We start from the raw sequence: 72,089 nt of genomic DNA on the forward strand, positions 1-72,089 counted from the left end.
ACCTCCACTGTACTTTACTGTTGGCACAACACACTCAGGCAAAAGGTATTCCCCGGGCATCCTCCACACCCAGGTACATCCATCTGATGTGAAGATGGGGTAGTGCGATTTGACACTTCATAAAACATTCTTCGATTGTGCAACTGTCCAATGGTGATGCTTCTTACACCACTGTAGACGGGCCAATGTATCTTCTTTGAGAGAATTTGCCAAATGTTTGCAGGATGATTGGAGGGAAATACCTCCTGAAGTATATCAAACATTAGTAGAAAGTGTGCTACCGAAAGTATCTGTTGTCGTTAGGGTCAAAGGAGCCCCCACTAGGTATTAACATATGTCAATAAATACTACTTTTGATTTATGATCAGGTGTCCACTTACATTTGGTAGGATAGTGTATGTCAGGTAGGGCTTACGATTGGATACTTTTTAAACTGCATTGTCAAATGGAGTTGCCTATACTTCACAGTACAAGGTACCACCAAAAACCTCAAACTTCGGGCTTATTTAGACAGGCGTATATCGGTCGGGTTTTCATACCTGTCCGATATATACTGCCCCTCTCAGCAAGGGGAGGAGGCGGGATGGGACAGGAGTTAGTACATTGAGCTCTTGCGCCCACTCCACCCCTACTGTTTGCAATGGGTGGGGCAGGACGGGGGGTGGAGCTAAGTTCCGCCCCACCTTACCCCCTCCCATTGCAAACAGTGGCGAGGGGTGGAGAGGGAGTGGGAGCTCAGCGCACTAGCTCCCAGCGCATCCCGCCTCCTCCCCTTGCAGAGAGGGGCAGCGTATATCGACTGGGCGTGAAAACCCGACCGATCTACGCCCATCTGGATAAGGCCTTCGGAAGCCTGCAGCGGAGTTTGACCCTGCCCACAGCTGAGGACCTTGTGTACCTGTCCCAGTCTTCTTTTTTGTGTACTGCAAATGTGTGCAGAAATGCCGGCCAGCGCGCCAGCGCACATGCGCAGTACTTTTTTTTTTTCAAACTCCTGCTTTCCCGTGGAATCCCAGCCAATCCGCAGTGTCAACGGCTTCCATTGACTTCAATGGAAGCCACTTGTGTGAGAACCGCACTAAAATGGAGCATGCTACGATTTTTTTATCCGCTTGTATAAATTGAAGTGCGGATGCCCATGGTTCCCTATGGGCAACTTGAACTACGGATCTTCTGCACGGTTGCCCTGCAGATTCCGCAATTCAAATCAGCTCGTGGACATGGGGCCTTGGGGCTCCTTCTCACGAGTGTATTTCACAGCGAATAAGGCATGCAAAATTTTAATTTCAATGGATTTGTCCACATGGGCAATCCCATGACCAAAACGCGTCACAACCTATCTTGGTGCGCATCAGCGCACCGGAGGAGCCCATTAAAATCAATCAATGTGCGTAAATACGCATGACATACGTGGGAAAACTGCGCCTAGGTGCACAAAATCAATGTGATTGTGTGTGTATTTTTTTATGTGCGCAAACACGTGGTGCATTTACGCACACCAAAACACGCCACAGTGCCTGAAAAAATTGGGCGTAAACGATTTTCAATTCCGCAAACACGCGGTGTATTTGCACAACCGAAAAGCGCATAGTTCTGTATGAACAAGCTCCTATGCATACAATAGGAGTCAATGCCAAAGACATCTACCATGAGCCAACCACAGCTGCAGACAACAGCAGTTTACTCTGAATGTGGTGCATTCATTCTACTATTGCTGAGATCAGTACTGAAATTAAAAACTATGAACTAATTAATATCTCCGCTGTTTTCTATAAAGTGAGTGATGGGGAGACTCTTCACCTATTAGAAACGTGTTGGTTGTAAGTGATCCAGTTAAATGCGAACTTCAAAATCAAGAAACTTTGTACGTCCAGATTTTAGGGTCATGAAAAGTTTTCAGTGTTTAATTTGTCAGCTGCGAGATCAGCCTCATATCCTGGCAATGAGGGGAACACATACAAGAAAACATGACAGGGCTTTACAAGGTGTCGTCCTGAAGTTGAGCCACAAATGGTTGCTGCTCCTTAAGGTTTGCAGTGCCAAGACTCACTAGAGTAATCTGCGGGGAGGATATATGCTGTATTTCTGCGATGTGAAACATTTCTATAGTCTCAAATAAGAAATCACTAGTGCAATCAATGATTACTTTTGCTTCTGATAAGATGTAGCCATGTATACATTGCACCCTTCAACATAACTTCATCCGGTAAACCAAACATAAGCACCAGATGAACAGTCCCCACCTCATATGTACTACAAGCTAAGGCTTGAACAGGTCTGTTTTTTTAGATGGCATATGTGCTTCTGATGGCAATAAGGCACTGAAGGGGCAAGGCTTCCTACAGAGAACCCCCTTCTTAGGGTCTTAACATGCAGGTCTATCCCATAGATACTAAACACATCTCGATCACTGGAAAGACAATCATGGATCAAAGAATAGTTGGTAGAACTTATGGGACCTCAATGTGCTTCTTCCAAACATCTCCTGCCTGTCCTGTGACCTTTCCAACCCTTCAATAAAAATGTCCTTCATTGCACATTCCCAATTATCTCTTCCACCTAGTACATCTCTCTTGGCTTGTTACAGACAGTACAGTATGTTGAGGTTTCACGTCATTAGAAAGGCAAGAGAACATTAGTAAAGCTACTAGCCAAAAAGACTGCCACAGGTTTGTTATCCGTGGCCAGAAGTCACACAATCAATGAATAAATGGTTTGATCTCACATCAGTTGCACTGGTATATGAGCACCATTGTTTTTCTACAGGTTTTGTCAGAAGGTATTTAGGAAACTGTAGCTTTCACACTCATCATACACCGATGTCATCCTACAGTCCCCCAGCAAACCTTCCAGTAGGGTCTCTGTTGGACAGATACACAGTACAATGAAGATGGTTATAATCCAAAGATAACCCATCATTAATACCTATCTGGCTAGGAAATTGCACCAAAATATCTAAAGTATGACCAGAAATCTATAGCACCAATGGCCCTTTCCCAGCTAGGGAGGTTAGACTGCCGTCCCCATAAGGAAAAACGTTAAATTATTATTAGACGACTATTTCCACAGCAGCCATTTAAAAGTGTATCCACATCAAGCCTGTGGCTACTAGCAGCTCCATACAAAAATAAAACATATATCTATCTATGTATAGATATAGACTTTCTGTTCTCTTATATGATATATTTCTATATATATATATATATATATTTATCTCTTTAAATATGTTATTTGTATATGTAGAATTGAATATCTGCACAGAAACTGTATGAGAATACCTCTTGCCATAGAAAAGAAACTGCTCCAAAGATACAGTAACAAATAAGTTATGTACAACATGAAAACCTTTTCTGATTCCTGCAGCGACTGGAAATCCCGAGGACAATTCGATGTATCACTATCGGTCACACATGCAGCGAACTGCCCCACAGAATGGAGCCTCCAGCTGGGCCCTGGCCACGTGTCCCTGTTAATGGCATAGAACATAGGAGTAAACATTTACAACAGGGTGTGTGTATGAGATGCCGACACGGAAAGGGTCCATTCATGGTTGTTTTAGATCTTGGATTTCTGCCGATTTCCCTCTGTGGTAATTTTGCCAAATATGTGACCTGTTGTTAAAAGCTTCAGATCTCAGAAAGGCACAGTTGACATGTATAGTACCATTCTGCAGTTACAAAGCTTTTGCACATCCTTCCAGGGCTGCAGTCCCAGTCTAAAGATTCAGAACTAGAGTCTGATACAGATCTGTTTGCCCAGAGCCTATACCGAGGAGTACAGAGCCCTTAGGACTTACAATGTGCTGTACAGAATGCAAGCAACACCGCAACGTTTCTTTTCAACTCTGCCCAAAGATCTTAGATCTAGAGCGGGAGTCGAGCCTAAGTCAGACAACTCCAATAAAAGTTCTCCATTTACAGGAATTAGACCAAACATCTCTTTACATACTATATAATACAATTCTGCAACTACTTCCTCCACTTCAAACATTTTGTGCTTCTTCATGTGGAATAACCTAACACTGGACAAACTTACCTGGGTTATCAAACAATAAATACACATTTATGTAACCCCCAAATCAGAGGCGTAACTTGAAGCTTCTGGGCCCTAATGCAAAATCTGTAACAGGGCCCCAACTATAATGCTTTATTCATAGTACTGGGCTCCCTATATGGGCCCAGGTGCAACCGCATCCCCTATAGTTACGCCAGTGGCCCAAATCCTTAACAGGAAACATGTTTTCTGAAATGACATACACAGTGAACTGCTACAGGGAGTTTGGTGATCCAGCCCTCGGATGGGCACACGGCTTGTTTTGCCACTCTTGGCCTTTATAGTATGCAGGGTCTCTTGTATTGCTGCTTATCTGGGAAAACTGGAGGATCCTGCACCCTAATTCAGCTTATGATCCCACTTCCATCCACTCATGATATGGTATGAAAATACCATAGCACAGTGCCATCTCTGCAGACAGCGGTCTCACAAAGTCCATCGTCAATGTGACATCTGCTTGGTGGGTTCTTGCTGATATCATGGCCAATAGTGATAAATACTACAATATGGAAAGCTCTTCCCACTGAGCTGTTACTAGAAACTCCCTGATTGTTGGATAGGTAAAAAGACATTCATCTGCTACTGCCCTAAAGGAGTCAGTGGTACCTCCACTTAAGAAGACATATGGAGAATAATGTCAGTATCTCCCCAGGTAAGGTGGGAAGCACTATCACATAACACCACCATCTGCCATAGGCTCATTGTGCTACTAGACTGCATCAGTAGTGAAATATGGGGGCTCTCTATTATTTCCCAAAATCTGCAGACATGTGGTGCTGGTGGAAGCCTCATCTCTGCGAAGAATGAACTTGGGGCTTGGTTTATGTATAAGTCATTGATAACTGAGCTCTTCCCACTGGCTCCCAATATATCTGGGAGCCCCAACTTCTTACACTCATGAAATATAAGATGCTGCAGGTAACTATGGAACACTTCTCCAAAAAAAAACCCTAGGGAGAACACTACTTAGCCAGAAGATGTAAGAACCTATGGGTGCGGAGATGACAGAGCGTCCATGACTAATCAGGGTGATTGGCCTGCTATAAAATATATTCAAATTTGCTTTACTATGTCTTTCTATGTTACTTGGCTCAACCTGTCCTCATTGGCTTGAGTGTCATTCAATACAAATTTTCATTCAGTTTCACAGATGTCCTACTCTTCCCACTGTCCACAATAAAGAAAATGGACAAGTCACCATCTTCCACCATAAAGCTCCATATGGATTGAATGATGAGACTACTCCATGTAGAAACCATTGGGTTCAATGAGCACAAACTTTTGATGGTTTCCCAGTGAGGCACAAACTGTTGCCATCTCTGGTCATACAGCTCAACCTGTGCAAGGACGAACCTGTGTATTCTCTACTTATGTAAGATCCGTAGTTAATGCAATGCTTCTTCTATGACCAGGTGATAATTCAATATGAATGCAATGCAGCCAGGTGAGAAGGGATATAATGAATTTCCCACAATGCTTGACTTTTATAGACCTGCTCTATGAACGTTGAATTGCTGCCACTATCATCCCGCCATGCATGACTCTACAAATTGTAAATCTACAAAAAAAAAAGACAATTCTGGAGCTCAACATGGTAAGATGAAAGGACCCTCATCCTTTACCCAATATAAAAAAAGCAAAACAAACATATTGCTATATTCTATAGACCCACAAAAGTCCTGTAGAAATCTGCTACTATAAAGCACCATTAACTGATGATCACTGTGGTCACATAGTGCAGCAGAAGTTCAGTCTCCACGTATGTGAGATGGTGGCTATACATTATCAACCAATGGATGAAAAGAGGCAGATTGTGTGGTGGTGTAACAATATACAGCGAGCGGTGCACGGGACGGAGAGGGCAGGAGCGCCTATCTTCCTTGATGTATCTGCTCTTATCATTGGCACTTGGACGGGTAACATTACCTACAGCAGACATCGTGATCTCATTCATCAGAAAGAAGCCGCCACTGCAGCAAATGACACAATGGAGCAGAAAAATACTACAAAACCATCTGTTTCTGAAAACATGGAAATTATTGCTTAAAATGCAAACAACACTAATTTACCTGAACTCTCCAACCCCTTACATTACTCCTCAACTATCCAAGACACATTTGATCCTTTTATGTTTCTATGAAATCCTTGCCTTCTCCCCAACTGTCCTCATTACTTTCCTTCGCTCTGCTATTCCACATTACTCATCTTCTGTATTACTTTCTTTATCTTTATATTCTCCTTTGCTCGGCTATTATAAAACCCTTGCCTTAGGGCTTATTCACACAGGTGTAATGTTAGTGTGCTGTCCAGGGGCATAGCTAAAGGCTCATGGGCCCAGGTGTAAAAGTTTATGTTGGGGTCCCCCAACTTCTCTTAGCCCCTTAGCGCAGAGGCGTAACCTGAAGCTTATGGGCTCCAATGCAAAACCTGTAACAGGGCCCCCAACTATAATGCTTTATTCATAGTACTGGGCTCTCTATATGGAGAAGAGAGGCCTTATGGGCCCCCTAAGGCTCCTGGGCCTGGGTGCAACCGTATCACCTATAGTTACGCCAGTGGTGCTGTCCATGTGTTCAGCAGATAGCCCATGGACCCATATTAGTCAATAAGGCTATTCACAGATGCAATGTTTCAAATGACACAATGGACCATGTGAAAGAAATCGCAGCATGCTCTATTCTGGTTTATTTTCACAGACACGAATAGCGCATTTATGGTCCATGTGCTATGGGATTTTTTTGCATTCGATTTTTCCGGGTGCAACATGAGCACACGAGTGTGAATAAGTCCTTAATCTGCAACTGACCGTGTTGTTTTCCATCGCTGTACTTTAGTATACATTATTCTACATTTTCTCTTACTCTGAATTACTTTCCATTGTGTTCTGGTACTTCGTTATTCTCTTTCGCTCTCCGTTACTGTTCTTCGCTCAGTTACTCTACGCTAGGCCAATGTCACAAGAACTGATTACAGGTGCATTTATGCAGCTGTAATACAGACAAGTATCCTGACCAGACTGTAGGGCTCTAGAACATAGGAAACTATGATACTCTGAGTGCAGGCCAGGGTACCCGCTTTTGGGCAGGGACACTCGTCTGCATTATAGACCCCAAAATGCACCTGTAATACAGACTTTACTCTCCTTTGCTCTATTACTCTACTCTCCATTTCTCTACTTGACTCTGTTAGAACAGTAAGAAGCTAGCGGACCCATTATAATGGGCCTGGTTACCATGTAGCTGGAGATTTCATTCCTGGTACAAGGATTAAACCCAGTACAGAATATTTTTGAAGTCATGCTTAGCTCTCTATTATTCCACTTTACTCAATGTTGTGGTACTTTACTCTCCAATGTTGTGGTACTTTACTCTCCTTTGCTCTGTTAGGCTATATTCACACATGGCTGTTAAACCCGAATCGAAAGCCATGCATGGTTTTGAAGTAGTTTTTAATGTGGTTGCGGTAAGAACCGGAACCCCATCAAAAACCACATCAAATCTTGGCAAAACCACATGCGCTTTTTTTATACGGTTTTAACTGCCCCGAGTGAATACAGGCTTATGATATATCTCTTCTTTGCTCCATTACTCTCCTTAGCTGTCTGTCACTTTCAAGTACTCTCCTTTCACTCCATGTTACTCCACATTACTCTTTTCCTGTTTGTCACAGCACATCACTCTTCACCCCTCTGTATTACAGTGGACTGTCTACATTTATCACATTAACATTTTGTTCCACAAGGAAACAACTTTAGGAGTATCAGTTGGATAAAAACCTTAGAAGGTGTTACACCCTGAACCCACCAAATCAAGCTTTTATCAGCCCACAACAAACAGAAAAGTTAACACCAAAAAGCCACATTCACTGACAGGTAACTTGTACTACCTTTTCATGTGTCTCATGTCTCCAAACCCCAAAACACCAGATTGGCCCTTTCTTGTCCTTTTTAATGTAATGACTTATTTTTAGTAGAAATATTACACTGTCCAACACAATTTTTGTAACAGATAAGCAGATATGCGGCTTACAGTAACTTTAGTGCGCTGAATTCAAATATTATATCCGTTTTTTCTGCCACGTAAGGTTTTCCAATTATGGGGAATAATATAATCCAATTGCCATTGTATTTTATTTTTGGGAACTATGCCTGTACAATTAATCCAGTCAGCTCACCATTAACCTTGCCTAATAAAAATAATAACAAAAGTGATTGTGCAGCTATTTCGCAATTGCCGTTACACACCGCTTGATGACTAAACACTATAAGGGTAGGTTTATGTAACATATAGGGTATGTTTCCACGTGGATAAACACTGGATCATCCACCAGTAAGTTGTAATTAATGAACTGTGTTTTTACAGGTCATTGATTAGACTGAATAGAAGAATCAAAATCATAAAACAAAAATACATGTTTAGTATCGCTGCATCCGTAAAAGTACAGTCTATCAAAGTAATGCATTATTTATCCTAAATTGTGAACGTCGTCCAGAAAAAAAAATTAAGAACGCCAGAAATGCGCTTTTTTGGTCATTCTGTTTCCAAGAAAAAAATGCAATAAAAAGTGATCAAAACTCGTATGTATTCCAAAATGGTACTAACGCAAACTACAGGACGTCACACAAGAAATGAGCCCTTGCACAACTGTGGACGGAAAAATTAAAAAGTTATTGAGCGCAGAAAATAATTTAAAAAAAATTAAAGGTCTTAAAAAAAAAAGAGGTAGTACAGCAAAAAAAAAAACCTACATAAGTTTGGTATCGTAGTAATTGTACTGACCCATAGAATAAAGTTATCATGTCATTTTTGTTGCAGTTTGCAGGCCGTAGAAACAAAACGCCCCGAAAGATGGTGGAATTTCGTTTTTTTTTTATTTACTCCACTTAGAACTTTTTAAAAGTTTTTCAGTACATTAAATGGTACATTAAATAGTACCATTGAAAAATACAACTCGTCCCGCGAAAAACAAGCTCTCGTACAGCGACGTCGATGGATAGATAAAGGAGTTACGATTATTTAAAACGAAAAAAAAAATGCTTGGTCACTAAGGAGTTAAATAACTTGAAAATGAGACGTACCGCTATTATTCAGTTTTACCAGTGTAATCAGTTTTTTTTTTTAAACTTTACAGAAACATATCAATTACTTTCTGTTACGAAAATCTTTTAAAACGGTGTTGCACAGTGTTAGCAATGGTGCAAGTGGATCCAACCATGCCCTGGAAGAAAGGGGTTGCAACTGTCATAGAGTATAACTATTAGTTTCTCACTTTGGTAGTACAAATTATATGGAGGTCAATGGATGCAGCTTTTAGTGGTGTTAATTTCCTCTCGATAGGACCAGAACATTCGTCTTACATGATAAAACCTTCTCTAGCAACAAGCATACACGGCATGTGAGGCTTGCAATGACATGTATGCTGCCCCACAGATACAAGGTGGTTCCTCTAGCAGGGTGGAGATGTAGTCACGCCACGTCAAGTGCCGAGCTGTGGCCTACGCACGTATCTTCAGATCTAGCAGTCTTAACACTGTACATTGCTCCGACGTGTGAGGCGTGAGTATGTACTCGGCACACACACAGGGTTGGTGAGGTAGGCAATGAATGCACAACTCGCTGCTCACGCTTTAGTGTGTAAGTCCTTTAAAAGGGAGGGCAGGGAGTGGCAGCACCAAGAGACAGAAGAGGGCCTAAAACAGGCCTGTCTCCAAAGATGGTCACAGAAGTGTGGCATGGCCGCTGGAGTCATCGGGCTCTGTGCTGGTCAGGATGGCAGCCCGATCATCAGACAGTGAACGGTGGCAGATCTCGTCCCTCAGAGCTGAGAGACGGGAGAAGGGGTCTTGTCGAGCTGGGCGCTTCTTCCTACGGATGCAGCGAGTGTCCATGTACATGGCTGGGGCTGGCTGGTGGACCTGTGAGGTGGATCCATCTGCTAGAGAGAAGACAACATGCATTTATTTCAATGATCCAGCTGAAGTATAACAGAATCAAACTTAGGGTGCATTCACACGGGCGCGGGTGAGGTAGGTCAGGGAAAAACTGACCATTGTTACTGCAACTTTACTGCAAATATCATGCGTGTACAATGCATTTTGCATTAAACCTCTCATTTTGCATCAGATTTACTTACATTTTTTACATGCATGAAAAAAAATGCATGTAGTTGCAATAGTTAAATTCTTTAGAAATGGATAGGACTTGCATGGAAAACATATGGCATATGAGTGCAATGCATTGTTTAATGCTCCCATAGAAAATAATGGGCAATTCGTGAAGCAGAAGCTCCCAAAAATAGGGCATGCAGCAATTTTTCAAACTATCAGTGAGAAATCGCTTGTGTGAGTGAACTCATACAAATGAATGGTTTCCTTTCCTGTGTGAGTTCTGTCCATCTCGGAATCGGACGGAACTCGCATGGGAACATCGTCTATGTGAAAACACACTGGGCGTATTCACACCTTGCAGCATACATTTGAGCTGTATGTTGGGAAGATTTTCTAACATAAAGCTCCAATGGATGTCTCTAGTATATGCAACTATAAAGGCATACATTGCCTATAGGCTCCATATGTACAACCTAGAAGAGGTTTATTCTTTTACTGGATGTCTCTATAAACAGTAACATATACCGGTCCAAAGAAGGCCAAAACAAATTTTCCCTTTGGCCTCCATTAGGTGAATGGGGCTATATGTATATGTTTGATACATACGTTGCAGTGTTAATGCATCACAATATCCACTGTGTTCATTCTGGAAGGACAGAATAGGCATATTTACTTAGACTGGTTTTTCCTATGTGCTGGGCTCAGAGCAACAAAGGTATTTAGAGGTGCAAGACGGAACTCTATGGCAGCTAGGAGCAGGTGTAGCTTTCTGCTATATTGTATTCCTGTTTCTGGCATACAACAATAAAGGTGCCCGTAAAAAGCCTCAAAAGTCACAATTTTGGCAAACAGAGTATGATACATATGCCGCATTGACTTAGCTTCCTGTGCTCATGGCCCTTTCACTCTGTAACCTGTATTTAAGTATATGGGGACCTGCATTTCCCCAAAGGTAACTGGAGAGTGGACAAGAAAAATATATACGGAGCAACAACTTTTTACATGATAATAGTTATCTTCAACTCTCGGGAGCAGTCCATTAATGGAGGAACTGCCAACAGGTCCCAATCTGATAATATCTTATAGAGAAAACATTCGAGGCAATTCCTAACAAAGCAACATTCTCCAAGCATGACCGGTTGGAAGAGTCAGACCCAGAGCGGGGCTGAATGTTATATCTGGAGCACACATAAAATTATGAGATAAATTAGGTCAGCAGCTGTAGTCTAGGAGTGAAGACCAAAAGGCATAACATGAAGCTGCTGGGCCCCAATGCAAAATATGTATGCGGGACCCCCACTATAATGCTTCAATTATAGTACTGGTCTCTTTACATGGGGAAGAGAGACCTTATGGGCCCCTAAAGCTCTATGGCCCAGATGCAACTGCATCTTCTGCACCAATTATAGTAACAACCCTGGTGAGGACTGAACATCGACATGTGGAAGTATAGTATGGGCACTCTATGCTGGTCAGCAGAATGAGGGTATCAACATAGTTAGGGTTAACTCCTCTTTTGTCACTATTAAGTCCTTTATTGCTGAGTGAGTTCCTTAGGTCAGAGCTACATGGTGACTTCTGGCTGCAACAGGGGTTGTGTAACCAAATATCTCTCTGCAACCTTAAACTCACAAGGAGGTCATTTGGGGTTGCGTAGTGACTTTCAGGTTGTCACGGGTTGTAAAAAGTACAGAAGAAATTAGAAGTAGTGGAGGCATAAACCGGACTAAATATTTAAAAAGCAACCTTTTTATTTCTCCATAGTCTCCATAATGAACCTTTATCAAGTCCAGCGAGGTTGAATTTTTTGCAATCTGTGGTCACAGCAACCTTCAGCTTGCATGGAGACTCCATTGACCTCAATGTGAGTGTGAGGTTGCAGGGTTACACAACTATCTTTGGTCACGCAACCCATGTTGTGGCCAAAATTTGCCAGGTAGTCCTAGCTTAAAGGTGCTCACCCATCTAGCTTTTGCACTACATTCTAAGATCTGTTCATTACTAAATAGTAGTACAGTATGTGGGCTGGTGCTGTGGATTGGGAGGAATATCAGAAATTTGTGTGTTTCTTCGAGATCCTAGAAAAAAAGGAAGCATATTCACACCTGGGATCAGAAAATGACATTCTTACCGGAGTGCTTCTGGGATTTAGATCTGCCCTTGGTGGACTTTTTGGGCTTATGAACACGATCATCTCTCACAACTTCTGACCTCTCAGGTACAGCAGCTAACCCAAGCCTTCAGAGGAGACAAAGGTGAGAATAAACACATTGACGAGGTTAAACATATTGTCACTGGTTGTCTTCCAGATATCAGTCAGGCATCTACATATAAAGCATGCTGGGAGCAGTAGCCTGTAAAACTGGACAGCCATAGCTTGCATAAACCTGCCTCAGCTTTAAAACTTGGAAGCAAGGGGAGAGAATGTTTTTCTGGACACCAGTCAAAGGACCAAAAACGTTCGCGGATGTCTCTGCAAAGGAGAGGTGCAATTAAAAAAAAACAAAAAAAAACCAAGGGCATGGAGAACACTGTAGATGGTGCCAATTTCATCTGTAGCACTCAGTGGAAGAGTTCTTGCGATGTACAATGACTATGGCTGCACCATGTTATCTGTTGTGTACTGGGCTTGGGGTGCTCTTGCCTTGAGCTGGGACTCTATAGAAAATTCCGTACCAGATCCCCAGCTGATTTTGGCCTTCCGCTCCTCTCACCTCACAGTCAGAAGCCCCTCATTGCATCACCCAGAGCTGCAGCCGCCGGTCAGGTGACGTGCCCACCTCCACATCACCTGAACGACGGCCGTGACATTTAGTATTGGTTGACAGGTGAGGGATGTGAAGGGCTTCAGATGGCTAGTCAAAATCCGCACCAATGGTGGATTTGACTTTATTTTGACTTTATTTTTATGCTGATATGCTGCGGATTTTGTTGCAGAATTTTCTGCTATGTGAGAACATGCCATAGCAGTTTTTTAAAGCAACCCTCTGGTCTTGAACAAACAAAGATGGCCACACTGCTTCTTTGACTACTTAATGTATGATGTGCATTGGTAGTGCATTGTAGTCTAAGATGCTGCACACTGCTTTGAGCAGCACAAGATATGCAGAGCAACCTGCAGTGTCTTAGAGATGACAATGTAACATCAGTGCTCAATGTGAGCAGGTAGTCAGAGAAATGGTGCTGCCATCTTTGTCCAGGGCTGGTGGGTTGCTTTAAATATAGCTACCCATGCTGCAAAAAATAAATGTGCCTATACTGCCCAATCCCAGGTCGCTGAAGCTCCAGCACCGCACCTCTGTTCTACTCTCCGGCACATCGTTTAGCAGGTCACAGGTTACTGCAGCCAACCACAGACCTCAGGGATCGACACAGCAACAGCGCTCCAGAGGCATAAACAAAAGGTATGGCACTGAAGCTGAGGGGACCCGGGGTGGGTGAGTATAGGCTCATTTATGATTTTGGACCATGAGCAGCTGTATTAAAAAACAAAACAAACTTGGAAATGCCTTTTAAACACATTAAACTAAAGTAGATGAAAATGGATGGTTTTAACCAAAACTGTCTTAAGTTGCGTAGATTTAGCAACTGATTAAAATTTTCATTGGATAATTGGACAAAAGAGCTTTTGCCCATCAACCATTTTTTCTTTAAAAAAAAAACAACATTCCCTGAAACATCATCTTTCCCCTGAAAATGAATGGCTGGTTTAAATGACTTGAACGGCCAATATGGATTAGAATGTGTATCCCTGCATTGACGAAACGATCGTTCACCTGAAAGGCATTCAATTGCCAATTGATTACCCATCAACCTACTTCTTTTTAATGTGTATGGGCACATTTAGAGTCCACGTTTATGGCAGATGTGTTTCAATGGGTTGGGGAGCATGGCTATAACTGGGGTGAGCAATAAACACAATATAATGCATATAAAAACTGCACGGTCTAATTCTTAGCATTAGCAAGACTTGGCTGTAGCATCAGGACACCTCAATGTTCACAACATTGCACACAACTTTAGGGCACTGTCCACTTTGCAAATACCTTTGCACTGTGACCATATACAAAACGTGGTCAAAGGCACATTTAAAAAAAAAATCACGTGCGGTTCTGAATGTGGTAGTGGTTTTTACTGCATTGGAAAACATGGTGAATAGTGGTAAAAATTTGGTCAGTTTTCTTGGGGCCGTTTTGAGTAGATGTTAATGAAGGTGGCCTTATAGTTAGTAGCCTTTCTTTATTAACTTGGATTAGGGGCAGAATGATGGTGGCCTTCATCTGAAGACAATCTAACTCTCAAAACAGCAATATGTCATGTTCATTATCCAATTCTTCTAGCCATGACTTCAGTCCAAACCAACATAGCACTTGACCCATCGTTTGCCTAAAGGTAATGAATCAAGTGGATGAATGAGCATCAAAGGTGGCCATACACATTAGATAGAAGTAGATTGAAGGTTGAACAACTGTCTACTCTACACATTTTAGTCAATATTGACCATTACAGTAATTTAAATCGGCTATAAATTTTCAATGACACCAGGTGAAGGTCAAACTAACTTTCTGGAAACGTTCTTTAAAGAAATATAATTTGTGGAAAGTTTTTTTTCTGTAAGAACATAAGATCTTTTGTTTGACGATCAGACAACAATTTCAAAAGGTGGCCTTCTTCTTTCCAGACAAGGACAGTCTGTCTTCATTTGACCAAATTAATTGGTCGACATTAAATTTCACCTGGAAACTGACCGTTTTGTTTGAAGTTGTCCATTTTCATCATCTGTAGTCTGATGTGTAGGGACACCTTTACAATTCATGGCTGCGCTCTATGATAGGGCAATGATTATCTTTCCACCGGAATGGTCTACAAACTGAAGCTTAGAGGACAAGACTGGACTGTTCTTGGACATGTGGTAACCAGATGCCATGAAAGCCTTGGCTGATGGTCAGAAGAGTCACTACAGCTTTTGAGATTTATGTTCACATTTTATGAAGTGTTCATTATTGACAAGTGAGAATATGATGTACATAATGCGCTACATGTATCTCAGTATAGAAGATATTGTCTACGAATGAGACACATCTCGTACAGACAGAGGCTTAGATATACATGAAGTGGAGCTCTCAAGATGAAGACATTACACAGACAGATGGACCTTCACTGGAACAAGGAAAGACCAGGGAAGAAGGACTTCAGGCAATGCTCCCTGGGAAATGTATGCTCTTTAGTGAAACACCATTTACCACGGCTGCTCTGTAAGTCAATGTCTCACTCACTAAGAAGTCTTAGAACATGAATTATCTGACCCATGGTCAACATCTCATCTACAACGGTTTCTGCCAGGGGTCTCTCATCAATGTAAAAAAGAGTGGTTGGGTTATAAAATCTTCACTACATACTGTACGTGTCTTTTGCCACTAAAAGTATGGATGGAGACCCCTGGGGAGTTACGAAAGAACTGGTGATAAAGGACAAACAGAAGACACTGGAGAAAATGACAACTGCGGATGTTAAAGTAGACTCAGTACTGAAGAACAAGACTGCAGTGATGACACACAGAAGGGACAAACTGCACTACCGACCGTGAGGAAGGGAAGGCGGCTTTGGAAGCAGCAGGTTGAATAGCACTGCTAGAATGACTGACTGCATGAGGGTGTCACCATGACAGGGAAGGAGGAAGACGGAGAAGGTTGCTACAGTCACAGCATTAGAACAAAGCTTTATCATGCATAGGAGTTGCATTGGTCTCCTTTAAAGGGGAACCTGGCACCTAGGAAGAAGCCCTTTGCTCAGCACCATCCAAGTATGGAGCCCTGTTCTCTGTCAGTGGGTCTCCTGTCTATTGAGAGTGCAGCCTATCAAACCACCAAGGCTCAATGACTTTTCTGAGATGTGAGGCAGCTGCTTTGTGGACTAAGACAGTATAGTAATGCAGTCTATATTTGCATTATTACATAACAAATCAGTAAAGCCTCATTGTGATTGTTTGAATCACAACTCTGTTTACATTATTACTATTGTATATTGATTTGTGCTTTAACTCAACATATTGCAGCCAAGTTTGGATACTCTAATATCTCAGTAGAACATTTTAGGGTTTAATGCTCTAATTTAAACACGAGTCATATAGTGCAAGGGACTGAGATGTAAGCAATATATTAACCAGCACTACGTGTTGGAGAGTCTAATGTGATTTTATTTACTGTTTTGAGTATTGACATAAAAGTGTACATCTATCATGTGTTGACTAAAAACATATACTGGATGGTCATCTATGGGTGGTTAATAAAATATGCAACTTACGTTCACTCTTTAGACCATGGTATTTGTGGTGTCTGGAAGGCTGGTACTTATTAACTATGCTCTCATAGGATTCTGAGGGTATAGTAATTTATCAATGCACTCAACCTCACTACTAGTGCAGAGCTAACTTCTAAAAAGTTTGGTTCAATTCAGTCCTAATTAGTTTGAAAGGAACTAGAAGTTTACTGAAACCCCTAAAACATGTGTAGAACACTGTCTAAGATTCATAAAAGGATTGTACAACCCTCTGAGAGTGCTATAACGGGCCTCATAGCTCTTAGTGTTAGACACCAGTGCTTAGAATTAGCGATGAGTGACCTTAACCAGTCGAACCCTAACATATACGTCCCTAACAGCCCACAAAACACAAGGTTCTATATTATGATGTATCAGCAGCTTCCATGTGTGGAACATGGCCGATAAGTGGGGTTCAACATCATGGGCTCAATGTATAATAGCTTTTAGCTATCAAATAGTGTCATTAGATGTAAAGGTATTTCAGGACATAAGTCCCATCGTAAATTAAGATAGATGGAACCTTGATCTAATGGGAAACTGACAGGATCTCATCAATAAACCTGGAAATGTTATGAAGACAATCCTGTTTATGAGGATTAGTAAAGTTACATTTATGACCTTTAGCTTTGCAGAGGTGGATTGCTGACATCTTAGCTCATGGCCCGTCCTGCAGATGGGTACGTCCAATAATATAGGGGCATGGTCTTACTTTCTATGGTTCCTATAGTGTAATGCATGAACAATAGGCTATACACAGCATGCCGAAGTCCCATAATGAGAAGTCTATGGATCCCATAGGTTTTCTGATACACATCTATAACTCCTGACCCAGCATGCTTTGAGACTAAAACTGACAGTTGCCTTCAGGTACAATCAAGTAACTGGAGGTTTAGTTTGAAGCACTTGAGCCTTGCTAGAAAGTTTTATTTGTCCTAATGAAAATACCTGAAGATGACAATGTTTAACCGATGGTATCATGCTGTGTACAATCTATGCTGAATGATCACTGCATTAGGAACACCTACTCAATAACGGGTTGTTGGTCCACAGTTTTTGGCATTCACAGCTTTCTGACATCAGGGAACAGATTTCACATGGTGGCAAACATCTTCCATACTTAACATGACCCATGCCCACTGCAGCAGGTGATTTGGGGGGCCAAGGCAGTGTGGATAGTTCATTGCCGTATTCCTCCAACCACCCTCTAATGATCCAGGCTCGATAACATGGAGTATTGTCCTATTGATTGCTGGCACTGTGGTTGGGGAAGACTTCCTGAAGATATAGGTGGAGATGGTCAGCTAACAGGTTCCTGTAGTGTTCACCAGTCAAGGACTGTGGTGTGATGGTATGATGACCAATGGTCATAGGCCATGCCTTGAAAACACTCCCGAGACCATGACATCATTACCTCTGGACAGTTGAACCCAAGTGGTACGCCCAAGAAATACAGCTTTATGCCATTTAAACCAGATATGGATGCGGCTATCCGTATGGTTCAGCAGGAATCGGGGCTTGTCACTCCAGACGACCTTCTGCCATGTGTCCAAGGTCTATTGATGCCTTTCTTGGGCCCACGCGAGGTATTGTTTTCATGATGACACAAGGTAATTATGGGTTTTGACTATTGAATCTCAGTCGATGCAAGGTACACCGCATCATCATTGTAGAAATTTGTCTAAATTCTCTAATGTTGTACTACTGGTTCAGTTGGTCCACTGTGGTACATCATTGCTGAGATACCAGATGTGCCACTAATGCTCACCTCTAAGATCAACCCCATGTGGCATTCTGCTGTGTGTTCTTCTGTTGGATGTTCATGGTTCAACCAATCTTGGTGCACTCTTGATACTGTGGTTTGAAAGCAGCTAACGAGGATGGATGTTTCACAAATACTGGCACCACACCTCCAGGCACCAACAGTCTGCCCGCAGTCAAAATCACTCAAGTCACCACAATTCCCTTGACTGCTAGATGTTGCCTTCTGCTTCACCGAGGAGACCTCAACACCCTGAGAGCAGATCGTGACGTGGTCAGCACATGGTACCTCGTTACTGATCACAAGATGTCACACGCCAACTGTTACTAATGTAATGATCGTTCAGTGTATATGCACTATAATATTAAACAATACATCAGTGTAGTTAGGACTCTGCCTTCCATGATGACATCATCTTCTGGTTAATGTGATATGATTGCTTTCTACATCCAGCGCTGCTCTTTTGTCATATAATAGTTTGTCTATGGCCCTTCCTTATGAGAAATTAGGATTAGGGCGACAGCTACTTCTGCCCCCTCTATAGCTATGCCAGTGCCTATTTGTATGAATGGTGAGAAAAGGATGGACAGAACATCTCTCTTCAGCTTCTACAGTTCACACACTTAGCTTTGTAGAACTGGTGCAAAACAGTGAGCTTCTTGTGAAACGAGACAACACAATAAACCTGCCCGTTAATGATATTTAAGCTTTGAATTTGTTGTCTTCCTCCAAACATTGTGCACTGTTCCCCTTTAAAGCAGGCTTGGGTTAATAAACAGAGGGAAAGGATCCCCAATGTTCTCCCACCCTCCAGGAGCCCACCCCACACTTCCCTCTTCCCCCTTCGGACATGGATCACCCTTACCTATTGGATGGAGGAGTTCAAGACGTCAATACTGCTCAGATAGCTGAGATCAATCAAAAACAGACACAGTTACTAAGGGCAACACTAAGGAAAGTAAGCGAAGGATGTTGGGAGCTGCACTTGGGTGAACATGTTATATAAGCAAAACCTAAAACTATTAGAGAGGCTCCGGTACACCTGCAGATGGTAAGAGCGTCCAAATCATGTGTGAGGAACGCCATGGTCCGATACTAATCCTGACCAGTCATTTTTATGCCTTAAAGAACACAACACACAAGACAACCAACACATTGTTAAAAGACATTGCCACTATACTGAGACACTGGAGGGAAGGGATGGGACACGTCATGTGGCTGTGGTTTTACGTCTGCCATTGGATGAGACCATTGTGTGCCAATCTCTGTAGGATATGACCTGGTAATGTCCACACAACAAGATTATGAGGCCTTCAGACAAACACTTCAGGTTTATTAACCTGGACTCATACACAAGGTTTTTTTTTTTTTTTGTTTTGTTTTTACTAATGTCCCTTCCAAAGCTATTCCCATCCAAAGAATGTGTGTGTCAGTGTTGACCATTGAGCAATTAGTTCCTTGGATGTAAGACAGATCTGGGGCCCGAACTTGTTATGTGCAGATCCAGTATTAGACACTGGTTGCTGACCACCGTAGGTGACTGACTGTTCAGCTGCAGTATTAAAGGCTATGTATACCTTTGTATTCTGTTTTTAATGAATAGGGCTTATTTACTATTCAAAATGCAAGTTTTGTGGCGCAAATTACACCAGAAAAAGGTCTTACATGCATGCACCACATTTATAATGTGTTTTTAGACACTTTTGGACAGTCTTTAAATTGCACCAAAAATTGAGGCCAATTGCCATGAATTGCATCCAAATTTTTGGAGTAAACTAAGCCAACTAATAGATGGTCTAGACCGTCTTAAAATTTGACCGATCTATCATTTACTGATAAGTTTGCACTGTCTAATGTTTAGACAGTATTCGTAAATAAGCCCCAATGTGTTTTTGGTAATTAAGACTTTTAGTAACGGTTTTTTATAAAAAACGTATCATTGTTCAATTCTGCTTGCACTGTTTTCAAAGGCAATGCAGCCTGGGGGACTGAAATTTTAACAAAATCTGTCAGTCACAGTAAACTGACAGGTTGTTTATCGGGCCCTCCCCTGTTGTGAATGTGCATTCACTGCCTTTCCACTGAAGTATTACAAAGGGCTATAGGACAATGCTGGAGGAGAACAGAGCAGAGAAAGCTACTGTTACAGAGGGCTGTACCTGAATTTTCAGCTCTTAGCAGTAAAGGAATAGAACCAGCAGCTACTCGGCGAGAGCATGAGAGATAGCTGTGTAGTATTGAGTGGGCATGGTTATGCTACACAGCCTCTGAAAAAGGAGAGGGGAAAGGAAGCTAATCTTTTGCACATTTAACAAAGAGACCATTTAATCAGTGCTGGGAATGCTTCCCAGTCAGAAACCTTAATGTAGGAGAACCTGCAAACCAAAAATATGAGGCTTTATAAATGTATGAGAAGGAAAACTCAATGCAAAAACGAGATAAGTATATTATTTTTTGTGCAGGGTCTTAGTAAGATGTGTGTATTGATTTTTCAGGCACACAGGTTTCCATAGCCTTTAAGGGACATAAGGAACAGTAATGAGACCAATATTATTAGGTCTAATGCTTCATGTCAGGATTATCTCTGCGCCCCTGTACAAGGAATGTCTGCCTCCCCAGATCCTATTTGTACAATACATCAACTTTACAGACACTTCTTGCAAGCAGTCACAAATCACAGGACAGACAGAAACAGAATACTTTCTACAGATTATACATGTTTGCCGTGTTCACCAGACCCTTGCCTGTCATTGGTGTACACACACAATCCTCTCATTTTCGTGCTGGTGGTACACCCATGTAAAGAATGGAGAGACCCAGAGAGCACAAACATTCTTTATTCAATGTGCGCTTCACACTTTATTACTGATGTAATTTATTGGCACAGAACATGGACGCAACCAGCGTCACATTATGGAGCACAACCTTGTCAGGGATGAGCGCTCCTGTTGTATTGCCCTTTGCCCTGTTACTGGCGTCTACTCTGAGCAGTGTCAAGGCCAATATTAATGGCTACATATAATGTGACGTCTCAGTGCAGCACAACACGTGGTTAACCTGTTCAGACACCGGCCTGTGAGCTGCGAATAGCAACACATTCTCATCAGTCCATCGTTCGGCTGGAAATCATATTCATCAAGAAGTAGTCTGTATGGAAAGTATGAATTTCCTGAACAGTGCAGGGAGAAATATGTCTAGTGAGGAACAGTATGATCTGACTAGTCCCTTTGTAAGAACCTTTGTGTGTCTGGTCCCAGCAGTGCACATTCAGTAGGTGGCAATGTTTTTAGCAAAATATAAGCATGGCCCGGACCTAGTGGTCATCTCTAAATCAACTCTTAGCATACGCTGCTTTTTGGGGAGAGCAGCTACTGGTGTATTAAAGGAGAACTAAATGTTTCAGAATTCATAAGTTTGTAACATCATGATGTTCTTACTCTGCACTTCTACTGGATCCTGGACAACCCAGGCATCACCCATAGACAGCAGTGGAAAAGTCCAAGATGTTTACAGAACTACAATAATTATAGATGAAGAGTAATAACCTCTGTGGCAGCATTGCCATTGTTCACGGTTTCTATTATACAGAGCCGTCCATTGGATTGTTATCTGTGGGTCATTCTGTGGTTGTTCAATGCAACCATATATACGGTTTTACAATTTTTTTTCTTAATTAGTTCCCCTTTAAAAAGAGAACACAAAGATAAAAGCAGCTGGGGAAAGATTCAGGATAGAGCTGGGATAGGACCTACCTAGGACCCTAAATGGTCCTACAGCACTGACAAATACAAGTCAAAGACTCCACCCATGAGCAGCATGTCTGTACCACACCCCAACACCACACTCACCCTGCAGTGCACAGCACCGCTGTCTCTGCGTGTATTCGCTCTTCTCTCCTGCGTCCGTCTGCATGAGGGGAGGAGTCAGGTAGAACAGGGCGGTAGCTAGGGCTGTCGTGACTGCTCTTTGCTGGCGATCCAGAAGAAGGAGGCGATTTGTGTAAAAAGCTTGGAGGTTGCAGGGCTATGCCAGAGCAGTCTAAAGGTGGAGGAAGCAGACCAGGGCGAGGCCTGGCTCTGGCACTGAGCTCAGGGGACCCATGTCTAGAGCTCAGGGGACTTTGGGTCAGTGGCGAAAGGCGGGAAGGCTGTAGCACCACTTGATGTAGGCCTGGCTCCAGTCTACGATGTTGTCTGGGACTCATCTGTGGACGCGTCCGGCTTTCAAACCATCGAGCATCCATCCCAAAAGGCCCTGGTTCAGGTATGTCAGGGTAAGGAAGCACCGGGATCCCCATCCCTTGGCTAGTGTGCCGGAGCTGGCCTTGTGCAGCCAGTTGCATAGCTGCATCCTGCCAAGAGGCTGGGTGAGGAGGATGTGGACAGCGGCTAGGTAATCTTCCTACCCAGCCTGTATGCGGCTCCAGAGGCAAGATGGCGGCATAAGATGGAACTTGTAGTGAATTGGGAGGTGGACGCCCCCGAGGAAAGGGGGCTGGAGGAGGCGGTGGTAGAGGACGCCTCATCTCACCAGGTTCATACCGGTGCTGGATAAACATGGAAGGAGATGGAGGAGCTTCCAGTCCTACAAAAGGGAAGTCTGGGCCTCCCCACTGCTCTGGTGAGCGTCCCCCAGTTGGAGTGTGTGTAAGTGGTAAAGTACTGGTGGAGCTATTCTCCCCATTTTCTTCTGGGATAGGTGGAAAAGAGCCTTCAGGAAGCAAAGGTGGGGAGGACATGACAGAACTAAGTGGACTGACTTCTGGCATATAAAATGGTGGAGGTGGATCTGAATCCCTAGGACTACTGCTCAAGTAGCCATACAAGTGTCCATGAATGTAGCCACCAGGTCTTGACTGACCAGAGGCCTGCTGCCTTCCTTCTGGAGATTGATGTTGAAAACGTGGACTGTACGCAGGAGGCTGAAGAGGGGAGTCTTGGCTAGATGACAATGGGGTAAGCTGGCTCTTCACACCAGATGGCTCATCGTTTTCCTCATCTGACTGCCGAAACTCTGGGTACATATCAGTTTCCTCTGCAAATGGAAATCCTTGAATTCTTCGACTTCGTAGAGCCGGCTCCTGGTCAGGACCCCCTGTAACAAAACGACCATCTGGGCCTCTGCTGATTAACTCAATGGGAGTAGTCACTTCTGCTTCTGCTTGACTGACACTATACTTCTTGCTGGTCATGGCACGTTTGGTCTTCTTGTAAAGTGACAACTCCTTCTCACGCCCCGGACTCAGGGGCCTTTTTGGTGGAAGACCCTGATCTTCTGAAGACTCTGATGGGGCACGAAGTGTTCGAACACTTTCTGGACTGACCTTTCCAGAAGACAACCTAAAGAGAAATATTAATTTACCTGTAAGATCTTCTAGGCTGCAGTTATGACTAATACAGCAATCAAACTTAGCAGCTCTGTCTGAAGATTACAGGTTTCTTCTAAAACACCTTGTTCCATTATTCTGATTAAGAGCTGTTTCTTACATTGGCTCTCCATTTTAGTTAATTAAAGACCCTCTACTTTGGGATGTCCATATAGCCCAATAGAGCATAAGGACAAGTGTTGTACTGATGTAGACAACCCCTTTAATTCTCGTCTCTTGACAGCTTTCTTTATGTACAAGTTGCTGTTATTTCATGTAGTGTGGGCTTTAGCTACCAGGTCTAGTGACAACATAAGAAGTCCACTGTTTTCAAAGCTTAGGCCGGAAGTGATATCATCTCTCCTTAAGGAGAGCACTTAGAAGGTGAGTGAGGAAACTTACAAGGCCATTCATGCTCCTCTGGGAAACATATGCAAATAAGAAAGATGGAACAATCAATGTCTGACCCTTTATACAGGTCTTTATAACAATGATTGGGAAATGAAAAACAAGCCAGAATCCATACACATACAGCTGTTTCAGTGTTAAGGGTCAGCCATTGATTTGCAGGAAAACTGCAATCGAATAGGTGGCGCTTCAGAGGTATTTTTCCATCTTCCTTATTTGCATATATTTCCCAGTGGAGCATGCATGGCCTTATAAGTCTCCTCACTCACCTTCTAGGTGCTTTCCCTAAGAAAAGATGATGCCCTTCCCAACCCACATACTAAACTTCTAACTAGTCAAGCTAGGATCCTACTGCACACTGAAACAGCTGTCTAAGTATGGATTCTGGCTTCATTTTCAATTCCCAATCATTGTTATAAAGACCTGTATAAAGGGACGGACATTGATTTCCAAGGAAGCTGCCACCCAATAGGTGGTACTGGAGAGGTATTGTTCCATCTTCCTTATTTGCAAAGCTCAGGCAACATGCTCAGAGTTGGGTGACCGCTACTATCATTAGTTACTTCTGTCACTGATCCACGAAGAGTGCTATAGGGTGGTAGAAATAGTGCCACAAGACAGGAAGAATGGCCTAAAATGAATCATGGCATGGACTCTATAAAGACTCTTTCTCTAACACTAAAAGTCCTGGTTTTATGGCTCAGTCTTATTCAGAACAGGACTTCTGCCTTGGACGCTATCATCTGCTTGATATTAAGCAGACCATACAATCTCTGCTGCTTTGTGGCATAGTTTGCACTTCCACTGACAAGATGTAGATCTATTATTTGGCACTGAATGACTGAAAAATTCCAACAGGAAAGATCAGCTTTGCCACAGGTATCTGCTTTTGTTCGGCATCTGTTTCGCTTGTTTATGTCACTAAACAATGGTCTACAGAAAATGGTCTAAATCTACCTTTGCGGGAGCCCAAAATCTCTAGCGTATAACTAGCTTTAGAAGAGAGCACATTACTAGTAACTACCAACCCAGGTTTTAAGATCCTCCGCCTGTATTACCTCCCTGAATTCGGTGAAGCAGGGAAAAATGGAGAAATTTACTTACGGAGACTCCATGCTTTTCCGGCAGTGTGTAATGGAGAGTGGTGGATCTGTTGAGACAGGAGCACAGAACATGTTAACTGAGGGCACACTGTATATCACCAATCTCAACCTCCAGAAACAGAAGCTTTTTCTTTTTTTATGGCAAAAATTTTAAAGGGGTCATACCAAATTAGAAAAACAGGTTAGATATGCTCGGATAGCTTTTAACTAGAGATGAGTGAACCTACTCGGCCACGCCCCTTTTTCGCCCGAGCACCGCGATTTTCGAGTACTTCTGTACTCGGGCGAAAAGATTGGGGGGCGCCGTGGGTGAGTAGGGGGTTGCAGCGGGGAGTGGGGGGGGGGGGGAGAGGGAGAGAGAGAGGGATCCCCCCTGTTCCCCACTGCTACCCCCTGCGCTGCCACGCCTCCCCCCGCCCCCCGGCGCCCCCCGAATCTTTTCAACCGAGTACTGAAGTACTCGAAAATCGCGGTGCTCGATCGAGTAATTACTCGAAACGAGTACGTTTGCTCATCTCTACTTTTAACCTTTTTCTTACCAAGGATATATCTCATATGCCAAACAGAAAAGCACTTCAGAAGCAAAGACCAGTAGTTAGTAGAAGATGTATTTGACAGTTCCTTCATAGAAATCGCTACAGCTTGCGCTAAATCAAAGCTGGAAAAATCTTGCCATTAAAACAAGACCAAGATAGCTGCTCTAGTGGGTTGTTTGAAGGAAGCAAGGTGGAAGCCAGCCGGTGATGTCCTAGCAGCATACAGATAGAGGAGGAGAATCTGTGATCATTCTCCTACCCCTATTTAGCTTTATATCTTTACATGACCCCAGGGGGAGGACTAACATGAACTTTTATGTATTTTATTACTCTCTCCAGGGTAGTTCAAGAAAAGGTTAGAAGATGAGCAGTTGCGTATCAACTCTCTGAGCCCAAAAAGACTGTCGACTGACACTATTGGGGACATCTCTAATACTTGATTTCTCTAATATGATAAGAGTGTTCTGTATCCTATCCAGTGTCCAAACAAGATGGAAAATAGATTGGAAAGATTTCTCTCTTCTGACACACCCCTAAAGGCTGTTGAAGTAGGTCACATAACTGAACAGTTAGTTTATCCAACCAGTTGCTGGTGCATGTGTTTCCACTATCGGTGAAATATAGATCCTTTCACCAAGAGTGAAATTATTCGAGTGGACCCTGTAGTGATATGTGGGGTACCACTAGAAGACTGGTGAGACAGTATAAGTAGGACTATGTCATGCAGATGGGACTGACACAATTGTCGCTAAATATGTATCATAATTCCCACTGCTCATCAATCAAAAAACAACAGCAGAGCACTGTATGGCTGTATTAATCAGAGACAGCCAAATCAGTGCATCATGCTGAAAAAACAAATATTTCAGATACAGACACCGATCCTGATGACTGGTAGCTGAATAAGTTCATAGCAGTGTTAGGTCTCTATCACTAAGCCCATTTATAATGGTCTCAGTGATTTTGAGACAAGTCTACACTTGCTCTGCTGAAAGCTGCATAAATCAGAGCTGAATAAATAGATTTCCCTTTCTTCTTTCTAGCTGTTCTAGTAGATAGCTGAGAGGTCTCACTATAACCAATCTGCATAAAGGAGGCTCTATACTAACTGTTGTTAGATTACAAAAGGGCTCAACGCCTTTCTATATCTAGATGCTAAGAGATTTCATCAGGAGCTTAAATATATCAAAGGAAAGAAAATAACAAATGTGCTACAAAGCCGTGATGATTGACCGGCAGTCCCTCCTATATTAGTGCATCTCTGCACCTCCATGCGCCTGTGCAGAAATTTAAGCAGGGTCCAACCTGGTGTAGATTTCTGGTATCATTTAAATCTGTTGGTCTGGAGTGTGGCCATGTCCTCTCCCATCAAGCCATGCTCTTTTAGGAAAAGTGGCGAGGACAGTGTAAAAAAACTAAAATAAGGTGCAGATTTTTGTGCAGGTGGGGCTTGTGGCAAAATTTGCGACTCTTAACTCCAGAATTCTTGCCAAAACACTGCATGAATATTCCCCTAGATTCTGGATGTTCACCAACATCTGGATTGCATCGTTTAGAAAGTTGTACAGAACTCTTCTTCCGTACATGAGCAAACATCAATGAACCTAATTCACATGGTCCCTATCATGGCCACACCTCATCTTTAATGTAAAATCTGCCCCTAGTGATACACATTGCATGCTACAGTGATTATCACCAGAGAAGACTGTCCAATACATGTATGACCATGTGATAACGGTTACATGCTATAGTTATAGAGATTATTACTAAAGAAAAATGTCCAGTGCACGAATGACCACTCCCTACTGGTACTCATTACTTAATATTCAACAGCTATCATTAACCCTTTCCAATCCACTGTCTGACGTCTGAAGACATTCTGATTGAAGGCTGTACAGCTCCAATGTCGGAAGACATCCAGCAGGGTATTCTTACTGTATATTACTGTCCCATACCGCAGTACTGGCTTTAGCCAGCAGATGGTGCCATTGTATAATGTCAGAAAGAGAAAGCCCCCTAGGAAACCATGAATCTAAAATTGGATTGCAAAGGGTTAAGGTACTTTCACACGTAGCAGAAATGGTGTGAATTTTCTGCAGTGGAAAATCAACACCAAAATCTGCATAATTGGTTTGGATTTTGATAAAGATCTACTGCTGACTTCACCCTTCAATTGAAAGGGTGAAATCTGCTGCAGATCCACATCAATAGCCGTACTTCTGGTCCTGACCATAATGAGGAGCAGGAAGTATAGTAAAAGTGCAGTGCTGCCATTGATTTCATTGGGAGTGACACAGAGTCCACAACAAGTGGACCACAAACACCAACTGTCTGAACCAGCAATGTTCTTTCAGATGATAAAATGTTACTATTATAATAATGTGAGGCACAAATCGTTATTAATTTACTAACCCTATGTGCCTCATACTAGTAAGTTAGATCATTCCATCGCCTGCCATTCTGTATCCTATGTGAATTGTTTTAACCTCATGTGCTTTATTTTAACCCTCATTGGTTTTCAGCTAGGACGTTCACCTGATGCAGAACCAGGTAAGTGGACCTTTACAAAAAGTAGTTTATTGGCGCTGACATGGTTTGTGGATACATCCATTTTTTGTGTTCAAGCAATACGTGCCATTTTAGTCAAGTTTCCATAAATCAATTCCAAAAGTCCAGATAAGAAATGAAAAATACTTCTTAGGGTGGACACCCATTGGCGTTTTTTTCTCCACTGCGATGCGAGAGTAAAGCTAAAGTCTCGCATCGCAGTGGAGAAAAAAAAAAAAAATTGGCATGACGCCGGGATATCGCCAGTCTTTTCAATGGGGCCAGCGGTAGCAGCGCTAGCCCCATTGAAAAGAGATGGAGAATTCCGGGGACTTCTGCCACAGCTGTCACAGCTGTGGCAGGAGTCCCCGGCATTCTATTCCATTGCTTACAATGGGATCGGCACTGCTAGGGCTGCATTGGCAAGTTTTATGGTGTCACAAGTTTTACATCCAAGAATCGCATTCTGGCCCTGCTACATTGTTATCAAACATATGGTTATAACTTAGGTCTCCCCGGGTCTGCCACACACCAAGAGGTCTCGAGAAACATTTGGCTCCACTGGTTGGGGTCCACTGATGTAGATGTACACATGGAGTACGTGTGAACTTCACACACTCAATTGTTTCTGGAAGGAGTTAAGGATCTACTGGGGTCAACTTTTTAGTCGAGGTATTTTAAATCACTATGTCACATTGCATGAAGGCATTACTGTGAACCGCAAGAGAAGAATATTACATATTGCTTTCAGGAAAAATAACGTGACGGTGAACTTGCATTACAAGGTGTGTAATTACTGGACTTTACTAATTATAACTTTAAGCTTTCCACCCCCTGATCTGTAGGAGATGTTGTGCATCTAGTTTTCTAATTAGATTAGACTTTTAATCACAAACATGAACGTTAATGCATTCTTACAAAAAAAATTTCACTTTGTCACAAACTTGCAGGAAGGTGCATATATGTATGAAGTGCTGTTTAAGGGCTCATGCCCACAGCCAGGTCGGATTCCCCCTACAAAATCTTGCAGTGGATCAGACACGGAGCCCCCCCAGAGACCCTATACTCACCTGTCCAGGGATCCACCGGGAGAGTATCAGCCGACGAGCATGATGCGCCGGCGCTTGGGTATGACCCGGATTCCCACGATACTTCCGCTGTGCCCACAGCTCAGAGTATCGCGGGACGGACAGCTTCTATTGACTGCAATGGAGGCCGTCCATGCATTTTTCCGCACGAATTAGAACATGCTGAGTCTCCCTCGCAAGCGGAAAATCTCTGATTTCTGCTCGTGGGCATAGGAGAATCGATTTACACAGCATGTCTATGGATGGACATTGCTGCAGGAATTGCAACGGGTGTCTGACCGCGATTTCCGCAGCGATAATCCGTCCGTGGGCATTTAGCCGATTAATGTGCCAAGTTTCTACTTTCAGAAATTGTATGGGGATTTAGTATAATTTGCTTTAAAAATGTAAGTTTCATTTGTACATGTTAAGGGCTTATTTTGACAACCGTATATCGGCTTGGTTTTCACGCCGAGCCAATATACGGTGTCCTTGTCTGCAGGGGGGAAAGGATGGAAGAGACGGGAGCAAGAACTGAGCTCCCGCCCCCTCTCCGCCCCTTGCCACTATTTGCAATAGGAGGGGACGAGACGGGGGCGGAGCTAAGTTGTGGCGCTTAGCTCCGCCCCCGTCTAAATAAGCCCTTAAATTGTAAAACTACCACAGGCTACCAGACGTGCAAGATGTCTTGAAACCCCAGGCAACAAAAGAGCCAAGTTTTAAGTCCCAAAAATGGTTTTCTACAAGCACAAAACATTAATACATATTCATCGTATGACTGCAGCAACCAATCACTGCTCCAAAGAAGTTCAGTATAGGTAATGTAACACTGCAGTGACTATCTGGCAGAGGCACGCTTACACGAATAGTATGAGGGACAAGTAATGCGGTATGAATCCACTCTAGAAGACACACCTGATGATAAGACGCAACTTGGTTTTAGAGGAGGAAAATAGGAAAAAAATATTTGGGACTTACCCAGGGGCTTTAGGCGGCAGTGCAGGGGATGGTACAGGGCGACGAAGGGCCACTATAACACCTTTCCTTTCTGTTCCACAGCAGGAGCAGCAGAGCTCATGGTATGGTGGCGAGTCCGCTCAATAGCAGGAGAGGAGAGCGGTTCTCTTTCTCCTCTGCACTGCACCCCATATGTACCGCTGATTGGTAGAGGCGGTGGAGCTGCAGCAATCCCCACCGACGATCACCACTAATCAGCCGTATGTATAAATGGCAGTGCAGAGGATAAACTGCTCTCCTCCCCTGCTTCGAAGCGCACACGGCCGTTTGATCGATTTCGGCACATTCGCTTTATAAGATGCACCCACTTCCCCCCACCCACCTTGGGGGAAAAAAAGTGTGCCTTAGGCTTTATTCCCACGAGCATATATACACACGTATGGCATTGATTTCCAATGCATTCGTTCACACAGGTGAATTTACGGCACATAAAAATGTTGCACCATAATAAACAGAACATGCGTGACCTAAATCCGCCGGCTATTATACGCTGGGTAAAAAGATAGTTTTGGTTCTACTTTCGACCAATATATGCTGGCGGCTCCCATCAACTCCTATGGGAGTTGGAAAAAAAAGGGAGGGGGAGGCGGTTTAGCAGCGTCCAATGCTGCTAAAAGCTGACAGGTGCCTCTATTTTAAGCTTTTAAGGTCATTGCGAGGATTTAAGCCGGCCGAGGGTTTCCAGGCTGCTACGTATTTTTTTGCTTAAACGTTGCGCCCGGTTGTGTGAATGGACGAGAAAATGCTAATTAAGCTCAAGCTTTGATCACGGAAAATCGTCCATTCATGCAAATTTACAGTGCAGACATGCGAATGTAAAAACGCGTACACTCGTGTGAAGGAACCCTTATGGAGTGAAAAATACGGTAACGGGATAGAGATTTGGATTATACCTATGACAAGTCCCAACTGCACTGGAATGAAAGTGTTAACATCGGGACATTATAGCACGGGGGAGGTGCAAGTCTCCTCATAGAGGGTTTAACCCTTAAGGAGCAGACTGTTTTGTACCTTAAGGACCAGACCCTTTTTAGGTATTTTACCCCATGTGGTACTTTAACTGCCCTATTTTTTTTCTTTAGCTACCGAAATTATTGTTGCGTCGTTTTTTTTCCGTGACTTGTAGAGCTATTTTTTATTTCTCTTTTTCATTGACTTTTTTCAGTTTTTTTAGGTTTATTGGGGTAAAAAGCTAAAAAAAATATTTTTTTAACATGTATAATTACATTTTTTTAAAATTTGTATATTTACGCTAAAATAAAGTACGGGAACGGGTTCCTCATTTTGTTTCGGACGTTTTGATATATAATATGCATGGTTTTGGTTTACAGGGCGCATACAGCGACGGTTTTGGTTGGCGCCGGCTTTGGGTTATTTTCTTTCTTATGTATGTATTGTTGTTTTATTCTGTAATTTTGTTTCACTTATTTATGTAATTATGTCTTTTACTATCTATGTCGCCCATGATGTCATATAAGACCTCTGGGGGACATTCACTTCTTTTTTTTTTATTTGACACTTTTCCACTCCAGCTTGGGCATCTATAGGAGCCCCAGTTACAGGGGAAAACATCCCCTGTAGTGACATTAGTCACTGGCAGAGCTGATCAGGGTCTTCTAGGACCCTGCAGCTCTGCTGTACAAGGGAATCCCAGTGGCCATGTGACCGCCGGCTCATGTAGTGGAGGAAACACTTCCGCTTTCACTTTTTAGTACATAGAGCTCATTGAGCGTTGTGTACTAAACAAAGGAGGAGGCAGAAAGGGTTAAAACCGACTTCTCTTTCCACCTCTGGGGTATCAACGGTGACTAACAGCTGACAACCCATCCTGCCTCTGATTGCTTGCAGAGTTAGTAGGCTTTAATCCCTGCCATAATTTTACATACGGCTGGGCTTTAAGCTTGGGACCAAGCACTGTAAATTTACAGCGCCTGGTCCTAAATGGGTTAATGGCCTTCCTGATTTCCATGTGATAATGTAAAGCTTATGGTATGTGTATTCTTATGTATAAAACGCACAACCCGTTTGTTTGTGTCGTATACAAATCCACAGTTCTGGTCCGATTTGGGTGAAATTTTGCATGAGCGTTCTTCAGCACCAGGTGATGAATAATGGCATAATTAAAAAGAATTCCCCTGCAATTTTTGTTGCCAATAGCAACCAATCACAGCTCAGCTTTCGTTTCTTATACATCTGAGGTAAAATGAAAGCTGTGCTGTGACTGGTTGCTATTTCCTATACTGCTGAGGTAAAATGAAAGCTGCTCTGTGATTGGTTGCCATTTCTTATACTGCTGAGGTAAAATGAAAGCTGTGCTGTGATTGGTTGCTATGGGCAACACAGATTTTCTTTTGCACAGCATTCATAAGAGTGTGGCGTTGACCTCATTTTTGTGGCCCATTCTGTATATTCCAGGCCTGCTAGTCATAAAATCGCCATGTAATGCAGGGTATATCACCTAGTAGATCATAAGCACAAAGGCTCTCTGCAGCCAATTCCCCAATTAATGTGGGCTGGAAGGTGAAGCTCATGAACAGATTTCACGCTTTGCGCTTTGAATTCTCCACTCACCTTTCTTTCTCTTCAGTTTGCGTTTTCTCTGTCGGTTGACCACACATGCAGCCAACGTGCTGAACAAAACTGCGGCAGCGAGGAAGCAGATAGTAGCGACTATTCCGGCAAGCACCGGCCGAGCAAAACCTTCATCGCTCAGTTCAGGGGAGGGGAAGACGTCTGAAAAGCAGAGACCAGATTACATATCCGATCACATATATGATAGAATACACATAGAACAGAGCACTCATTGTGGCCAAGGGTCGGGACAAGATGGCGAACTAGACCGATGCCAAAAAATGTTCACCCGCTCCCAAGTGCATCATCACATATGGAATAGTTACCGCTCTGAAACAACCTTAAAGTGAACATCCAGTCCAAAACATTTGACTATACATGGCAAATGTATAGTCAACCTACCTGTTGTCCTCCTCCGTAGTGATGCTGCCTCCGTTTTGCTCCCCTGATTCTCCACAAGGTGGCCGCCAGACTCAGACAGCCCCATGCAGAGCACGGTAGGAAAGCCTAAAACACTCCGTACCCCTGCACTACCCTTGGTAAAGGAGACCCGCAAGGGAAAGACAGAACTGACGTCACCAGCGCTGGTCCATCCAAGGGCAGTGAAAAGGGGCATCGTGTCTTTGACTGTCCTACAGTAGACTGTAGATTCAGTTTACTGCGGATTCACATGCATTTAGCCCTTTTCAATGGGCAAATCTCCTGCGGATTTTTCAAAATAGATTTGGTGCGGAATCCGCATCAAGCAACATATGGCTTTTTCACACACGGATTTTTAAATCGGCACCATATAGACTACGGCATGGATTCCCATTCACATGAATAGGACATTTAGATGATGCAAATTTGCAGCAGATTTGATGCAGAATCGACATGGATTTCATGTCAAATCTACCATGTAAACATACCCATTGGGCCCCTTCACACTGGCATAAGTGCACGCCTCAGCGCTACTTTTTTGCGCACTGAACTATGCCTTTTTGCATGCATATAACATTTTACTGTAATTTTTCTGCCTGCATGTTCATTAGTGCGCAACAAAGATGCACCATTTGAATTGTCTAATTAGTCTAATCAGTTCCAAATGTGTTCTTTTGCCAGCTGAATTAAGTCGCATGTTACACATCTCCTTGCGTATTGTGCATGCATTTGCACACTTTCCCCCCAATGACTTCTATGGGCACCTTTGATGCGCAAATGTGCAGAAAAGTAGAGCATTCTGGGTTATTTTTTTTTGCGTTACTGAAATGCTTGTGCAAAATACGGTAAAGTGAACAAACCCTTTGAAATCAATGGGTTCTATTCTCTGCGTATCAAGTGCATAAATTTTATGCATGCAAATAGTCCCGTGTGAAAGAACCCCTAGAAGAGCCTGAACAGGGAACGAGAATGAGTATAAACAACGGAGAACCCTAATTGAAGTCAGCAGGGCCGACATGACAAGTCCTCTTTAAGCCTTTAACATATGTAAAAGTTTCGATCTTAAACCCCCAATCCCTTCTTTCCGCCAGGCTAAACAAATAAAGTTCTTTAGGTTTCTCCTGACAACGTTTTTACTTACCACCTTCCACCATTTTTGTAGCCCATGTTTGGACTTGTTCTATGTTCTCAATGTATTTCTGTAGATGAGGTCCCCAGAACTGGACACAGTATTCCAGATGTGGCCTCACCAGAGCTCTGTACAGCAGGATCCCAATCTCCCTCTTTCTACTGGTTATTACATTTACTGTGCAGCTGAGCATTCGGTTTGCTTTCCCTCCTGCCTGATTGAACTCTGAACTCATTTTGAAGCTATGAGAAACCCTAAATCCTCATCTTCTGAAGTCCTGGATAACACAGAACAGTTGATACAATACTCAGTCTGAGGATTCCTTCTCCCAAAGTGTGTTACAGAATTTCACATTTGGAAACATTGTAGTTTCAATTATTTGACCATTTATCCAGTAACACTAAATTGTTTTCCATATTACAGACACCAGCATGAATATCCACCCTATGATGAGAATGGATGCTCAATCTCTGCAGCTTTGTGATTTGCATCATCTGCTCCTGGTTATGTAACAAGTAGCAGTTGGTCCTCTGTTGGATATTTTCTGCTAACACTTGACAATTGATGACTATCTGTGCACAGTAACGAGTTGTGGCTGCTTGTACCTGTACTGGACACTCCTGCGATGTTACTGGGCTCACTGATGAGATCCTGCATGACGGCCAACACCCGGAATTCATACCAGGTGTCCTAGAAAAGGAAGGAAATAAATGGACAGGAATAAGAGGTTCCAGCAGCTGCTAAGCAAGGGTTCACATGGACTTCCTCAGGAAATATCAAATTTTCCCCACCTATTACGTAACAATTAACAGTTACCCCCAATAAGTGAAATGCAGCTGCCGTTTATTTACTAATGAGACATTGGGTTTGTGATGAGATTGGCACAATTTTCAGCTTTCTCCAGTTATTACCAGTGACAAAATGACTTTGTGAAATCACCAGGTTGCTTGGAGCAATTCCTGTTTGCTTCCCTTTATCCATTTCCCTTTACAACAATGCATTAAAATTGGGGACTTGCTAAAGATAATCTGCATTATTAACCCTTGCCTCACCTGGCTGCTGAGATGTGCCTCTCTGTAATGCATGCCTCTTACTATATGGCCAGAACTTCGGAAAACTCCGGTGATTTTGAGTGCAACATATCGAGCACCGTACCTGGGATAATTCCTTTGCCAGTATCTCGGTCTCAGTCCCCGCGATTGCATCATCCAAGATCTCCCATCGCTCTGCTAAGCGGAACTCCATAATGTACCGATCAAGTTGGAAGCTGTGATTGACCGGCGGGAGCCATGATAGGAGCACTCCCTGCTGAGTTCGATTGGCTATGAGGCAGCGGGGTGAGGTCAAAATCAGTAAGGGCTCTGGGGTTGTGATGGGAAAGGCTTGAAACAGAAGAAAAGAAGAAAACATGCATCACACTGAGGTCAATGAATTGACCACAACCACAGAAAGACAAGAAGCCTCACCCAATGTCCGCACGGTCACCACCTCACTGAACGAACTTGTCCCCAACTTGTTCTGTGCCAGAACACTGAACTGGTATTCAGTTTCCGGATCCAGAGAGTCTATGAGTAGGGAGGTTGCCCCAATGGCAACAGGCATGGAGACCCAATCATGAGGCCCAAACTGTGCACGTTTGATCCTTTAGAGAAGCCACAGAAGAGATATGTAATAATCACTGGATACCACCGACAACCTTACAGGTTACTGACCGTTAATGAATGTGAAAATAGAAAGTAGACAACACTGCACTATTCGATAACTAGAGAGCAGTGAAGACCCTTGCATGTGAGGAACAGCCCCTAAGCCCCATGGAAGCCGCCCTCCCAGGGTCTTGCTGGCTTATATCTACAACTCTAGTATCTACACAAGATTCACACAATATTAAATGAGTTGAGCAGCACCATCATTACCTTCTAGTGTAGACTGCTGCAATAAAGTCTGCTCCATACACATATCAGAGTGTAAAGTTTGTAGCAGCCATCAATGCATCACACAATAGACAGAATAGAGGTGTCAGCATTCCATATATGTGTGATTCAGTATATACTCAGGGCATGTATATACACACATATACACACAGCTGTCTGTATGTTCAGGCAGGAATACACGGCAACATCAGGGTCTTGTCCCCAAGCAGAATATGGAAGACACATCAAGACAGTGGAGAGAAAGCTGCAAAGCATGCTGGGTGACTCACAGAGCGCCGTACCAAACTGAGAATGTCTGCTCGAATCCTCCGTCATAGCCAGGTTCCCAGGACACATTCGCTGTGTTCATAGACACCTGGACCCGGACGCTGGAAGGAGCATGAGGACTGGTGCCTGGCAAGAATGGTCAAGATGTGTCATAAATCTCCCAGAATAGAAGAACAAAGGTCAAGAAACAGACAGTGAAACTAAAGCTACAGGGCACAGGTAGGCAGAGGGGTGGCTACAGGGTACAGGTAAGGGCAATGGAGATAACAGGGCACAGGCAGGCAGAGTGGGGCTACAGGGTACAGCTAAGGGCAATGGAGATAACAGGGCACAGGCAGGCAGAGTGGGGCTACAGGACACAGGTAAGGGCAATGGAGACAAAAGGGGAAAGGTAGGCAGAGTGGGGCTACAGGGCACAGGTAAGGGCAATGGAGACAACAGGGCACAGGCAGGCAGAGTGGGGCTACAGGACACAGGTAAGGGCAATGGAGACAAAAGGGGAAAGGTAGGCAGAGTGGGGCTACAGGACACAGGTAAGGGCAATGGAGACAACAGGGCACAGGCAGGCAGAGTGGGGCTACAGGACACAGGTAAGGGCAATGGAGACAAAAGGGGAAAGGTAGGCAGAGTGGGGCTACAGGACACAGGTAAGGGCAATGGAGACAACAGGGCACAGGCAGGCAGAGTGGGGCTACAGGGCACAGGTAAGGGCAATGGAGACAATAGGGCACAGGTAAGCAGAGTAGGGCTACAGTGTACAGGAAGGAAACCAGACGGAGGGGGACTTTAGGGTACAGGCAGGGAAATGGAGGGAACATGGCACAGGGAGGCAGAGTGGGGCTACAGGGCACATGTAGGCAGGGGGGGGGGGCTACAGGGCACAGGCAGGCAGAGGGGGGGGCGGGCTACAGGGCACAGGCAGGCAGAGGGGGGGCTACAGGGCACAGGCAGGCAAATAGAGATTACAGAGCAGAGAACTTGTTGAGAACTCTGCTTACAGAGTACAGAGAACTCTGCTTTAGAACTCTGAAGCACAGAACTTGGTGAGTTTATGTAGCACAAGGTATATTAAAAAGTTACAGAACGTTTCAATATACCATGCATCCCCTTAAATGACACTAAGACTAGAATAGTATTAAACCATGTGTACTTACCAATGACAGTGAGGTGGGCGCTGGCAGTGATACTGGTTACAACATTACTGGCCACACATTCCCATTCTCCATGATCTTCCTTACTGAGAGACCTAAACTGTAAGGAGCCACTGGGCAGCACACTGTGCTTACTGGAAGAGGGGCGCCCAACCTGAAACAGCAGAAAACAAAGCTGCAAGTTGGTGCTCCACTTAAAAAAGAGCAGAACATAAAAACAAGAGGCCGAGAAAGAGTATAACAAAAAAGTGTAAGCAGGTGCCCCAACAAAAAACAGAAATGCAAAACTGCAACCACAAAACAAAGAAAAACTAACACAAAGATGCAGCTTGGCCTCCACACTGCACACTGTTGGACTCTAACAACCCATGAAAGCTGGTACGCATCCGTTCACAGTTCCCTATTCTCAGGACTACAACCACGGGTACTAAAATCACAGCCCTAGTTCTCCGTATAAGGTGGATGGTTGCAGAAGGAGGAATTGGAGGTGGAATAAACTGTAAAGCTACCTTTGCATGGGATGACTGTCGGGCATATAAATGCCTGACAGCCATCCCCCCGACTATCACACCTAATGACTGCCTGTTTACATGGGCCGATAGTCGTTTGGTTATTAGTGTAAGGTGAAAACAAGTGAGCGAGAAATTGCTCAGTGCCCTGTTGGACGCTGCACACGGACAATTATCGCCCAAAATCACTGTCCAGCGATTATCCGGGTGATAATCGCCCTGTGTAAAGGTGCCTTAAGTGAAAAATTGATAAAAACATTCTAACAAGCAGCCCTCCTAAATAAAGGCCCCCTCCCAACAGCCCTAGTATAGATAATACCCCCTGCTCCCAGAAGTCCTTCCATAAATAATACTCCTTCCAGCAGCCCTCCTATGGATCATACCTCATACCACCAGCAGCCCTCTCATAAATCATACCTCGCTCCAACAGCTTCCCATAGATATTAACCCCTTCTTCCAGCAACCCTGCCATCATCTTATCTCCAGAGGTTCTCCCATAGATCCTTCCTCATCTCCCCCCAGAAACCCTTCACATAGAATATAAATCAATCCCCCTTCCCAGAAGCTCTCTAATATATTATACCCCCTTCCTCCAGAAGCTCTACCATACATCTTACTTCCTACTTCAGCAGCCCCCCTATAGGTAATGCCAATACCCTCTACCCTCAACCACCCTACCATAGATAATATGCCCTGCCCTCAGCGGCCCACCCATAGATAATACCCCCTCTCCCCAGCAGCTCTCCTATGAAGCATACCTCCAGCAGCTATGCTCACCTCCATGGGAGCCCTCTTGGTTATCATCATCTTATCCTCAAATATATTTCTGCTCTGCAGTGCCTATTGCCACGTGGCGGGTACTTACAGTACTCTTCAGCTCGTGTCTCCTCGTTCATCAAAGCAGGAGACAAAAACAACTGAAAAAAAGGCCTAACTGAATATTCAAAGCAGGAGAACGCTTGCTAGAAGGCAAATGGTAGTGTCCGCAGCCAGGATGTGAATGCATATTACAAGCAGAGACCCCCCCCCACAGGAAGCCCCAAGAATGCTGCACTCTGCCTTTTGCAGTCCCTCTAATGTTGGCAGAGAATCTGCTTTATATTTCACTGCAATGCTTAAAATAACATTTGGGTCAGAGAAGGCGACGTCACAGGAATAAATAACCAGAATGAGGGGGAAGCTGGTATGTGGGACAGAGGGCTGGTAACACATGAAGCATTGCCCCCTGGGGTATCCACCTGCTGCCAGATCTCATACAATGATAAACATGCCACTGACCTGTGACTGGCACAAGCTGGTGGGACATTGGCGGCACATGGGTGGGATTTCACTGCAGAACTATTCAGTGATGATCAAGGAAAAGGAAAGGGGGTGAGGAGGGGGTGCTGTAACAATGCCTCAGGGGTGCAGATTCTAGACTTTGAGTGTAGTCCCATTTCAACCCTTTATAGTCAGGCTGCAGACACTATGGTGAGGCTTTTGTATACAGGCATGCAGATCACTTTCTGGTGATATACAGTGTTTCCGAGTGTCTTATTTTCGTGGTGTGATACTTACCTAGCAGTCGGCGTTCAGGGCCCTCTCGATAGCCTTCTTCACACCGACCCAGCAGTTCTTCCTGGAAGCGGGGCTTCAATACCCCTCCTCAAGAAAACTAATGCTTTGATTGGTTAATCAAATGCCACGTCAGGCAATGAGAGCCGGCGCTGGATTAAGCAATCACAGCCAACCATTAAATTACATAATTGAAAGGCTGTGATTGGTTAATGCAGTGCCGGCTTTCATTGGCTGACACGGCACTCGATTAACCAATCAGAGCATTAACTTGCTGGAAGCGGGGTATTCAAGCCCCGCTACCAGGAAGAACTGCTGTGTCGGTGTGAAGGAGGCTATGGAGAGGGCCCTGAACGCAGACTGCTAGGTAAGTATTATCACGTCACCAGGAAGAACTGCTCTGTCTGTGTAAAGGAGGACACGGCAGCCTGCCCCCCGCGAGAGGACCCGAACACCGGCTGCTAGGTGAGTATTTTTTTTTTTGTTTTGTTTTCATGTAGCCTAGCTAAGGCTTATTTTTGGAGGAGGGTTTATATTTCAAGTCCCCCTGCAAATCAGGGTAGGTCTTATTATTGGGGAAACACGGTAGTTATAGTTTATGCCTGACCCCTCTGTGTCCTGAGCATACCTTTCTCCAGGAGATGGTGGGAAAGGGATCTCCAGCAGCGGCACAAGGAATTAGCAGCTCCCTTCCAGCTTCTTGCCTATACTCCCATCCGGGCAGCACCGTAAAATAGGGCGGGTCCTGACGTCGAGACAAAATCATTATTACTTAAATACTGAAGACTTCTTTGATTTGTACTGAGCAGTCAATGGTGATGCAAACTAAGGCTAAAGCAAGACTGCAGAACTGAGCAGGAGGGATATCAATCTAAGTATATATAATTCATCTCATCATAATAAGAAGCTTGAGTCAACATGTGCAAGAAAGGGGGGAAGGCGGCTCGGTCAGTTCTTCATTCTTCTTCCTCACATTCAGTACACAGATGAAGCATAGTTAAAGACAACTGCCACCTATGAGTAGCATTAATTAAGTTATGGTGCTCATAGAGCATGGCCTAAGGAACCAAGGATGTACTTTATATCCTTACTGGACTCCCCATTCCTGTGCTGTCACCCGTGGCAGGCAGAGCACAGACAGCGCAGCGGACTTATTTCTGCAAGCTGTGTGCACAAACTCCCACTGACGTCTATGGGAGTGCGCATACACAAGCTGTAGATTTGAGTCCGTTGCACTGTTCATGTGCCATCTTCCATGACTGACAGGGTGGGAAAAGGTAGTCAGGTCAATAGTTAGCTTTCCCTCTTATCATATCTGCAGAAATGAATGGCGAGATCTAGAATTATTAACAAACAAATGTCACCATTTTACTGTTTACCAAACAACGTTTGGGTTTTTAACAAAAAATTACACTCTACTACATTTTTGGGTAAAACAGTGGTTTCCATTCATTTGTGTAATAATCAATCCCGATTCTCCTGCAAAAAATTCACTTAATTAACAAAAAACAGAGATGAAAAGATGTGAGTGGATCTAGAAGGAGTTCACCTTCAGCAGCAGCCGAGCAGGAGGGGACTGGCCCATGGTCCCCAGCGCATTATAAGGCACACAGGTGTAGGTGCCCAGTAACTCCTCCGTCGCCTCCTCAATGTGAATAGATCCATCTTCCAGCATCTTCCAGCCTGCCAACTGAGAGCAGGAGAGAAATAAGGACCATACGACACCTGGAAGCCACATAATCCATGGAAGGTCGCTACAACCCCAGAAGAAACCTCCACTTTTTCAGTACAAACCCCTGGGAAAGCCCTTTACCCTTCTAGTACAAATCTACCACAGAAGTCTTGACCCTCCCAGTACTAATACACCAGAGCAGCCTTCACTTTCTCAGTATAAACCCCCAAGAGCAACCCTCACCCTCCCAGTACAAATACACCAGAGCAGCCTTCACCTTTCAAGTACAAACCCCGAGAGCAGCCTTCACCCTCCCAGTACAAACCCACCAGAGCAGCCTTCACCCTCCCAGTACAAACCCACCAGAGCAGCCTTCACCCTCCCAGTACAAACCCCCGAGAGCAGCCTTCCCTCTCCCAGTACAAACCCCCGAGAGCAGCCTTCCCTCTCCCAGTACAAACCCACGAGAGCAGCCTTCACCCTCCCAGTAAAAACCCACGAGAGCAGCCTTCACCCTCCCAGTACAAACCCACCAGAGCAGCCCTCACCCTACCAGTACAAACCCCCGAGAGCAGCTTTCATTCTCCCAGTACAAACCCCCAAGAGCAGCCTTCACCTTCCCAGTACAAATACCCGAGAGCAGCCTTCACCCTCCCAACACAAACCCCCGAGAGCAGCCTTCACCCTCTCAGCACAAACCCCCAAGAGCAGCCTTCACCCTCGCAGCACAAACCCCCGAGAGCAGCCTTCACCCTCGCAGCACAAACCCCTGAGAGCAGCCTTCACCTTACCAGTACAAACCCCCAAGAGCAGCCTTCACCCTCCCAGTACAAACCCCCGAGAGCAGCCTTCACCCTCCCAGTACAAACCCCGAGAGCAGCCTTCACCCTCCCAGTACAAACCCCGAGAGCAGCCTTCACCTTCCAAGTACAAACCCCTGAGAGCAGCCTTCACCCTCGCAGCACAAACCCCAGAGAGCAGCCTTCACCCTCGTAGCACAAACCCCTGAGAGCAGCCTTCACCTTACCAGTACAAACCCCCAAGAGCAGCCTTCACCCTCCCAGTACAAACCCCCGAGAGCAGCCTTCACCCTCCCAGTACAAACCCCGAGAGCAGCCTTCACCTTCCAAGTACAAACCCCCGAGAGCAGCCTTCACCTTCCAAGTAAAAAACCCCCGAGAGCAGCCTTCACCTTCCAAGTACAAACCCCCGAGGGCAGCCTTCGCCCTCCCAGCACAAACCCCCAAGAACAACCCTTACCCTCCCAGTACAAGTACACCAGAGCAGCCTTCACCTTACAAGTGCAAACCCTCGAGAGCAGCCTTCACCCCCCCAGTACAAACCCCCCAGAGCAGCCTTCACCCTCCCAGTACAAACCTACCAGAGCAACCTTCACCCTCCCAGTACAAACCCCCGAGAGCAGCCTTCACCCTCCCAGTACAAACCCCCGAGAGCAGCCTTCACCCTCCCAGTACAAACCCCGAGAGCAGCCTTCACCTTCCAAGTACAAACCCCCGAGAGCAGCCTTCACCTTCCAAGTACAAACCCCCGAGAGCAGCCTTCGCCGTCCCAGCACAAACCCCCAAGAACAAGCCTCACCCTCCCAGTACAAGTACACCAGAGCAGCCTTCACCTTACAAGTACAGACCCCGAGAGCAGCCTTCACCCCCCCCCAGTACAAACCCGAGAGCAGCCTTCACCTTACCAGTACAAACCCCCAAGAGCAGCCTTCACCCTCCCAGTACAAACCCCCGAGAGCAGCCTTCACCCTCCCAGTACAAACCCCGAGAGCAGCCTTCACCCTCCCAGTACAAACCCCGAGAGCAGCCTTCACCATCCAAGTACAAACCCCTGAGAGCAGCCTTCACCCTCGCAGCACAAACCCCAGAGAGCAGCCTTCACCCTCGTAGCACAAACCCCTGAGAGCAGCCTTCACCTTACCAGTACAAACCCCCAAGGGCAGCCTTCACCCTCCCAGTACAAACCCCGAGAGCAGCCTTCACCTTCCAAGTACAAACCCCCGAGAGCAGCCTTCACCTTCCAAGTAAAAAACCCCCGAGAGCAGCCTTCACCTTACAAGTACAAACCCTCGAGAGCAGCCTTCGCCCTCCCAGCACAAACCCCCAAGAACAACCCTTACCCTCCCAGTACAAGTACACCAGAGCAGCCTTCACCCTCCCAGTACAAACCCCAGAGAGCAGCCTTCACCCTCCCAGTACAAACCCCCGAAAGCAGCCTTCACCCTCCCAGTACAAACCTACCAGATCAGCTTTTACCCTCCTGGTACAAACCCACCAGAGCAGCCTTCACCCACCCAGTACAAACCCCCGAGAGCAGCCTTCACCCTCCCAGTACAAACCCCGAGAGCAGCCTTCACCTTCCAAGTACAAACCCCCGAGAGCAGCCTTCACCTTCCAAGTACAAACCCCCGAGAGCAGCCTTCGCCCTCCCAGCACAAACCCCCAAGAACAAGCCTCACCCTCCCAGTACAAGTACACCAGAGCAGCCTTCACCTTACAAGTACAGACCCCGAGAGCAGCCTTCACCCCCCGCAGTACAAACCCGAGAGCAGCCTTCACCCTCCCAGTACAAACCCCCGAGAGCAGCCTTCACCTTCCAAGTAAAAAACCCCCGAGAGCAGCCTTCACCTTCCAAGTACAAACCCCCGAGGGCAGCCTTCGCCCTCCCAGCACAAACCCCCAAGAACAACCCTTACCCTCCCAGTACAAGTACACCAGAGCAGCCTTCACCTTACAAGTACAAACCCTCGAGAGCAGCCTTCACCCCCCCAGTACAAACCCCCGAGAGCAGCCTTCACCCTCCCAGTACAAACCCACCAGAGCAGCCTTCACCCTCCCAGTACAAACCCACCAGAGCAGCCTTCACCCTCCCAGTACAAACCCCCGAGAGCAGCCTTCACCCTCCCAGTACAAACCCCGAGAGCAGCCTTCACCTTCCAAGTACAAACCCCCGAGAGCAGCCTTCACCTTCCAAGTACAAACCCCTGAGAGCAGCCTTCGCCCTCCCAGCACAAACCCCCAAGAACAAGCCTCACCCTCCCAGTACAAGTACACCAGAGCAGCCTTCACCTTACAAGTACAGACCCCGAGAGCAGCCTTCACCCCCCCCAGTGTACAAACCCGAGAGCAGCCTTCACCCTCCCAGTACAAACCCACCAGAGCAGCCTTCACCCTCCCAGTACAAACCCCCGAGAGCAGCCTTCACCCTCCCAGTACAAACCCCCGAAAGCAGCCTTCACCCTCCCAGTACAAACCTACCAGATCAGCTTTTACCCTCCTGGTACAAACCCACCAGAGCAGCCTTCACCCACCCAGTACAAACCCACCAGAGCAGCCTTCACTTTTTCAGTAGCACCCCTCCTCCCTTAGATGTCATAGGCACCTGCTCAATATTTGTCTGAGCTAATTTTTATAGATAACATGAGGTTCAATTCCTGAAAGACAGCAAGAAAATAAAGTCTACATCAAATCAAAGACACACCTTATCAGTCCGCAGAGGACGGCCATCTTTATTCCATTTCACATGTGTGACAGGCGGCACAGCGTCCACAGGGCAGCGAATGTGACCATGAATACCAACTGGGACGTAGATGATGGGGGGCATGTTGACTACTCGTGCTGGGTCTAGAGGGGTTTGTAAACATGGAGAGTGCAAATAATGAAACTACACTGAACTGACCATGCCATTATACCTTCACAATCTTTTTGCCCAGATAATGTCAGTTTTATAAATCTTTGATCTTTATATGTGAGGAAATTTCTTACTTGTAGAAGCCCTACACCCGTGCCCTAATCACCCAGGCAGTTAAAGAGTTAAATGGGTTTTCCTGGGAAATACTATTGATGACCTATCCTCAGGATAGATCATCAATAGTTGATTGGCTGAGGTCTGCCATGCAGGACCCCAACTGATCAGGCGCCTGCTGTCATTGCCGCTACACACAGAAGGTACGAAGCAGAAGCTGCTGCTCCAACCCCTGTGTAGTAGCCGGTGCTTGTAACTGCAGGCGCAGCTCCTATGGAATTTATTGAGACTCCAGCCTGCAGTTACAAGCGCCAGCCACTACACAGGTGTCGGAGCAGCAGCTTCCGCTTCGTACTATTGTGTGTAGCAGCAATGACAGTGGGCGGTGGACTCCAACCAAACATCTATTGAGGGCAGGTCAATAGTATTTAACTGAAAAACCCCTTTTAATTCTGCTCTATCACTTGAAGCCAGACCCTTTATACTGACTACTGTGACTATATCAGCTTCAGAGACTGGCACCCTCACCTCTGTGGTTGTCCCTCTAGATCCCTCTTACCCGTTAGACATCCCAAGCACCCAGACATTTCTGACTGAACGAGAGCTAGGAGAGCACTCACACTGGACCGTGAGATAAGCGAATGCTGACGGGGAGCGTCCCAGGCTGTTGCTAGGCACACAGGTGTATTTCCCAGCATCTTCAGGTTTGACTCGGAATATGATGAGCGTTCCATCAATAAGAATCCGAACCCTCATCTTCAGGTCACTGCACATCAGATACAGAAAAGACAAAATATGAAAAGAATACAGAAGCAGCCACCAAATCTCCGCTCCTCTGGGAAGAAGTAACCAACACAAGTGGCCACAGGGCTTGTCCAGGTGCCATAACTCCCCCTTTTCTTGGATCCTGAGTTAAATGTTATTACAGCTAGCAGAGTCTCATCCAGGCCTCAGCACATGAATAGTTAACAGTTTCTCACCCACTTCCACTTACTTCCTAAAAAAGACATTTTCCTCCTGCCAGAACCAGGTGTAGGTGAGGTTCCCTGGATACGCCTCGGCCTGGCAGGTGAACAGAGCATCCTGGGAAATGTTAACTGTGATGTTCTCAGGAGGGGAAACGATGAACGGTGACCCTGGGGACAAGGACAAACATTACTTCATCGGTCCAAAACAGAATCTGACACAGGGGAGCACCAAGCGCAGAGAGCAGGCCGTTACCTTGGACTAACAGGCGAGTACTGTGAACAGCCTCCCCCTGAATACTGGTGGCGCGGCAGGTGTACGATCCTCGGTCTTCACGCCCAATAGAAGCGATGGTCAAACTGCCATCATTCACCTAGATGAAGGCAAGAAGTGAGGCTAACCACCAACACTGCACAGTACAACTTCTCTCGTTCTGTATGTTGAGTGTAATTCTCTGTATATATGGACATTGCATGGCAAGATAATTTCTAAGGCTGAAAAAAGACATATGTCCATCCAGTGCAGCCTATTCCCCCCCCCCCCATGTTGATCCAGAAGAAAGCAAAAAAGAAAAAAAACAAACAATGAGGTAGAAGCTAAAAATACCTTCCCGACTCCAATCTGGCAATCGGAATAATCCCTGGATGAAAAACTCTTCTCTTATTCTGTATGCTGGGAGTAAATCTCACTATATGTCTTATTCTGTATGTATGGCCACTTCCCTTGAAACAAAGCAGCACCTCTTCTAGACTTATTACCTGGTATTTTGAGGTTCCCCCTAGGAATTCACCCTCCCGCAGCCATGTGACAGTGGGTTTTGGATTTCCAAACGCAGTGCAAGTTAGCGTGACGCTGCTGCCGTCCTTCACTTCCAGGTATTGTGGCGGGGTTTCTGTAAAGGTAGGAGGGGCTGAGGAAATAGAAGTGAAGAAATTGGTTATGAAAACTTTGCTATTCTCCTGCAGTGCCTGCCTGATTCAGAGCTCAGCAGACACTGGGGCGTAGATTCATTCTTGTTACTTTAGGCAGGCCAACTTTCCCCGGCAGCTGTCTCACCCATAAACACGCATTCTTATATTAATATAATAAGGCTATGTTCACATGGGGTGGACTTTGTTGCAGCGTGTCCGCAGCACATCACCGGAGGAAATTCAGTGTCAAAATCGGCACCATCATTCAAAGAGGTGGAATCCACCCCAAAAATACTGTGCTATAATTGACATGTTGCGGATTTAAAATCCACACCCCGTCAATTCTCACATGGGTTTTGTGTGGATTTTTTCCAAAGCATGTAGATGAGATTTTGAAAATCTCATCCACCTTGCTGTTACTGTAGATGCTTTGGAAGGTCCACATGGAAAATCCACCCCATGTGAACATAGCCAGTGGACATCACAATGCCTTCTATATCTGATCTCTCCACTTATGAACTTCTCTGTCCTTCTGAAGACTCAACTGTTCCCCCTTTCAGGAAAATGAGAGGGAGATGCCTTCAAGTAATGACAAAAGTTTAACAATACTGTCAAAACTTATACTAAACTAGAACTGGCCAGGCTGACAGCCAGGGCTCTAGCGACCTTTGACAGTGCAGCAATGTACAACTCCACAGGAGGCACTTTGCGCATCACAATGGAGGTGGCTGATAATAGAAAGTAGATGTCAGTGGTAGAGGAAGCAACTGGATCCAGTGGCATGAACCCTGAGATTAGCTGCAAGTTCAGACTCAATATTCCCTCACCATTCACTGTGAGATGGACCCAGCTGCCATTGTGAAATGTGTCGTATTGCTGCTCCAGCATCAGCACTTTGCACTCGTACCAGCCCTGATCCTGTGAGCGAGTCTGATCAATGCGCAGCGATGCCTTGTCATGGAGGGTGGCACGGCCTGGCAGTCGGAGGACAAGAGACGAAAAATATATTATGAGGGTCATCAGCAGAAATGCAACTCTTGTATATTCACTCACCTGCATATTCTGGGTCCACATGAGGAGGGTAGAAACCAAACTTGATGAAAATGGGGATGGGGACTCCAAACTTGAACCATTCAACCACATAAGGAGGAGGCTGGGCAGTGAGGGGGTGGATGACATTGCACCCCAGGATCACGCTCTCCCCAGCACGTGCTGTCACAAACTGCGGCTCTTCCCGTGAACCACCTGCAAAACACGGATACAGAGTCTTCACCTACAGGACAGAGACAGAATGTACGCAGCAAGCAGAAAACGAGGAGAAAGCGCTGACAAATGGTGCAACCTAATTCCCAGAGTGCACCAAAACAACCCTGTCAAATGTACCTGCAAATGTACATACATGCACACTCATACATAGAAATACACAGACATATATATATATACTGTATATTACACACATATACATATATGTACAGAAACACACATAGAAGTTGTCAATCTCCTAGAAGTTGTCGTTTTATTGCAGAACTTGGCGTGCAGTAACATCTCAAGGAGATGTACAAATGTTTAGAGTTATGGTGTGATTAGATGAACGGTCTTGGCACCTGAAGCCCTAAAAATGGTTCCCCCTTTGACCTATAAAAAGGCTCCCAGAGGCTCCCTGTGTGTAGTGGCCTCTTTTCCCCTTGTGTAGAGCTTGTTGACCACTAGACGTCTCTATGAGGCATTCAAACAGATTTCGCCCAGTCAGCAGAGTTAGTGAGGTGGCGCATTACTGGAATGCGAGAAGCTTGATGGTGATGGTCCTATTGACAAATTGGCCACCATCTGCACCGTTCTCTGCACCATTCTGCCCAGACTGTTAGGAGGTGTTGGGAACAGTGGAAGTATGGGGTCATGCACATAAGGTGACCGGGCTCAGGACGCCCTCAACAGACCACCAGTAGAGTGGATCATCTGACATTCACGAGCAGCTCCAACTGTTTTGTTGTCTGCCATCTAGAGACAGGAGGCGCCACTGTTTCAGGCCCCTGTGTCTATCGGAGCCTTTGAAGGCACTGGCTGATGGACATTTGGTCTCATGTACTGATTTTGACACTCATCGTTGTTACTGTTTGCAGTGCTGTCATGAACGACACAACTTGACTGCAACGGAGTGAACTCAGGTGATTTTCAGCAAAGAATCCAGGTTTAGTTTTGGCACTGATGATGGTCGTGTTCGTGTCTGGAGAAATTAGGGTAAGCGCCACAATCCTGCCTTTGCTGTGGAGCGGCACACTGCCTCTGTTGGTGTGATGGTTTAGGGGCCATGGCATACGACAGTCGGTCACCCCTAGTAGTGGTACGAGGGACAATGACAGCTCAGCGATATGTTCAGGACATCCTGCTGCCACATGTGTTCCTCTCATGGCGGCTTTCAAGAGAAATTTTCCATCAGGATAATGCTCGGCCGCATAAACAAGGGGTCACAGGAATGTCTCCACAGTATTACCACACTCTTGTGGCCTGCGCGGTCATAAGATTTATCACTAATAGAACATGTATGGGACCATCTGGGGCACCAACTTCTCCAGCCTACAAGTTTGCATGATCCAGAAAATCAGTTACAGCAAATGTGGACCAATATGCCACAGGATAACATACAGAACCTGTATTCCACCATGCCCGCCGTATCACATCTTGTATCCAAGCTGGAGGTGATACAACAAGGTACTAGAGTCTTCAGGCCTGTCTGTATCACATCTTGTATCCAAGCTAGAGGCGGTACAACAGGGTACTAGAGCCTCCCTTTAAGGGGTCAGTTTTCCACAATAAATTATCATTTTGCTCTGATATTGTAATCACTTACTTATATCAATGTTATAATAATAGAATTATTATAACAGTCTCATTCAATTCTGACAGCTCCTAGAGATTGGATTTTTTTGACAATGAGTGTACATACACGGCCCATCTTCTATGTGAGAAAGAAACAAGCTAAAGTAACACACCATACCAATGAGACAAGACGCACGAGGTCGGGGTCACATAGCTAATGGGTCATATAGAAAGAAATCTGAAAAATTGACCACAATATACATCAAGAAGTCAGACCTACATACTGCACATTTAATACGGGGCTGAAGCTCCAGTGACACAAGCAACATACACCAAATAGCATATATATACATATATATACACACGCACATCTATAGAGATAGAGAGATAATTACACATTGACTCTACAAGCATGTGCTTGTAGAGCAATGGGCAGTAATATGCAGTTGATCCTCGACTGTTCATATCACTAGGTTTACATGTACCAATCATCCTTATGTAATGTCACTTTGAAAACAGCTGCAATAACTATGGAGATGGCTGAATGCTTGATTTCTCCATGTGTTAGAAATCGGTAGGACTGAAATGGCTGAACCCAATAAATAGAAGTGAGCACATACTTTTGTATTACCTGCAGTATCTGCCCATGATATAATCAGGGTATGTGCAGCACTATTTCTGGGCACCAGGAATTGTTGCTTAGTAAACTTTACAATCAGTATGAAGATTAAACTGGACCCAAGAACATCTTCACATGATGTCAGCATTTTGGTGATGAGGATCCCAGCCAGATGCCCCCTGTGACCACAGCACAAGCAGGACTCTGGGTTTCTGTTAAATAATACATGTGCAATGTCCAGCCTCCTGCATCGCCATTTCCATACAGAAGGGCAGCATGCTCTCATCTACTACCAGCCTCGTCCTCTGTGCAGCCCCTAGAATGCACATGGTTAAAAGTCATAGCAGCGCGACGGACTACAAATCCATCCTGCTCCGATTCTTACAGTGACATACAGCAGATGATGATGTTATATTGTGTATACTATGTGACGTCCCTTCTACTATAAGCTAGCCATACGCACAGCATTAAGGTGGGAGATTTACTGCATGAAAGGATGCCTGTTCTTGAGGGGTAAGGAGTTAACAGCCAGTACAGCAATTATGGGGTTAAAAGGAACGAGGAAGCCTGCACGCAGCACAGAGTCTGTAGCTAGCACCGTCTCCCAACAATCTGATTGGCTGATGGTGACATCACTAGCTCTAGGGAGAGATATCAGTGGATATTTCTGACACACAAGAAATAGGCAGCAAAGAGGGGGGGCGGCGTGACCCCAAGTGACAAACACTGACATAACCAGATCGAGGGAGCTTGTGTCAGCACCAGGGCAGCGTTCTATGCTGCCTTACTGTCCCTTTGTGGGAGTGAAGCTGCCAGTCTCCATGTATATGACTGTGATGCTGGTGTATGTACTGTCTATGATTAGCAACAATGTTGCAATTGCAGGAGACCAGATTGCAGAAGAGATTCTACGGGACCGAGGAGCTTGCATACAGTGTCATGGCTGCGTATATTGGGGCAGATGACGTCAGCCTTATAGGAAACATCCAGAGACAAAATACATATGCCAAAGTGGAACTCAGGGAGCAGAGCCTGGGCTCTATAGGAGCCACCACACATCCATCCAGCCTTGGAGCTGTCCCTGGTGCTGAAGCCAAAGCCAGCTACGGTAGAGACCCCAGCACTGTGCTGAGAAGTTCTCTCCAGACAAGTCCTAATATAAAGCCACCTTAGATAAGGCACATGACCATACTGAATGTCAGTGAAAAGTATTCCCAACCAACAAACTAAACTCATGTATTCAATACAATCAGTGACCCCCCCCCCCCCCCTCCCAATTACATGCCACCGGACAACTGCACAACCCAAGTCCAGGGCTTTGCAGCACAAGAAGGTGAATGTACCTTCAGTTTGAGGGACAGCCATTAGTAGTACATTCTCCCCCCCCCCAAAAAAAAACATGATGTCACTGCTCTATGTTTGCATACATTCCATTGACACTTCGGACTCATATTCTCGTCCAGTTCTAATCCTGGATGTGGCTGCAATTTGACTCCCCAATCAGATGTTCCTCCTGTAACATTAGACACCCATAAGGTGCTCTGCTTGTGTGCATTTGCAAGATTCTCTTTTTTTAATGCTAACACTGTCACAACAATAACTTAATGATGAGAAGAATTTCTCACTAGATTCTTGGCCTCATGATGGAAAGTGATAGTGTTAGTGAGAACTTTCAAGATGTTTCATATCAATACAGGAGAATGCGTGGGCGTCCGTGTGGGTGGTGTCTCCGCAATATCTGCCAAACACCCGTCGTACCCAGTCCAGGTTGTTTACTACAACTGAAAACAGAGTTAAACAAGAGATAAGACTTTCTCCAATAATCCCAGTAATGTTGAAACCAATGCAGGCAGCAATTCAATCCCTAGGTCCAAAAGTTGTTAGAGCTCTGTAACTCAAAACACGTCTCCTCAGTACCCAGCAGCAGACTATAAGCCTCAAGGATGAGTAAATTTCATGGTTTGTTCTTGTGAGAGGTCTGTACTGGATACCAGACCAGCAGAGTACTACATGTTGACTACTTGGCGATGGCTGCCAGTGAGCTGAGGTGGTAATGGGCCAGTTAGCATGGGCTAGCACTGGCTGGTTAGATCTTAAGTCCATATGACAAGAAGTAGGTCCTGGCGTTTACTAGACTTGACCATCCTCAGTCTCAGGTTAGTGTGTGCTTAGAGGGTAGGGTGAAGTCCCACAATTCCACAGGTTTCTGGTTTTTACACTACACAGATATTGTTCAGCGGGGTCTAGAACTTTAATATTGTATGTGCCTGTTACCTGTGATAAGGCTAACTCTGACCCACTGGGCCCTTTCACAGAACTTTAACTTGAAGCTGTCAGTGTCAATATAGTGGTGCGATGGCGACAACACAGAAATGGGTCCAGGTTGGCATTGTAATGTCAGCCTGACCCATGTGACTATGTTGCCTGGCACAGGTTGCCGATAAGTCTACATCCATCTGCTGGTATGTGGTTTGATTGGTTGGTGAGGAGGTGTTGTCACCAGCTGGCCAATCAGTCACTATTATAGTATATATATATTCTGGACCCTACTCTCAGAAGGCACTGGCTATTCCCTTTAGGGTGGAACTCTGGTCCGGTCCACGTTTGCTGGATGCCATCCTTGTCTCAGATAAGTCCCTGGTGTTTATTCTTACTATCTGGTCTGTTATTATAACTGATATTTACATCTGGCAATTGTTACCCCTTTACCATACAGGTATAGTTTAGGTAGCCCTCAGGTTTCAGGTGTGGGGCCGCCCTTGTCAGGGTGATTGCCATGCTTTCAGGCAAGATTTTCCTGTATTAGTGTGATAGGAGATTTCCTTTTCCCCATTTTAGTTACTTTGTTGTTTGTTATTTACAAGTGTGTATATATGTCCTGTAGGACAACTATTATGTCTGATCTGGACAAGTGTTTCAGAGTCTGGTACTAAGAAACTAAAGCCTGAGGTCCATTATACTTTGAAGAGAGGAGAAGGTGTAGACTGTTTCAATATCGTTTCAACCAGCTGACAAGAACTTGAGCCACAGAACTTACATTCCACACATGCACAACATCCTCAAGGTCACAGAGACATTACTGCTGCAGGAAGTTCAATCCTCCAACTTCAAACTCCGGAGTTTTCTGTCTCTTTAAGGAAGCCGCCGTCAGTGTGTTCACAGGAGGTGAAATGAGGTGAAGGCTGCAGGGAGCTGCTCTGCCAGGGAACATTTTAATGGTGTTTAAAAAGCAGCGGATACAACGTGATGGCAGGAACAGGGAAAGCGGCTGGAATCTGAGGGAAGGGAGTGTCAGCATCCACATCACTGGTGGCAATTGAGCTACAGCAAAGGCCATCAAACCTCTGCGGGAGAAAGCATCAGGACTGAGAGGGCAGAAGCCTCCAATTCTGTACAAGCTTTAGGCAAGGAATTCCTTGAAGTATGACCCAGGGGTGCCCACTGGTGCCAACAAGTCCTAACTCAAACACATAAGGTGTCCCTGAGAACAAAGTCACAAATAACTGAGGGCAACTCACTGGACATCATGTACATCAGAGACTGGCTGCTAGAAAGGGTAGTTACCCAACTGCCACTTCAGCTCCACATAACCCGCGACCCTAAGTCAGTGACAACCTGTGGCCTCAGCTTCACACCACTCTTATGACCTTAGCTCAGTGCCATCCTGTGACCTTAGTTTCATGCCACTCTTCCACCTTAGTTCAGTGCCATACTGTGACCTCAGTTTCCTATCATCTTAGTTCAATGCCATCCTGTGACCTTAGTTTCATGCCACCCTACCACCTTAGTTCAATGCCAACCTGTAACCTCAGTTTCACACCATCCTGCAACCTCAGCTCAGTACCACTTTGTAAAATCATCTCTGTGCTTAGCCTCGACCTTAACTCTGTGACATCCAGCAACAAGCCACTCTGCAACCTCAGGTCACAGGTATTGTGTTACATCACCTTTGCACCTACTCATGACATTAACATCACTGGTCAGAGGACCAAATGAGTTGTGTATAGGGACAATGTGACACAGGCAGAGTTAATATCTGGGCTCAAGGACATTAACATGGGAGAAGGCACAATGACATCCTGCTCTGACAGGTGGCACATCCTCCCAGGATGTCCTATGTCACTAAACGTGTTCCTGGCATTCACCCCATATGCTTCTCAACCCAATGAAATATACTGGAAGATGGCACCTGGCATTGACTCCTTGCTACATAAGAAGCTCTACAAGGGCTCCTTAGAGGGTCACAGGGACAGTGTGCAAATTCAAGTCCAACTTAAGTTACTCAAGGACATCAGCTACTCTCACTATCACCATCATTATCATCACCCATCATGGTACCATTATCATTCATTACCAATAACCTCCACCATCATTACTCAGTGTTATGACATCTTCCACCACCGCCATGATCATCATCAACATCATCCAACATCTTTACTATCGCCATCATAATCATCCATTGTAAATCATCTTCCCCATCATCTTCCATTGCAAGCATCTTTTGATATCATCATCATCCATAATCCTCATCTACCTTCATCACCCATTAAGGACTTCCTCCACTATTATCACTAACTCCATCCTCATCGCCCTTCATCACTCACCTCCATCATCATTGGTCATCAATGTTTCTCTACCATAATCACTACAACATCTTTATCGCCACCTATCATCATTCACCTCCATCACTCATTACTAACCTCCACCATCATTATCATCTACCCCCATCATCTTCACTCACTATAAACCACCTCCATCAAGTCCAGCATCATCATTCATTATCAACTTCCTCCACCTACACCATTACTCATGTCATGTCATCAATTTTCCCTATCATCATTACTACCACTCATTATCAACTACCACCACCATCACCATTATCACCAGCATCATCCAGATTGTGTCATCACTTCTCTCCACCTCCATCATCATCATCACTTATCACTTCCTCCACCCATTTCACCACTCAGATTATGTCATCAATTTTCTCTATCATAATTACTACCACTCATTATCAACCATCATCAATTTTTTTCCCCTCCATCATCATCACTCATTATCAACCATCATCATCACAATCTTCATCCCTACCACCATTGCCATCACTTATCGACTTCCTCCCCCTTTTTCATCACTCTATTATCGTCATCATCATCAAGGTCTTATCAATTTTCTCTACCACCATTACTACCACCACCATCATCACTCATCATCAACGATCATCATCACTCATCATTCATCATAAACTTCCTCCACCTCCATCATCACTTGAGTCTTGTCATCAGTTTTCTCTACCATCATGACTACCATCATCATCCTCCTCCTTCTCCATCACACCGGGACACCTGGGATGACTCCTCTTCCTCAGTAGCCGGCAGGGTAATGGGGCCGCCGGGATCCTCTGACCCTGCCTCTGGACCATGACAGTTTGCAGCAAGAACCAAGATGACCTTCCTGCTGCCGGTTGCGCTCGATGACCCTTCCGTCACCCCGGTCATCAGTCACCGCTCCCCGGTCGTCACCTCCCCCCGCACGGAGACATCACTGACAACCGGCAGTGCAGTGAAGATGAGAGCGGGGACGGTGCAGGACGCATCAGTCTCATCCCGGGGCTGCACTCACCTTGAGCAGCGAGTCCCCCGGCGCCGGTCACACTCGCCATCAGAGCGAGCACATAGCGAATCATAGTAGAGCAGAGCGCCGCTCAGGAGCCGCCTCATATCTCACACGTTCCGTCTGCCCCGCACTGCCGTGTCCACCGCTACTCGCTCGTCCTGCCGGTCCCCGAATCATACCTCGGCGCCGGCCCGCTGCCCGTTCTCCATCCCGGCCCCTCTCCGATCCCAGCAGTACGGTCAGGACAGCCAGAACCGCGCCACAGCCTAACCCGGCTCTTTACAGTCTCGCACCGCCCACGGACCGGGCTGATAGGCTGCAACTAGGGAAGGCGGGAGCTGATTGGCAGCGCTCTAGAAAGAAGGAAGGTGAGTGGCTACGCCCTGCAAGGTGGGCGGGGATTGGATGGGGAGGTACCAGTTGCAGTTGACTTCATGAGCTCCCGTTTCAAGGTGAGTTGTCGCGCAGAGAGCGCAGCGCCGCAGTATCATGCGCATTACCGGGGCCAGTGGCGGCGGAGCCTGGGAACGGGACCGCTCCGGAAGACTGCTGCTCCGCGGTAACTTGCTGCTGCCGGGACGGAGCTTCAGCACCAACCGTGGTGGACAGCGCCCGGACCTCACACATCTGATTACATGCTGTCATTCTCTCCCGGGCTCCTGATAGTACCTTCCGGCACATGTCACGGCTCTCCGGGCACTGTGTTATTACCCCTCTTGGCTCCGGTCATTGTGCCCCAGCACCTGTCAGTAATTACCTACTGGGCTCCTGCCACTCATTAACTAGGGGTTCTGGTATTGCCTACTGGGCTGCTGTCATTACTCCTGGGGTGCGCTCATTACTCCCTGCACTGCAATGTTTGCCCTCTAAACGCCTGTCATTGCCCACCGGGTTCCCGAAATTGCCCACTGACTCCAATTATTTCCAATGGGTTTCTGTCATTACTGCTACCCCTCTCCTTGCTTCTATTACCCCCGTGGGCTCTTGTCCTTACCTTCTGTCATTACCTGCAGGCTCCTATTGTTACCCCTGGGTTCCTGCCATTACCACTGGGCTGCAATGGTTCCCCTCTAGGCTCCTGCCATTGCCCACCAGGCTCCTGTCATTGCCTATTGGGCTCTTATTGTTACCCATCGGGTTCCTATCATTACCTTTGCCCCTCTTCCTTCTTCTATTGTTATCTCCCTGGTTCCTGTCATTACTCCCTGGACTGTAATAGTTGCCCTCTGGCTCTTGTCATTGCCCACCAGGCTTCTGCCATTGCCCATTGGGCTCCTACCATTACCCACTGAGTTCTTGTCATTACTGTTGCCACTCCTCCTTCTTCTATTATTACCCCTGGGTTCCTGCCATTACCCCCTGGGCTGCAATGGTTACCCTCTAGGCACCTGCCATTGCCCACCAGGCACCTGTCATTGCCCATTGGGCAATAGGATGAATCTGTTCCTGCCTGGCATTCCATTTTCTTGTTCCCATGATGTAACAGGAAAACAGAATGCCCAACGCTGATGATGTGATCTCAGCCTGGGAAAATCCTGGGCAGCATGACAGAAGCCCAACAGACCCCATTATAATCAATGGGATTCATCAGGTTCTGAATGCTTCTATCATTGGACCGATCCTCCATGCTGTACAGATGTAACAAAGTTTGACTTGACTGTTAAGATAACTTGTTGCAGAAAAAGATACAAACGGGGGCAGCGCTCTAATGCAGATAGAACCCGTAGTAAGATGATCCAAATCATCTGGATCACTTTTCCTTGTTGCAGAAAGTTATCTTCAACCATTAAAAAACTATTGTTATCTTAAGGCAAAGAAAAGCAACTAAAGGGTAAACAAACTGTGGGAGAGAAAGTTATCATTATGTGGTGTCATGTTAAACTTTGCTGCATCTGTATGCTAAGCATCTGCTCAGTAAAAGATGACCTGGCCTCCTGAGTACAATGCCACGTATGCTTCTGGGTGCCAGAGAGGTACTGCTGGAGTATGGCCAGCTAAAGATTTTTATTCTTTATAGTTTTAATATCAGGGGAGTGAGTGACCCGGACTCTCGCTTTCTAGAATAATGAACCCATTACTTGGTGACGCATGAGGGAGGCCTGAGGGTTCTGTGTACAGTCTGAGGTGAAAAGGGGTTAGTGTGATGTAGGGGAAGTCCATTAAGGGTGCGTCATCTGATATAATGGAGGGGATACATGGTGAGGATGCTGTGATTACTCCACATTTGGCAGATGGGAAGATTTTCCCCTTACATTTATAGAGAAGTCCAGGCTTGGAGAAGAATATGGAAGACAGCAGAATCTTCTTTGTAATACTTTTGGTTTATTAACATGTGGCTGAAAATAATATATACTTCCCACTGAGCAGTTGTCCTCTGCAACACTCACTCCCCCTAGGCTCCTGTCATTACCCCCTGGGCTTGTATCATCACCCACTATGCTCTTGTCATTACATCCAAGCTTTTATCAATACCAAATGTTTCCCTTGGGCTCCTGTCATTGCATCCAAGCTCTTGTCAGTCATTACCCTCTAGGCCACTGTCATTATCCACTGGATCCCTGTCATTACCCAGTAGTCATTACCCAGTAGGCTCCTATCATTGCCTGAAGGCTCCAATTTTTACCCTTTGGCTCCTTTCATAACACCCTAGGCTCTTGTCATTACCTCCTGGGCTCCTATTATTACCCACTGGACTACTGGCATTACTTCTGGGCTTCTATCATTTATTGACTGTGCTTTTGTCATTGTGTCCAGGCTCTTATCATTACCAATTGTTACCCCATGATTCCTGGCATTATGCTTGGGCTCCTCTCATTGCATTCAAGCTCTTGTTAGTCATTACCCCCAGGCTCCTCTCTTTTTAAACATGGGCTCCAAATTTTACCACTGTTATTACCCCCATTTCTCTTGTCATTACTCCTCATTACTCATTTTTCCTACCATACAAAGGTTGTCATTACTCTCATTGCTCTCGACCCAGGAACTCAGTTTAATCTACCTATCTCACATACTATACACTGGGGCCATTGTCATAGAAACCCAGTTGCCCCATAAGATGTTTTAAGAGTGTAGGAGGAAACTGGGTTACCAGGAGGAAACCCCCAAGAACCTTGGGAGAATATACAAATTCCAGGTAGGTATCTTCCTCAGGTGGGTTAGAACCCAGGACCCCTGAGCCCATCTGTGAAGCCCACTACTGCCCTATATCATGGGGAAGGTGCGGAGCATGAAGTGTGTTGGTTGTTAGCACTGACTCCCCATCTGCAGGAGTAGCGCCGTGATTAACTGCTGACAAGAATAGCTGTGTCTATTTCTTCCCCACGGTGTGACACGTCAGAGACGCGGAGTACAGGAGGAGACGGCCGCTCGCCTCATACCAGCTCGTTCTGTTCTTGCTGTGGGATTTCCTCTCATCTATGCAGATGTTCTTGTCAGTTTTCCCTGCAGTCAGTGCGCGGATTCTGCAGAAACAACCTCATTTCTGGAGCATTTTGACACTTTGAATCACTGTAATTCCCATTCTCCTTTCTGACACTAGCTCAAGGACTTTTCCCTGTACCCACATCTATTTTCTCTACTACTAGGACTGCCAGAAGATTGATGGCTTACTTCTGATGACTTCTCAGTACTGGCTGTCTTTGAGCACCAACTATGTCTCATACCCCGCTAGTGCTGTGCAGTGATGTGTGTGAAGGGAGGATAGGTCATCAATAGTATACTGTAGGCCCGGGGGAAAAAAAACCCTTTAATGGCCAGCAGGAAGTACTTATGTTTATTTTATAGACCCTCTTCCATAGCAGGAGACCGCCGGCTTCTGTTCACTCCCCCTTATTTCAATTCTTCTATTGCTCTCTAAGTCCTGTAGCAAGCGGCTCTGTTCTGTCCGTAATATAAAGCTGTGTTCACACCTACACTAGTGTTTTACATTGTTCGGCTCTGTCATAGGAGTCGAGCAACGAAAATCATGGAAGTTCCGGCATTTCACTGATACAGTCGGTGCCCAGCAGAGTCTATTGACTCCGGTGCCTCAGACACAGATTATGGCTTTTGTAAAAATGTTGAATGGAATCTTCACATCTGCATTGGTGCCCCTGGCACAGATATGGGTGAAATAGCACAGCATGCTGCATTATTTTACCTGGGTAAGGCTGGTTTCAGAAAAGCGTATAAAAACATGTTCGTGATTATGAGTCTGTATTACGGACACCTTTCGAAAGACTATGCATCTGTATATCATCAAGTTTTAATCCGTATTCACCTACGTATTTATATTATTTTTTACTAGCCAAATACTAATTTGTATTTGCCCAATAGAGAGAATACAAATATGGATGCAAATATGTAGAGCGTGCTGTGTTTGTGAACAATGGCTGTAAAAAATATTTACAGATTTATATTATTTCGTAATTACGGCCCCCTCACATGGACCTAATACGTAGCAAAAATACGTTTGTCTGAAAGCAGCCAAAATGTTGGGCAGCATGACAGAAGCTCAATAGATCCCGTTATAGTCAATGGGATCCATTAGGCTCCTATCATTTCCGTGATAGGAACTCCATCCTTTGTGTGGCATGTTGCTAAAGGAAAGGGGCAAATCTGTGAGGGGCGGTGTCTAATATTTTTAAATGTGAAGGGGTGCATGCAACATATGTATCTGATAGAATATTTGATGGGGAATCCAAATGTGACATACCTTTATAATGTAATAGAAAGCAGGACTGGTGGCATCCAAGTCCCCCTTGTGAAGCAAGTCCTCCTTCTCTATTGCATCTATAGCACTTAGTAGTGCTGGAATCTTTTTTCACTCTATGACTGCCAACTGTGTAAACCCTGGACTTCACATCACCCCATTGGAAGAAAACTTTGTTGCACAGTGACAGGAACACTTATTGGAAGGAGGCATTCCTGCAAGTCAATGTCAGACTTTTTAACAAGCCTTGTAACAATGACTGGGGATTGTAAGCCAACGCCAGAGTCTTCTTTTCCTTTTGGAGAAGATTCAGATCTTGGCTTGTAATTCTCAGTCATTGTTACAAGGCTTGTCAAAAATCTGACATTGACTTGCAGTAATGCTGCCTTCCAATAGGTGGTGCTGTAGAGGCATTGTTCCATCTTTCCATTTCTATTGCACTCTTGTCATTCTGACCGGGCTCCTATCATTACCAATTGTTATCCTTGGACTGCGGTCCTTATGCCCGTGCTTCCATTGAGCATCTGTCCCCTGCAACATTCACTCTAGGTGCTAAACAGGTTGACAATTATTCCCAAGTAGGCAATATTTTGTTAACCTGTTGTAGAGGCGGGACAGGTAGCTCAATTGAAGAGGTGATTCCCAAAGTGACTTGAAGGGGTTGTCTCACGCCGAAATGGTTTTTTTTATTATTCAATAGGCCCCCCGTTCGGCGCGAGACAAACCCAAGGGATGGGTTAAAAAAAAAAAAAAAAAGTTTATTACTTACCCGAATCCCTGCGCTGCGGCGACTTCTTTCTTCCTTTACCAAGATGGCCGCCGGGATCTTCACCCACGATGCACCACGAGTCTTCTCCCATGGTGCACCGTGGGCTCTGTGCGGTCCATTGCCGATTCCAGCCTCCTGATTGGCTGGAATCGGCACACGTGACGGGGAGGAGCTACGAGGACGAGCTCTCTGGCACGAGTGGCCCCATTCACCAGGGAGAAGACCGGACTGCGCAAGCGCGTCTAAAAACGCCAGAAGACAGCGAATTTAGACGGATCAATGGCGACGGGGACACTAGCAACGGAGCAGGTAAGTGAATAACTTCTGTATGGCTCATAATTAATGCACGATGTATATTACAAAGTGCATTAATATGGCCATACAGAAGTGTATAACCCCACTTGATTTCACGAGACAACCCCTTTAATGCCATTGAAATGAATGGGGATGAGCTGTAATACCAGATACTACCTGAAGACAGGTGTGATGCTACATTTGAAAGGAAGCAGTCATGTTTTCTAATCCTGGACAACCTATTGAAATTATTATAATAAAAAGAGGAAATTTAAATATTTACTGACTCTTTCTCTTCGAGGAGTAATCGCTTACCAAGCAAAAGTAGACTTGGAAGGCTGAGGTAAAGGGGCAAGAATGTAAAAGGGTAACCACTGTCAAGAACTAGAAGGAAATTCAGACCTCATTCTAAGGGCAAAGAGCAGCCAGTTGGATGATTTTGAATGAGTGCTATGTAGTATAAATTTGTTTGGCACCTCTTACAGCTTCTTGTCAATGGGCCAAACCCACAGCAGTCAACTGAGTTGAGGTTGCCTATTAGGGGCAAGCCCTTAAACTCTGATTTTAAGGAGTGACACAGAACTTGGGTAATGAGGTTAGAAGCCATATACTATGTTCTTATGTAATCCTACAATGCTGCATTATAATCTTTTTACGAAATATATTTTTTTATGATTAGATTGTCCATATGTTCTCTACACAGTCTTGACTCCTTGGTTTAGCATTAGTGGGTACTTCATGATCCTCTAAAAAAAATGTGCCCCCTCCCAAAAACATCACTCTGACCATGGGCATCATCCACAGTTTAGACTTGAATATTTCTAATATGGGTTCTGACTTTTGCAGCGCCGCTTTCACTAGACCGCTTTACCTCTATGAGCTCCTCACATGAGACACGTGCGATATTGAGCAGAACCACTATCAAATTGCTTTTCTTCGCCATGTTCTGATTCACCGAGAGTAGACTTTTATTGAATTTCACTTTTCCACTTAAGGGCATGAAACAACCGTGGCAGTTAGTTACTATGGGGCCAAGCAGTTGAGGGACCCTCACGGCCAAAGGTAAACTGTCCCCCTCCCCTGTTTTTGCATAAATCTGGACCAGAGAGCAGACAGCAGTTGAGGTGTTAGGTCTCAAAGTTGAGGGGCATTTATTGAACGTTGTGGAGGGGCGGTGGATACGGAGTGCATGGCGCAGACATAAAGTTATGGAGAAAAATCAAGTGATGACTATCAAAACTTTGAACGTTCAAACTTTAAACTCCCCTGTTGCAGTGTGCAACTTCTTCTGTCCCTGATTCTGCTGTAAGACAATTGTCTGAAAGGACAAACATAACTTTTGCCTCTTGTGCTGCAGTACCAGTGGGACATAATGGGGTCAATATGCATGTGTATGGTATTCATTATACAGCATCAGTTATTCCAATCAGAGGTTAATGTACGATATGTGTGGGAGTGCTCACTCCATCTCCTCAGATACCTTTTGTACGAACCCATGATGAAGCACACGAGGACCCTGGCTTATGCTCCCCCTCACATTCTGTGCATAGAGAGGAGAGTGGGTGGTGTCTGAGCAAGGACCCTGTGTGAGACATCCAGGTGATTCACTCAGGAAAGTTCTGCTCAAAAGGACAAAGATGATGATTTCAGCTTCTCTCAGCAGATGGTGATGATTTTTTTTTCTATGTAATCCCCCAAGTACAGCTTCATAGTACAGCAGCCTGGGACAATCCACAATTATAGAGAACCCTTTTTGGTAAGGGCGTAGCTACAATGTAACGCACCTCATAGGCAATCAGGAATGTATACCCCCAACAGTAAAGAGTATTGTAGCAATCCATAAAACAACAGAAGTAGTATACTTGATGAGATGGATAGTAGTGTCATATATCAGATACAAAGTGCCAAGGGCCCCTGTGCAAATAATGTTTTTTTTTCGTCTGCTGTAGGATCCACACAGTAAGTGCCACTTTTACTGCCCAACGCACAGTAAAAGTGCCCCCACTCAATAATAATGCCCCCTTATATCCTCACTCAGTAATAATGCCCCCTTTATGTCCATACTCATTCATAACGCTCCTATCCAGTAATAATGCCTCTTATGCCTTCATTTGGTAATAAGGCCCCTTTTATGCCCCTATTCATTCATAATGCTCTCACGCAGCCCGCTATTTACAGAGTTTGGCACGGCAGTTAACCCTTTCCAATCCAATTTGTATTCTGGTTTTCCTAGAGGGCTTACTCTTGTTCTGCTGTTATACAACTGCGCTATCTGCTGGCTAAAGCCAGTACTGCATGAGGTGACATGTTGGATAGGCTCCAATAGCAGAGAGGCTGGCAATATACAGTAAGAGAACCCCGACGGGTATCTTCCAACATCGGAGCTGTACAGCCTTAAATCGTAATGTCTTTAGACGTCAGACAGTGGGTTGGAAAGGGTTAAAATGTCGCGCTAAGCGATGTAACATGCCTCCATTGATTTCAAAGAGGCTTCTGAGACTAGTGTTCGAATGAAGTGTTTCTAAAGCTGCATTTGAGCGCTATATGTTCTATTTTAGTGCGTTTAAGCTTTTTTAATCACAATGCGTTGCCCGTTGAAATCAACAAAGAACAGTCTACCGTGTTTTTGAGCGCAGCCTTCTATGCCACCGGGAGGGAAACTGAAAGTGGTGACGTCATCAGCTTGCTTTGCCTGCATTGTTATTGCGCTAAAAGCGCAGGCAAACACTGAACGCTGTACAAAGCAGCTCTGCCTATTAAAAATGTAGCATTTTTGACTAACACCTGCGTGAGAGTGATCTTAATTAGTAATAATGCATCTTATACTTTCATATGGTAAGGACGCCATCTTGTATGCTGCCACTTGTTCATAATGCCCTCATTCAATAACAATGCCCTTTGTGCTACCACTCAGTAGTAATGCCATTATTCCCTCATTCAGTAAGAATTCCCCTTTATATGCACCAAAAAAATCCTTTACTCACCCCTGTTGCTCCCATAAGTCCCTGCATTTTGCACTGTTCTGGTACCCTGCTGGCTTCTCGGTATCGTAATCACGTGACAACCAAGACTTGGGTATCCAAAGGGGTTAGTATAGTCTCTTTTTTTATTTTACTCAGTACCCGTCTCCTAATAGATGAAAAAAATTAACTCTGCCCAACTGCCATGCCATACCTAGTCGACTACTGCCACTGGCGTAACTATAGGGGATGCGGTTGCACCGGGCCCAGTAGCCTTAGAGGGCCCATAAGGCCTCTCTTCTCCATATAGGGAGCCCAGTACTATGAGTAAAGCATTATAGTTGGGGGCCCTGTTACAGATTTTGCATTGAGCCCAGGAGCTTCAAGTTACGCCTCTGACTGCGGCTATACAGTATTTAGGCCCTTGATCTCTGGTTTGTTCTACTTGTAAATGACTAGGTTATTCCACACAGAAGGGAGGAGATATGAGGATTCGTTTGTAGTTGGGACCTTCTTTAGAACCTTCTTCCCATATCCTGCCTGCATAGAGCTTATAACTAGAGGTAGAATTTGCCAGGCTCAAGATTCACATTTTGCAGAATATTTTGAAAGATTTACTCCTAATTATTAAGGGGTTTGGTCCTGCAGAAGTAAATGGGAACTATGTCCATTTTCAATCAGTGGCATGGAGTCAACTCTAAAAGTTAGAACCATACTCTAGATCACAATGCATTTTGGCAAGGCATCCGTTGACATCCAGAGCTCCAGAGCTCTCCGATCCACAGACAACTGCACTGATGACCATTATGAGTGTTCTAGTAGCTACCCTGGAGGGATCTATGCCACCAGGTAACATACAAACGAAGGATGGTAACCACTGACATTACGTGAACTAATTCACGCAACATCTGGATTTGCTGATCTCTCTTTGTAATAACACATGGGCTCATAGATACCTTTTGGAGCCATCCTAGTAAACCTGCAGCGGATTATGTGGCTGTTACCTAAAAAGGAATGTATCACCTTGATTTTTTTTTTTTACTATTTAAAACCAGATACTGATATCTATTCATATCTTCCAATCTGCTTCTATTTTCAGTATATGACTATGGGGGCGATCATCTTCCCTGAGCTGCTGCTGTTGCTGCTGAGATTTACTTTACAGCAGCCACATGGACCATAGGAAGTAGAAACCTGTAGTCTAGAGACAACTCTATGGGAGAATGTTGTGGGCATTCTCTGTGACCTTTGAGGGTATCTGCACTGGGGAGGAGGTGAGCTGTGACCATCACCTATTTCAGTGGTGTGATCCTGTGCCTCCAGCAGTCCCAAGTAATAGAGGTAATGCTTTTCATTGTAATCATGGAGGTGACTGTTGACCCAATCTTTTTATGATATTGAGATGATTGCTAAGAAGTAACCTCCAAAGAAAAGGAAGTATCGGAGTATAGTGAGGCTCAGTGCTCAATGTTAAAACTGCAGGATTTCACGTAGATAGTGACCTAAAACATAAGGAAAAAACACCCAAAATTCTTAGCATAAAAACTTGATTTAAACAATGTGATTTTCTAAGAATACTTTCCCTTTAAAGCGAACCTTTCATGTTGATCAGGTAGCCATCTCTACAAGTAGCATGTTATAGGTAAGTAGGGGCTCTCAGTAGTTAGATTCCAACCTTTATGGCAGATCTCAGATCCAGACCCTGATCGTCACTGACACTGCTACAGCACCCATCCGCAACCCAGTCATTTTTCATCAATGACACTACCATGTTCATCAGTGATACTGATATATCACTAATCCAGAACCTGTTCATTTCTCATCACTTACACTACTACATCACTTAGCCAGAACTCAGTCATTTTATTATCACTGATACTGCTACATCAGTAATCCGGACCCTGGTTATTTCTCATCAGGGATACTGCTGCATCATTAATCCAGACCTTAAAGGGGTTGTCCAGTTGTAAACTATCAATGACCTCAGGGTATGCTACCATAGGTGTGGGTCTGCCAAGCAGGACCTCCTCTGATTACCTGTTGAGAGAGTTGGTATGCTCATGCACTGAGCTGATTTCTGTAGGAAGCAGACAGCTCCATTCTCACTGCAGTGGCCAGGGTTGGTATTACAGGCCATTCACTGAAATGGTAGCTCTGCCTGTAATACCAAGCCTGGCCACTGCAGGGAGAACAGAGCTGTCCGTTTCCTGCATAAATCAGCTCAGTACACAAGCACACTGGAACTGTAAAGAATTGATCAGCGGCAGTTTAAGGCAGCAGACCATCAGTCATCCATTATTGATAGCTTATTCTGCAGATAGGTCATCAGTAGTTTACGACTGGACAACCCCTTTAATCATTTCTCATCACTGACACTACCACAATGTTCTTCCAGACCCTGGTAATTTCTCATCACTGACACCACTGCATCGCTAAACCAGACCCCGATAATCACTAATACTGCTACATCACTAATACAGACTCCAATCATTTCTCATGACTTACACTACTACATCGCTAATCCAGAACCCGGTAATTCATCATTATGGACACTACTACATTACTTACCTAGAACTTGATCATTTCATTATCACTAACACTGCTACATCAGTAATCCAGACTCTGATCATTTTTTTTATCAGCGACACGGCTACATCACTAATCTAGACCCTGGCCATCACTGACACAACTCCGTTATATAGCCAGAACTCTATTACTAGCACTGACATTACTATATCACTAATCCAGTTGCTGATCACATTGACACTACTACATTACTAATCCACGCCATTGTTATTTCTCATCATTGGTACATCACTAATCCAGAATCCGATCAGTGCTCATCACTGATACTGTTAATGGGAAGATAGAACAATGCCTCTACAGCACCACCTATTGGAAGGCAGCATTCCTGCAAGTCAATGTCAAAACTTTCAACAAGCCTTGTAATAGTGACTGGGAATTATGAGCCAAAGCCAGAGTCTTCTCTAGAAGGAAAAGATAACCATGTACAGACCGCTGCTTCTGGGTTTTTGCCCCTCATCAGTGTGCAGCAGGTTTCTGGCTTGGCTAATGAAAGGCCTATAGATGTGGGTCAGGAAGGGTATCGTTTCTCCTTTTCTGTTTTTACTGGCAGGGACCTATTTTTTTGTAGATTGTGAGCTCCTGTGGTTTGCAGGATTCTCTATTCAAAGCGGTTGTCCCATATCAGCAAGTTATCGTCTCTAGCACTTGAACTGGTTGTGTGCTGTTATGGTTGTTTGCCTGTCAACACTAAGGAACGACTGATTGTATGTTCAGATACATTAATTGGAGCATCAGCTTTGTATTTAACTGCAATTTACTTGACTGTGCATCACCTATCCATCAGAATAATTGTTGATCCCCTTTGTCAGCGAGCTGTTTATGTTCTCAGGATCTTCTTCTCCTGGATGTTTTTCTTCAATCACACCGTTCTCAGAATACTCTTGAGACCGTTGCACGAGAAGACCTCACAAGGTTGGCAGTTTTTGAATTACTGGCCCTGCCTATTCTAGTACCAATGTGAAAGAGAAGCGAGCCTCACAACCTTAAGGGCGCCTACCCACTTGCGTTGCCGATTTTCGCGCGTGAAAAACGCGGCGTTTTTGCGTGTTTTTTGCGCGTTTTTCACGGCGTTTTTTGCGCATTTTTTGCAGCCCTCCATTGACAATCATGGGTGCATTAAGAGAAAAATAAGGACACATATGCAACTGACAGTTCCTATGTGAAAAAACCCCACGAAACGGAAAAAAACCCCAGATGGACAAGAACACATTCTATACTAATTGCTCTTGAGAAAAAACGCAAAACATCGCAGGAAAAAAAATCGCCAGTGGGTAGGCGCCCTTAAACAGAGCAAAGTTAGAGTATAGCGTGTTGAGAAGGTTAACGAGGAATAGGTACTGGCAGCCTAGTTTACTGATTGATCAAAGGATATATAGGTGCTGTAAGAGGTTTGGAGGAGCTGAGGCTCAGGCGTGACCTGCCGGTGGGTAGTAACTTGGATAGAACAAACTTTGATAATGTAAGTATTCTTCAAAGGGGTATTCCGAAGACAGGGCAAAAGGTTCAAAATTTCCTTAACATTTCCACTTATTGCCGTTATTCCAAATGTCCATGTAAATCGTCAAACTGTTCTCCCACATCTTTTTTTGCTGACCTGTGCCACCACTGCTTTCCAGCCAGCTTCAGATTTCCACATTGTTATTTAAAACGGTCACTTGGGAGTACAAAAGCTACATCTCCCACAATGCCCTACTGCCAGTTACTGAAAAGTGCACCTTCACAACTGAACTGTGTCATCGTTGCAGATTTGAAGACACTGAGCATGCCCGACCAGTAAACAGTGGAGCATACAGGACGTAACCATTGGATACCAATTGAGAACTAAGTGTATGGTGGGGGACCGCAGGTAAAGGGATATCTCTGCAGCTTTGTAAAACAAGTAATAACATTAGATTGCAAAATTACATGTTATCGCCTTACGAAGCGTATAACTTTCAATGTGAATCATCAGAATATCCCTCTAATGGAAATTACTTTGAGTCAGAACCAGCAAATGTAACGTGTATCATAGTTTGTTGACATCTTCATCAATGGATGCATGAACAAAAGTTCCTCAGGGTGCGGATAGAGCAAAAACCACTGTTGGCCAACAGTTTGGTTAAAGTGGCCGACGGCAGCAGAAGAGCACTGGCCACCAATGGTTTGTGAAAAAGCACTGTCCAGGCCCTGAAGAATTCTGTTCACACATCCATTTATACACAATCCAGCTGTCTGATGAAGAGGTCTGCGAACCTTAAAATGCGTTACAGTTGCAGACTCTGAAACTTACTGGTTCTGAATAAAAGTAATTTCTATTATAGAATACCTATATTATCAAGGTTTGTTTCATCCAAATCACAACCCAACGACAGGTCACGCCTGAGCCTTAGCTCCACCAAACATCTTCTATTTTAGTACCAATGACCATGCCTGGTATGCATAGTTGTATTTGCTATTAAGCATTGGAGGTCCAATGCTCACTGGGTGTGGGGGGTTATTGCCTAACGGGGGACAGCAATCAATATATATTTCTATTCATGCTCCATGCCTCCGGCCCACTGGACGTGCTGTTAAATCTGGTGTCCATTTCTTGGAGAGGGATGAGACTAGACATTACAGCTCCTCTCCTATTACTTATCAACCCCATTCCTCTTCCCCACTGGACTTCCTGTTCAAAACCATTGATATTGGCAGAAGGGGGAGTGGATGTGTTCAGTAGAGTCTAAAGCAGCAGAATTTTATGCAAGATCGTACTGCAGTCCAAACAGAGATCTATCTTCCCTCTCCTCTGCAGCCTGTGAAGTCAGTGCTGATTGGTGAAGGCTGCTCCAACAATCAACGTTGATTTTGCAGGCAGCAGCAGCTTTTAGCTGCTGCACAGCTGCCAAGAAAGCTTTGCAGCCAATTCTGCAGACTCACTCGTCAGGCTGCAGCTGCTGCAATTCCAATTCCCGCAGGGAGCATAATGTTATCTGGTGAGTATATTTCTGCTGGGCACTACTTGCTGGAGGTGAGGGAGGGGACTTTCTGGATTCCATAGGCTAGCACTGCACAGCACGTTCCTGGGAAATTGTCCAGCATAGATTAAAAGTCAATCCAACTTTATTAAATTCCAATAGCAATAAAATTATAGTTCAGAAATTAGTTGTAAAAATTCAGTGAATGGCTTACGCATTTTGAGTGCTACATGTGCTTTTAGTCATAGCATGCTACATGCTATAAAACAGCTTATGCATCATGAGCGTTAGACATGTTCATAATAATGCTGTGACTAACAGCTTGTATATTTCTCAAAAGCTGGTCCACTTTATTTTTACAATTCCTGGACTATAAATTTTATTGACTTTTATCTTTTGTGCTGGACGGTTCCATTTTTTTTTTTGTGAATTCAAGCCAGCCAGACTAGTCAGGGACATGAAATTCAAAAGTACCAGACCGGCGGAGAGCTGGATTTCTGTTGTTATCTCCGTAGCACAGTCTTGAAGGAAAGAAGGGCACCACAGGCCATACCGCACAATCCTCAGGTATGAGAGGTCTATAAAGTGGCATGTACTATAGAAGCACGGCACCACATTTGTCTGTGTGGCAAACTATGTAGAGGCAAGTTGTAATTGTAAGAAGTCATCATGGTGGTCTGGGCCAGATTGAGAAGATGGTGAAAGCAAACAACCCTAATTAGGGAGGGCTTAACCTAAAAATAGCTGAATTTAACTGTGCCTTTAATCCATAATATATTAATATGTCTAGTTTGCAGTGTTGTGATACTCTGCAGATAGGATGTGTGATCACTATATTTAGTTTCAGCATGGTTGTAATATTCATTTACAGTATGGTGGTAGTTTTGGTATTGACGTATTTTTAGGGCATGTTCACATCTGCACTGGAGGCTCCATTCAAAGCCTCCGATACAAATTTCTACATGAAATGGCACAGCATTCTTCGCTATTTTGTCAGTGAAAATGCTGGGTGACATGCCAGAAGCCCAACAGACCCCATTAGAGTCGAAGGGGTTCATTGGGCACCATTCTTTTCTGGCATGTGCTGGATCTAGTGCGTTTGATATTTTCATTGTGCGGCTCCTATGACCAAGCAGAACAATAAAAATGAAAATGACAGTGTGAAAGAAGCCTTTTTTAGCCACAGTATGGTGGTATTCAATCATGGTATGGTGCTATTTAGTCATTGTATAGTGTGTGGTAACCTGGAGTTTACTTGCTCACCAGGATCTCTGTCTTTTTATTCCAAGATGGTTGGCACCACTCTTACAGCGACTCGGGAGACCCGGACTACTTGAAATTCTGGCTTTGCCAGTTTTATTTCACACTGCAACACATTACAGCATCAACATACTGGTACAACCTTTAGGGTTCACAACCCACAGGTTCCCCATCACTATCCCCCACCCAGGTGTCTAGGGGTCGTCCTCCCCTGTCAGACACATGATGGGCCCAGTGTGTTCCACACCAGACCTGAGGCTTACAATTCCTGTCGCTGCTCTGCAGCTTTTCTCTCTGGCTTTCAGCAGGGAACTGAATGTGTCTGGAGCTTTTATCTCCTCCAGACACTCCTGTACTGCTGTCCCTGCTGATTAGCACACTTTCCAGTACACAGAAGGCCTGTTTACAGACCCC

The 72,089-nt window shown here is 44.9% G+C and overlaps 1 protein-coding gene across 7 annotated transcripts; it reads right to left on the bottom strand.

The window, feature by feature from the left end:
• Positions 1-752: 752 nt before the first annotated feature.
• Positions 753-56,438, bottom strand: IGSF9B (immunoglobulin superfamily member 9B). Of its 7 annotated transcripts, none has more exons than XM_066607036.1 (21): positions 56,187-56,438; positions 48,182-48,373; positions 47,956-48,102; positions 46,976-47,127; positions 46,473-46,590; positions 46,246-46,387; positions 45,872-46,017; positions 44,988-45,130; positions 41,364-41,504; positions 40,443-40,559; positions 39,539-39,598; positions 37,755-37,905; positions 36,615-36,726; positions 35,869-36,044; positions 35,558-35,784; positions 35,008-35,092; positions 32,854-33,015; positions 25,117-25,162; positions 22,088-23,578; positions 12,291-12,397; positions 753-9,987 (listed from the first exon to the last, which is right to left on the bottom strand). In XM_066607036.1, the coding sequence occupies exons 1-21, from the start codon at positions 56,248-56,250 to the stop codon at positions 9,770-9,772; spliced, it is 4,197 nt and encodes a 1,398-aa protein (XP_066463133.1). In that variant the 5' UTR covers positions 56,251-56,438; the 3' UTR covers positions 753-9,769. The 7 variants fall into 7 exon arrangements, with proteins under 7 accessions (XP_066463133.1, XP_066463132.1, XP_066463131.1 ...); XM_066607035.1 differs by having other exon boundaries at positions 753-9,984; positions 36,603-36,726; XM_066607034.1 differs by having other exon boundaries at positions 36,603-36,726.
• Positions 56,439-72,089: the final 15,651 nt, after the last annotated feature.

Source organism: Eleutherodactylus coqui, chromosome 6 (genome assembly GCF_035609145.1).
Source record: "Eleutherodactylus coqui strain aEleCoq1 chromosome 6, aEleCoq1.hap1, whole genome shotgun sequence".
NCBI classification, from domain to species: domain Eukaryota; kingdom Metazoa; phylum Chordata; class Amphibia; order Anura; family Eleutherodactylidae; genus Eleutherodactylus; species Eleutherodactylus coqui.

Coding starts and splice junctions, on each gene's coding strand:
- IGSF9B (XM_066607034.1), bottom strand. CDS start 56,250: ATGATTCGCTATGTGCTCGCTCTGATGGCGAGTGTGACCGGCGCCGGG. Junction 45,131..45,871: donor CGCTTATCTCACGGTCCAGT/GTGAGTGCTCTC, acceptor AAACCCCTCTAG/ACCCAGCACGAGTAGTCAAC. Junction 36,045..36,602: donor TCAGTTTGGTACGGCGCTCT/GTGAGTCACCCA, acceptor GCTTCTCTAAAG/GATCAAACGTGCACAGTTTG.